General features: G+C 36.0%; 7 protein-coding genes, 1 long non-coding RNA gene and 2 other non-coding genes across 13 annotated transcripts; 6 read left to right on the top strand and 4 right to left on the bottom strand.

Moving 5' to 3' along the window:
- Positions 1-7,252: 7,252 nt before the first annotated feature.
- LOC110820885 (S-adenosyl-L-methionine-dependent methyltransferases superfamily protein) lies at positions 7,253-8,922 on the bottom strand. The gene has a single exon (XM_022050498.2). The coding sequence runs from the start codon at positions 8,816-8,818 to the stop codon at positions 7,379-7,381; it is 1,440 nt and encodes a 479-aa protein (XP_021906190.1). The 5' UTR covers positions 8,819-8,922; the 3' UTR covers positions 7,253-7,378.
- A 656-nt stretch (positions 8,923-9,578) lies between these two features.
- LOC110820886 (RING-H2 finger protein ATL67-like) lies at positions 9,579-11,051 on the bottom strand. Its single transcript, XM_022050499.2, has 2 exons — positions 10,010-11,051; positions 9,579-9,875 (listed from the first exon to the last, which is right to left on the bottom strand). The coding sequence occupies exon 1, from the start codon at positions 10,617-10,619 to the stop codon at positions 10,023-10,025; it is 597 nt and encodes a 198-aa protein (XP_021906191.1). The 5' UTR covers positions 10,620-11,051; the 3' UTR covers positions 9,579-9,875; positions 10,010-10,022.
- Positions 11,052-22,928: 11,877 nt separating this feature from the next.
- Positions 22,929-25,333, top strand: LOC110820956 (reticulon-like protein B5). Its single transcript, XM_022050603.2, has 5 exons — positions 22,929-23,258; positions 24,160-24,340; positions 24,476-24,617; positions 24,722-24,791; positions 24,881-25,333. The coding sequence occupies exons 1-5, from the start codon at positions 23,054-23,056 to the stop codon at positions 25,048-25,050; spliced, it is 768 nt and encodes a 255-aa protein (XP_021906295.1). The 5' UTR covers positions 22,929-23,053; the 3' UTR covers positions 25,051-25,333.
- Positions 25,334-26,202: 869 nt separating this feature from the next.
- LOC110820931 (reticulon-like protein B5) lies at positions 26,203-28,848 on the top strand. The gene is made up of 5 exons (XM_022050567.2): positions 26,203-26,667; positions 27,451-27,631; positions 27,774-27,915; positions 28,017-28,086; positions 28,182-28,848. The coding sequence occupies exons 1-5, from the start codon at positions 26,463-26,465 to the stop codon at positions 28,346-28,348; spliced, it is 765 nt and encodes a 254-aa protein (XP_021906259.1). The 5' UTR covers positions 26,203-26,462; the 3' UTR covers positions 28,349-28,848.
- Positions 28,849-29,715: 867 nt separating this feature from the next.
- LOC110820930 (reticulon-like protein B5) lies at positions 29,716-31,752 on the top strand. The gene is made up of 5 exons (XM_022050566.2): positions 29,716-29,988; positions 30,602-30,782; positions 30,920-31,061; positions 31,152-31,221; positions 31,308-31,752. The coding sequence occupies exons 1-5, from the start codon at positions 29,781-29,783 to the stop codon at positions 31,472-31,474; spliced, it is 768 nt and encodes a 255-aa protein (XP_021906258.2). The 5' UTR covers positions 29,716-29,780; the 3' UTR covers positions 31,475-31,752.
- A 306-nt stretch (positions 31,753-32,058) lies between these two features.
- Positions 32,059-51,878, bottom strand: GC4 (golgin Putative 4). Of its 2 annotated transcripts, XM_088219727.1 has the most exons (15): positions 51,274-51,877; positions 50,138-50,236; positions 43,503-43,631; positions 42,664-42,798; positions 40,732-40,870; positions 40,551-40,615; positions 39,683-39,850; positions 39,448-39,561; positions 39,183-39,329; positions 38,279-38,575; positions 38,107-38,172; positions 36,283-36,485; positions 33,994-34,048; positions 33,280-33,465; positions 32,059-32,486 (listed from the first exon to the last, which is right to left on the bottom strand). In XM_088219727.1, exons 1-15 carry the CDS (start codon positions 51,484-51,486, stop codon positions 32,223-32,225), a joined length of 2,280 nt encoding a protein of 759 aa, XP_088075853.1. In that variant the 5' UTR covers positions 51,487-51,877; the 3' UTR covers positions 32,059-32,222. The 2 variants fall into 2 exon arrangements, with proteins under 2 accessions (XP_088075853.1, XP_088075854.1); XM_088219728.1 differs by lacking the exon at positions 32,059-32,486 and having other exon boundaries at positions 33,359-33,498; positions 51,274-51,878.
- Positions 51,879-52,515: 637 nt separating this feature from the next.
- Positions 52,516-53,238, top strand: LOC110820970 (uncharacterized). Its single transcript, XR_002540983.2, has 2 exons — positions 52,516-52,730; positions 52,812-53,238. It is a non-coding gene; the product is annotated as an uncharacterized LOC110820970 (long non-coding RNA).
- On the top strand, positions 53,011-53,161 carry LOC148253716 (small nucleolar RNA snoR145). Its single transcript, XR_015820868.1, has one exon. It is a non-coding gene; the product is annotated as a small nucleolar RNA snoR145 (small nucleolar RNA).
- A 1,080-nt stretch (positions 53,239-54,318) lies between the features above and the next one.
- Positions 54,319-63,352, bottom strand: LOC110820961 (U11/U12 small nuclear ribonucleoprotein). 3 transcript variants are annotated; one of them, XM_022050610.2, is made up of 10 exons: positions 63,187-63,352; positions 62,809-62,942; positions 61,597-61,750; positions 61,129-61,462; positions 60,940-61,023; positions 56,621-56,686; positions 55,765-55,837; positions 55,128-55,507; positions 54,897-54,937; positions 54,319-54,587 (listed from the first exon to the last, which is right to left on the bottom strand). In XM_022050610.2, the coding sequence occupies exons 3-10, from the start codon at positions 61,746-61,748 to the stop codon at positions 54,506-54,508; spliced, it is 1,212 nt and encodes a 403-aa protein (XP_021906302.2). In that variant the 5' UTR covers positions 61,749-61,750; positions 62,809-62,942; positions 63,187-63,352; the 3' UTR covers positions 54,319-54,505. The 3 variants fall into 3 exon arrangements, with proteins under 3 accessions (XP_021906302.2, XP_021906303.2, XP_021906301.2); XM_022050611.2 differs by having other exon boundaries at positions 62,809-62,930; XM_022050609.2 differs by lacking the exon at positions 62,809-62,942.
- Positions 63,353-64,497: 1,145 nt separating this feature from the next.
- TRNAL-CAA (transfer RNA leucine (anticodon CAA)) lies at positions 64,498-64,581 on the top strand. Its single transcript has one exon. It is a non-coding gene; the product is annotated as a tRNA-Leu (tRNA).
- The last annotated feature ends 5,328 nt before the right edge of the window (positions 64,582-69,909 follow it).

Below are 69,909 nucleotides of genomic sequence, written 5' to 3'. Positions count from 1 at the left end.
TTGCATCTACAAATATAAAGTTTTCTAGTTGCATCATATAAATTGTCTTATTAATGTCACCATTGAGAAACATTGTCTAAATATCCATCTAATATAACTCAATATTAAAATATGTCACTAAAGTCATTATAGTCCTGAAAGAGTCTTTCGATAAAACTAAAAAAAAAGTCTTTTTACAATCAATATCCTCTTTCTGTGTAAAGTTCTTAACGACAAGACGGGTCTTGTACCTCTCCACATTACCTTTCAAATCCCTCTTCGTTTTAAACATCTATTTGCAACCAATGGGTTTCGTATCCTTAGACAGTGGAATAAGATCTCAAATGTTATTGTCCTTTATGGACTTTATCTATTCATTAATGGTGTCAATCCACATTTGAGAGTTAGAACTTTTCATGCCCTGATGAAAGTTGATAGGATCTTCCACCGAACCAATGTTAAAGTAAAAGTTGAGAACCAACTCAACAAAAAGATTAAGGCTAATAGATCTAACCGTTGTGATGAATACTATGATAGATCTAATGGATCAGGTGAACAACATTCTGGGCTGTTTGTTTGATTACTAGAGGAATGTGATGTAGTCCCACAATACACCATATCAGGTTCTCCTCGCATGAATGGTGTTGCTAAAAGACGAAATAAAACACTTAAGGATATGGTGAGGAGTATGATTAGTTATTCTACCTTACTTGAATCACTTTGGAGAGAATTATTAAAGACTATAATATATTTACTCAATAGAGTTCTAACTAAAGCAACTACAAAGACCCTTTATGAGCTTTGGACAGATAAGAAGTCTAGTTTGAGACATATGCATATTTAAGAATGTCCAGCTGAGACCAGGCTTTATAGGCTACAAGAAAAGAAACTAGACTCTATAACTATTAGTTACTATTTTGTTAGTTACTCTGAATGATCCAAGGGTTACAAGTTTTATGATTCCACAGCTAAGATAGGTTTTGAGACGGAAAATGCCTAATTCTTTGAGGATGTTGAGTTTGCAAGAGGAGAAAGAGTTCGAGACCTTGTCTTTGAAGAGGAATGGGTTGATATTCCTATTTCCTCATTTGTTCTTGACAATGATCAAGATCAGGTTATTATACCTAGCGTTGTACAATAAGCAAATCTAGATTAGTATAATGTCTATTTAAAAAACTATTCCTTAAGTACAAACTTCACACCCTCAAAAACTTCACACCTATAAAGAAAAATGACATTTGGAATCTTGTCCCATTGCCTAAGGATGCGAAACCTATTGGTTACAAATGGATATTTAAAATCAAGAGGGATTTGAAAGGTAATGTGGAGAGGTACAAGGCTTGTTTTGTTACTAAGGGCTTTACATATAAAGAAGACATCGATTATAAAGGTATTTTCTCTCTGGTTTCATCAAAAAACTCTTTCAAGACTATAATAATTTTAATGACACATTTTGATCCTGAGTTACATCAGATGAAGGTTAGAATAGTGTTTCTCAATTGTGACATTGATACAATTTATATGGTACAATTAAAAAATTTTTTATCTAGAGGTGTAAAGCAAATGGTTTGCAAACTAAAGAAATCCATCTATAAACTTAAGCAGGCCTCCCGTCAATGGTATCACAAATTTCATCAAGTCTTCATCTCATTTGGTTTTGAGATAAATTTAGTGGAAGATTATGTATATCACAAGTTCAGTGAGAATAAGTATATTTTTCTAGTTTTATATGTCGATGACATACTGCTTGCCAATAGTGATATAGACTTATTGCACAAAACCAAGAGATTTCTGACACAGAAATTTAAGATGAAAGATCTTAAGGACGCCTCTTTTGCATTAGGGATTCAGATACACCAAGTTCGTTCTCAGGGTATGTAACGACCCTAGAAATTTAAATGAAGATGTATGTATTAAAAATTCTAAGTGTGGAAGCGAAATAAAAATTCTGATTTACATCCCTTACACAATAACCATAAACGTATTCAACGTATAAAAGAATAAGCTAATTAAAGGAAATGAGTTACATTAGCCCAGTAAAGATATTACACTATCTCACTGCCACGTAAGTAAAGGTTGGTAGAAAACAAAAACGACCAATTGAGCATAATTTATAACAAACTCATTTATTAATAATAAAAACATTTACTGTCCACTTACTTCGGTGATATTCATGAAAATAACATATGAAAACAATAACATTATAACTATCATAAAATCATATACACTTTGTAACATAACACATGTTATACTTTTGTACTTCAATAATCAGATAACAATTCTCATCTTTTACCAGTCTACTAGTATCCATGGGGATCCATAGGGGATCCCCGCTACACGTGAACCATTAACATTAATAACCTGATTCCATGGCCGTCCCCATATCCCGTCCGGTATGGGCGCCAAAACCATAAACCTCGATACCCCGTCCAGTATGAAGGTGAAAAGGGTCATCCCCATACCCCGTCCGGTATGGGCGCCAAAACACATAAGGTCTCCATACCCCGTTCGATATGAGAGACCACGTTCCCGGCAGGGTTCCCTACGGACCCGGTCCATCCACCATCTCCCAAGATATCTAGTCAAGCTGTCCACATTATCCATTTATCAATTCACATAACCTTTTTCTATTTTCCTTGGTCTCAATTATCAAATCAAACATAAACACGTAAACCAGTAATGAACACCAAACAAACAACACAACATCGGGTTCACCATAATTCAAACCATAATAAATGAAACCATGATTTATGCATATGAAACCATAAAATAAACACATCAAGTACCACACTGTATTTAAAACTGTAAAATAGATCAAACAACAACTGACCGACAAATACACCAGATTCGGGCTCCATTAACAACCTTAAGCAATTATACACATCCATTAATTTCACGAATACCGTTTTATCATTTATTGAACTTTAATACCGTGATAGGAAATAGGGTGAGAAATCCTTACTTGTTTCGGAGTCTGAAATCGGCTTTACACTGCGCCTACGGGCAGTCCCTAGATTTCCTGAATTTTCTCCTAGGAACTGAAACACGCTTTCGGTACCTGCGCATGTCCCCAAAAAACCCCAAATCACACCCAGGGCCCTTTCGAAAAATATCAAAATTTCGGCACGGCGGCTCTGCCGTGCTCCGGCGATGGCACTGCCGCCCGCAGCGGCGATCCGCCTCGAGTTGGCCGTTTTCAACCAAATTCGACCAAACTTGTATTGGTTCCTGCGATAAAACAACCCTAGGGCCCTCGGTGGGCCAAAAAATCACAAAAAACTGAGACTTACCTGCGGTGGAGCTCTCGGGTGCGGCAGCTTCTTCGGCGCGAGTCGTGATTTGATGTTTTGCTTTGGTCAACCTGTAGAGAAAAGGACGGTGATCACAGTGGTGTAAAAATTGCATCGAACGGGAACCGGAAAGGGTCTCATCGGAGGTAAAAATCGAGGGAAACCGCGGCAGCGCCGCTGGACTTCGGCGGTATTTTTCGGCTGATTGACCGGTGATTTGGCTCTGATTTAGCCATAGGCGGATTCAGCATCAAAAAACGAGCCAAGGGAAGAAAATTTACCTCGTTTGGCAGTCGAAAAATCCTCCGATGCGGCGGCAGGTGGCGGCGGCCGGCTCCTCCAGTGATTGGTTCTTCTTCTCCGGTGAGGGTACTGGCGGCTAGGGTTTGGGGTTGGGTGTGGGTGAGGTTATTTATAACTTTTCCCTTTTAATCTCAGCCGTCCATCACGATTTAATCTGAGCCGTCCAATCGCGATTAAAATGGGAATAAATCTGGGTCGTCCACATGCGTGAGATCTGGGCTGTCCACGCGCGCCTTTGATCTGGACCGTCCATGTGCGCGGAAATGGATATGGGTCATCCGATAGTGCACACGCGGATCGCCAACGTGTCTTCATCCCGCGTGGCTTCTCGCGTCAGCGTCCTTGCCACGCGACGTGTCCTAATAGGCCGGGGCTGCTGATCGGGCTGCTGCCATGGCTATTGACGTGGCACTATTTTTCTAAATTGCGTTTTGACCTCTGGTTTTTTATTTTCTTTTCAAAAACACTCCCAAAATCTAAATTTTCACCCTTTTTTCCCAAAATCAATTTCAATTAAATCCCAAAAATAATTTTACCCTATTTTATTATTTTTATTATTTTTATTTCTATTAATTTAAATTAAATTAAATTAAATTAAATTAAAATTTTATGAATTAAATATTAAAATAGAAAAAAATTAAACAAAATTTCTAATAAATTAAAATACAAATTTTTGGGTGTTACAGGGTATGCTTGAATTATCACAAAAGAGTTATATCAAAAAAGTTCTTAAAAAGTTTGGCATGCAGGATTGTAAATAAAGTGACTCCTCTGTGTCTAAATGAGACAAGTTTACTCTAAGTCAATGTCCCAATAATGACCTAGAGACTACAAAGATACAAACGATTTTTTGTGCTTCAACTTTAGGGAGTCTTATATATGCACAGGTTTCTACGCATCAGGATACTGTGTATATTGTTAGAATGTTAGACAGATATTTTAGCAATCCACGTATGAATCATTGAAAAACAGTCAAACGTGTTATACGATATTTACAAAGAATAAAATATTATATGCTCACATACAGGAGGTTAGATTAGTTGGAGATCATTGGTTATTCTCATTCTAATTTCACCGGATGTCAAGATAGTAGAAAATCTACATCAGGCTATATCTACTTATTTGCTGAGGGAACTATCTCCTGAAAGAGTGTTAAGCAAACAGTTGTAGTATCTTCTACTATGGCAGTAGAGTTTATAGCTTGTTATGAGGTATCCAATCATAAAATATGGCTGCGAAATTTTATCGCTGAGCTGCGTATTATTGATGTCATAGAAAGATCATTAATGTTATTTTATGACAATAAGTCAGCAGTTATGTATTTCAACAACAACAGGAGTTCGACGAAGTCAAAATATATAGATATCAAGTTTCTCGTTGTTAAATAAAGAGTTAAGAGTAAGTAGATATCGATAGAACACATTAGAACAAACTCTATGATTGTGGATCCGCTCACTAAGGGATTACCACCTAAGGTCTTTCATGAGCATACTGCTCATATGAGTGTTATATCCTTATATGATATATAGGTTCAGTAGGAGTCTTGTACCATAATTGCATTTATTTTATAAGAAATGTCATAATCTTAGTAGTTTGGTTTATGGTTATATGATTTCATTTCAGTTATTATGTTTTAATTTTTTGGATTGCATATTATCTCTGAATTTTCTTCTAGGTGATCTCACTAAAGTTAAAGCAGGACCAGTTAGAAATAGGCATACTTAGATTATATAGTATGTAATTTTCATGTTGCACATCCAAGTTTGATCTATGTCGTTCAGTTATACTGATATACATGATCATTGATGGGTTTAACTAAGTTAACTGTAGTAAAGGCCGTTTTGATCCTATGTCGTTATGATCGATTGACGATATTGTTTGCTGATGCATTCAGACATAAATAACACAGTTATGAGTACTTTTATAGTCATTTAACACAGTTAAAATATCACATAAAGCCCAAGTGAGAGATTGTTAGATTTTTTGTGACGTGTAGGCTTAATGTGGATATCGATATGCGTATGAGATTATTAGTTTAATTGGCCCGTCTAAAAGTGATCAAATACAGTCAAACAGTATTGAATGTTAATGCATCAGGTTTAAGTATGAGCTTATAATGAGCATATACTATTTTTGTAATATTCTCATTTTATGATTGATGAAATGAAAATTATAAAAATTTATTGATATAAAAAATAGCTATAGTTCTCGAATAACAAGTTTATCATTTTATTTTTCTGAAATCTTATTATCATAAAAAATTAGCTTTTGATGCATTATGTTAATTTAAAAGATTCTATCACCGGATGCAAATAATTCTTCTGTTATGGATCTAGTTATACTTCCGTTTATATTTCTCATTGATTCAATACAAGATTGCTTGTTTAGATTTACAAATTTATTGATTTGAAAATTACTTTTTTTTATTATAACAAATAGGCCATATAAATATATTAATAAATGATAATACTAACTAATTTTTTATTTTTAAAATTTTGTCTAAAACTAAAAAGAAAAAAAACTTAATCTAAACAAAATTAAAGTATTACAAATTCAAGAGAAAAATAACTAGAAATAATTCTGAAGTTGTTGAAAGCTAAATAATTTTTTAAAAGTTTTGGTCCACAACTTTATTATCTCATGAGCAATAATTTTTTGTTTTATATCTCGATAAATTAATTTTTAAATTCAGGTTTTAACATTATTACGAGAATTTAAAAAATTACATAGATATCAAAAATAAAAAACAAGAAGTGCAAAGTTATGACTATTTTCATGGGTGTTTCAGGAATTTCAAAATTAATATTGTTCTAAGATAATATGTTTAGTCATTTTTTTAGAAAAGATCATATGTTTATACTTCAAAAAAAAAAAAATAACATGGATTAAAATGAAGAAGTGCTTTAAATTAACAAACTTTTAGTTAAAAGATTTTTAGGTAATTATATTTAAATTTAAAAACTATAATTATTTTCGGATGTCAGGTCGGGTCGGGTCGTTGCCTCTGAGCAGCTACTTGAGAATCGGAGGGAGGGTGAACGTATGGAACTTAACAGTGAAAATGGCTGTTGATATCTCTAGCCAGTCGATTCAAGCCAAGAGGTACCTCTAATGGCGCCCATTGTTAATGACATCTTCTAGCTCTACTACTCTTCCATATATATACAGAGTGGATATAATACATTAGTACCAGTTAATTCGTAGTAATATATATATATATATATATAGGTAGAATTAAAGGTTTTACAGGAGTGCTCATCTTCTTGCTATTCCGGGTTGGATATATGCGAAATTCATCTCATTCATGTGTTGGAAATTAATGATATACGATAGAGGTACAGTCTAATGTTTGATCGGTTTTTGCTTCGCCAAAATATGTTCATATTATTACTGTGAAGATGGGTTTGATGATGGTTGTTTTCTCTTTCTTTCTTTTTCTTCATCTGTGTAAATATGGTAGCATTGATCAGAAATGACGTCTGGTACTGGTTCTTGGTCTTGTTCGTTTTCGTCCTCAGACAGCTAGCCTTCTCTTGCAAGACAGAAGGTTCTTGTTGGGCTGTTGAGCCCCGCCCATTCATATGAATGTTACGTCTAAATTTTTATTTAAAACGATGAAATGAGTTGTGCATGAAGGCAAATTAAGTGCAAGTAATTATTGAAATTAATCCAAGAACAGCTTTTTTAATGTGATCTAGCTTTTAATTTTTATTCACTAATTAAACTCAATATTTTTCTGGGTAAAAAATTTCAATGAAGAATTACAATCTGGTAATGAAGAAACCAGACTTGTTCTTTTCTTGAGATCATCTGAAAGGTCTTGGTGGCTTCTCCAGTAGAGCAGAAAAGAAAACCTCTGTTTCATCTTTATCTCGTTTAGGAACAACCACCCATCTATGCTTCTTGTATCTCAAACTCTTAAATGCTTCCAAATAATCATCCAAATCCTCCTTTGCACAGAAAAAGCTATCGATCCACAGCAGACCTCCTGGTCTCAAAACTCTATCCCAATCATACAATACAAAGTCCAGGAGTACCAAATCAATCCAACCATCAAGAAATCTTGTGGTATGGATTATGTCCAGCGTGTTATCGAAGAATGGTAGCCGCTGATTTACTGTCAAGTAAAGGGGGATTACTCCTCGAAGCGCAATGATTTCGTTAAAGGGGGCTCCAAGATTGATAGTTGCAGATACAATTGTGACATTGAAGTCTCTCATTCTTGCTGCAAAAGTCCCAGTTCCTACACTGAAGTCTAAACCAATTCTGATCTCTCCTGGCTTCATGTCAAGAACTTCCAGGATCAAGAAATCTGCGGTTTGGTTCGTTTCCGGATCCAAATCGACTTGTTTAATCCATCTGGGGAATTCATGGTTGGTGAGATTGAAGCAATCTGCACATTTGAAGAAGCCTTTGCGGGTGATATTGCTGGCCAGGCAAGAGAAGTTCTTGCATCTGTATTGACTCCATCTTACATTTCGATCATCAGGGAGCTTCCACATCGATTCATTAATTGGGAATGGCTTGCTGTATAGCTTCGGAGCTCTGGAGAAGCATCTTCTTCTTGGTAGAGGATCACAGCCGTTTACCATTAGCATTTGAGCTAGTTTCCAATCGTCATTGCAGATTTCACCTATGTCGTAGTCCATGTACTCTTCAAGTTCTTTCTTCATGGAAAAACAGGCATGGCCAATGCTTGTGAAAGTGCCATTAGCTCCCATGAAGTTCTGTTTTCCTAATCTGTTCGGCTTGATTCTGACATATTTTCTGATTTCTTCTACCAGAAAGAAATCTGCAAGCCCACCAGGTTCCTGCTTTGGATTTACTAAAGGATGGGCAACTCTGGTGTTGGTGTTCTGATCTTGATCAATCTCTTCTTCAACCAGAGATGAATGTACTGATTCAATAAGTCCCAGAATATCTGCAAGAAAAATACTGTGCCGCAGTTTGGATGTTGAAGAAGAGGATGATGATTCAACGGGCAGATTTTTCAAATAATCCATTTCTTGATTAATTTTCTGAATAACAGTTTCCAGAATAATTCTCCCTTGGCTTCTTCCTGTTCTTATTGCTTGACCCTGGTTAATTCTTTTGCAGAAATTATCAGAGATGTTGAGAGAAGAGAGAGTGTACAACTTGGACAAGGAAGCAATTGAAATGAGAAAAACAAAGCTACCCACGACAAATGCCGGCCTCTGAAAGCATCTCCACGTGCTTAACTTCAGAAGTTCCTTGGATTTTCCCATCTTCAAACTCTTCACTTACAGGGACCACGAACTTGAAAGCTGTAAAGTGGAGAAGAAAGAAGCTAAAATCCTATACAGTGGCTTTGAAATTCTCTACGCAGAATCAAAACCCAGATAAGTTTCTGTAAAGTGTTTAAGTCAACGTAGCTTAATCCGCAAACATGGCAGAAAAATAGGAATTTTAGATCTCAATTTTTTAATATTATATTATTTTCAGCTGCATTGTTTTGTACTTTATCCAGATAATTTAATATTCCATAGTCAACCCTGGCTCTGCTTAAACTAAACTTCAAAGTTCGAACTACAGTTTCCTTCAACTGCAGTTCTTTAAAAGGTTCAGAGTCCAAGAAGTGGAGAAACTCTATGGGGTTAATTTATTTTTTTAAGAAATAAATTATTTTACATGAACCATTTAAAGTTAACCCTTTTATAAATATGAACTCATTTACAAAATCCTTGTGCCACCCAACGAATCATCGTGTTTAGGAAGCGACATGAACATAAATTGGTTTGCAAGTAAAGCTGTTGAGTAGAAAGTGATTAAAGTAGAAAGCTTACTGAAGAACCATTTTAATATTATTATGAAATCATATGTTTTGGATTTTCTCTGTTTCTGAATGATTCCCTGCTTCGCCATTTAACAACTTTCGTAAAGAATTATACAATGATAAATTGTTTATATATTTAGAGGATCAAATCCAGCAAACCATAAAGAGTTGAAATTGAATGATTCAAACTGTTAAATGAAACAAAACCAATCTAACAGTGAAAATAAGTACGTTTACATCCCAGAAGAGAGGAAAATACAAATAATTTTTAGAAAGTAATGACTGATTCAATTAGAAGTTGCAGAAGATTAGCGACAGAGATGAGAGCTATTCAAAATCTTGGTCACAATCATGAAATCAATCACAGGATTTGATTTCACCTCATAGAAATCGCCATGATATTCATTACCCAATTCTTGCACAGCCATAATAAACACCTATTTTAAGAGTCAACATGATTTTTCCTTGAACTTTCTTTCCTTCCAAACAGACCCCAGCACTGACAACACCTGATCAATTTATACCAAGAAACACCAGACCAATAAAAAATAATAACAATAACAAAATCAAACCTCCACCTCCCCCCCCCCCCCCCAGAAAAAACCCGAAAATAATGAGAAAAGAAAATTCCCAAATCACCCACCAAAACATTAAGATCACCTCCTAGACCTCCGCCGATCCGCAGCGTACTGCGATAGAGGCACGACCTCCGACAACGGCGTAGAGAGCGGCGTCGGCAGTGGCGAGTTCCGGCAAACTGGACACGACCCATTAAGCTTGAGCCACGCATCGATGCAACAGACATGAAAGTAGTGTCTGCATTCCGGCATCATTCTCAGCATCTCCATGTCTTTGTACTCGCACAGACAGATTGAACACGTCGTGTCAATTCCACCTCCACCGCCACCACCACCGCCACCAGAAGAACCTTCTTTGGAGAACTGAAACTTGGGATATGAGTTGATAACAGATTGGTCAAGGCCCACGACGACGGTGTCATCTCCGGCGGCATCGTCGTCTTCTGCAACAAAGATAATACGAGGAAGGATGATGCCGCCATCGGCTGTGGTGGAAGGATTGACGGGGGACGTGGTTGGATTAGGAGAAAGAGAACGATGGCGGGAGGCTCTACAGCAGATGTATGAAGCGAGAAGGAGAGTGGAAAGGAGGACAAGGAAGCCGAGAGCAATGGCGATGGAGTAGCCGAGACCTAAGTTGGTGAGATAGTTAGGGGGTGGAGTGGAGGAGGACATCTGTTGGGAGTGATGAAGGAATCCATTTGAGGATGGGAAGAGAGAGAGGGAGGGGATTAGGGCAGATTTTTTGGCAAGATGGTGGGTGGGTATTCCAGTGGCTGCATTTAATACTGTGTTTGGAAACAGAGAATTGCATTTATTGCTGCGTTTATGTGGATAGTTATAGTGGGCTAAATGCTTGCTTCTTATATATATAAATATGTATATGTATATGTATATAGTTGAGCATCTTTTTCATATTAGTGGGTTTTCATTTATAAGATTTAAACCCAGAAAATAATCTTCTCAAAAGAAAAAACAAAAACCATAAACAAATCTTGAATGTTCTACAATTATTGAAGAATCTGGGTTTGTGATGGTTAGGGTTTTCAGCTAGAATTAGGGTTTTATGTCTCCGGCTTGAGTTTTTTCAACGATGAGGATAAGACAGAGAGATTTTTGGACGGAAGGTTTGGTCTTCTGAGGTTTAAATTGACTATAATGCATGCATGAATTGCTTATAGAATTTTATTTTGACAAATTAATTGTTCTTGTCATTTAATGTGAAGTTGCTGTATGATGTTTATAGGTGATCTAAAATTTCTAAATAGAAGTATGAATTTAAATAAAATAAAAATTTGTAATATCATAGAATATTACATTTTCTTTCAAATAAAAAGTATAAAAAAGATATTGCATTATCTCCACACACACACACCCAAAAATTTGCAATAAAAAATTAATTAGGAAAAAAAAATATTCTAACTTCTTCTTCTTTTAATTAGTTGACATTGTATTTGATTTAAATGTTTTATATATCTATTAAGTTTTTATATAATAATTATTTAATATGTAGATATTAAATTATTTGATACATTATCAAATCAAATTAGTTGATATATATAATTTCACAATTACATATTTGTATTCTTAAATCAATAAATAATGATAAAAATATTTAATATTGTAACGATCCCGGAATGTCCAAAAAAATAAATTATAATTTAAGTGCGTAAGTGAAATAAATAGTTAAGGTTTATATTTTTTACACATAAACTTAAAATTTGAAATAGTGCTACGAGAATTAAACTTTTGAAGGAAATACAAAGAAAATAAAGAAATAAACGGAAAATAAATAAAACTAGTATTCTACTCGCAACCTTCTTGTGAACCGGGCTCTGATTCCTAGTCATCTTGATCTGAAATGGTTAAATAATGAATGAGCTACACTATCTCAGTAAAAATATCACACTCCTTACCAACATAGAAATGAAGGTTGGTAGAAAATCAAAACAACTAATGGAGTACTTAATTAAATAAATACATTTATTAATAATAAAACCATTTACCATCCACTTACGGCAGCGAGATTTATAAAAGCAACTTATAGAGACAATAACATAGCACTTATCATGATTCTATATATAATTGGTAATAGACACATATTATAAATTCATATTCAATAAATCAAACAACAACCTTTCTTTTTATCGGCCTACTGGTATCCATGGGAATTCACAGGGATGTCTCCGCTACATGTGAACCCTTTCTTTCAACATTCTCAATTAAAGGGATGTTCTCATACCTCGTCCGGTATGAGCACCAAACTATTAAATCTCAATACCCCGTCTGGTATGAGGGTGAAACGGGTCGTTCTCATACCACATCCAGTATGAGCGCCAAATTACCAAGTCTCGATATCTCGTCTGGTATGAAACAACGTTCATGATAGGGTTTCCTGTTGTACCCGATCCATCCACCATCTCCTAAGATATCCAGTAAGGCTATCGTTTCATCCATTCACTTAATCACACAATTTTTCCGTTTTTCTTTAATCTCCATTATTTAAATCAACCGTAATCATATAAACAAACAAACATGCATCAGGGAATGCAATCATATATCGGTTTTTCAATTTAACAATAGTCACGTAAGGCAGCAATAGATGCATTCAAACCATAAAATCGATAAATCAGATACTAACATGCATTTAAATTGTAAAATAAATTAACAGAAATCAGAAAGACTAATTTCCAGTTTTGGCTCTATTAGTAACCCGTAATTAATTACAGATATTTTCTAAGTTTCACGAAGTATTATATTATTTAAAATTAAACTTCAATTCTATAGTAGAGGATAGGGTGAGGGATTTTTACTCCATTTGATGCTCAAAATGCTAAATTGTTGACTGCGCCTACTGGCGATCTCCGAGTTTCCTGAATTTTTTTTCAGAATTAAAATGCGCTATAAGTACCTATAAATGTCCCAAAAAATCCAAAATAAGCCTTAGAGTCCAATTTTGGCCAATTCTGGAATTCTGACACTGCGGCTCCGCCGTGATCCAGGGACAACGTCGTCGTCGCCCGCAGCGGCGGCCCGCCTCGGATCGGCTGTTTTCAGCCGTTTTTGGCCGATTTTACATTGATCCCTATGCAAAACACGTTAAGGGGCCTCAATTGGCCGAAAAAATACAAAAAATCGAAACTCACCAACGGTAGAACTCTCTAGTGCGGCGACTCCTCAGGCTCACATTGCGGTTGGGTATTTTGCTTCGGTCAACCTGTAGAAAAAGAAACGGTGATCACAAAAGTGAAAAAATTACGTCGAATGGGAATCGGGAAGGGCCTCGTCAGAGGTGTTTTGTAAAATTCTTCACGGCGACACCGACGGGCTTTGCCCGCAGTTTTCGGCCAATCGGGCAGTCCTTTTACTCTGATTTGTTCATAGAGGTATTTAAAATTGAATTCCGAGCAAATGAGAAAACTTTTACCTTTTTTGGCAGTCGGAAGTAGCTCCGGCGCGGCAGCGGGTAGCGGCGGCTCTCCTTCCCAGTGGCTGGGTCTTCTTCTTCGACGAGGGTGGCTGGCAGGTAGGATTAGGGTTTGGTGTGAATGGAGTTATTTATATCCGTGCTTATTTAATCTGGGTTGTCCATCGCGTTTGATCTGGGCCGCCCGATCGCTATTAAATAGGGCATGAATTTTGGCCGTTCATTGCAATCTAATATGAACTGTCTGATCGCGTTTAAATCTGATTGTCCGATCGCGTTTGGGGAGGGAACGCATCCAGGTTGTCCGTGTGCGCGGGAACAGATCTGGGCCATTCAATTGCGGGCACGCGGATTGCCCCTGTGGCCTCCCACGTGGCACTGTGTCAGCGTCCGTTGCCACGCAGCGTGTCTTGGTTCGTCAGGGCTACTGACCGGGCATCCTACATGGCAAAACTTTTTTAAATTGTATTTTGACCCCCTGATTTCTGATTTTTCTTTTAAAAGTACCCCCAGAACCCAAATTTCCACCCCTTTTCCCCAAAATTATTTATAATTTCATTCTCCATCACATTTCCTTCATTTTTACACTAAATTAAAATAAAAAATAAAAAAAAAATTATATTTATAATTAATTTAATTTACAATTAAATTAATTTGGGCATTACAACTCTCTCTCTCTTAAAAAGAAATTTGGTCTCTCAAATTTATCTCTCTCACTCTCAATCAAATAGCTGGAGATATTAGGTTTTGAAATCTGATTCTAGCTCTCATGTGGCCTCTCTCGGTGTGTGATTCTGCCACATGACCTTAACGAAAGAAATTTTCCAGTTGTAAAGTAATCTATCTTTTCGGTCCACAATACTGACTGATATTTTCTTGTAGGACAGATCCTCCTGGAGTGAAGAAGCTCGTGGGTTAAGACGTGAGAGGGGTTCGGGTTGTACTTGCGTAGCATGGACACATGAAATATATTATGGACCCTGAAAAGTTCTGGAGGCAGAGCCAGTCTGTAGGCGGCGATACTAATTCTATCTAAGATCTCAAATGGTCTAATAAACTGGGGGCTTAGTTTCCCCCTCTTGTCATACCTACTGATTTCCTTGAAAAGAGTGACCTTAAGGAACACTCGATCGCTTTTCTCAAATTCCAAATCTCTCATCCGAGTGTCCGCATAACTCTTCTGTCTATTGTGACCCGTCTGAATGTTTTTCCTGATCTTAACTATTTTGGTTGTAGTCTCCTCTACAAGGTCTGAGTCGAACAGTTTTCTATCACCCACTTCTTTCCAACAGATCGGTGATCTGCACGGGCGGCCATATAATGCCTCATACAGAACTATGCAAATACTTGTTTGGTAACTGTTGTTGTAGGCGAACTCTATTAGGGGTAGATGATCATCCTAATGGCCCGCAAAGTCAAGAATAATAGCTAATAGCATATCCTCAAGTGTGCGGATCGTCCTTTCTGACTGTTCATCTGTCTGAGGATGGAATGCTGTATTAAGAGACAATTTCGTTCCTATGGCTTGCTGAAAGCTAGACCAGTATCGAGAAGTGAACATGGGGTCCTTGTCAGACACTACTGTCACTAGCATTTCATGTAATCTGACTATTTCTCGTATGTACATTCTTGCCAACTTGTTCAAGGAATCAGTAATCTTGATGGCCAAAAAGTGGGAAGACTTGGTAAGTCACTCAACAATTACCTAAATAGCATCATGTCCTGAGCGTGCCTTAGACAATCCTGTCACAAAATCCATTGTGATATGTTCTTACTTCTACTCCGGAATTGGTAATGGCTGAAGTAGCCCATCTGAGCGTTGATGTTCTGTCTTGACCTGCTGACATACCAAACACTTAGAAATAAAATCAGTTATATCTTTTTTCATCCCGTTCCACCAAAATCGGGGTCTCATACTTTGATACATCTAGTACTTTTGGGATGCATGGCAAACTTTGAGTTATGGGCATCTGTCATGATGTCCCTTTTCAACTTATTGTCACCTAGAACACACACTCTGTCTTAAAATTTGAGTAACCCATCGGCAGATACTCGAAATTCTGAGTTAACCCCTTGTTCTGCATCTTTCTTGATGGCTGCTAGGGTGGAATCGGCGGACTGAGTTTCCTTTATTCTCTGGATTAACTCCAGCTGAACAGTCAGGTGGCCCAAACATGTGACTCTCTTCAAGTCCTAAAGTTGTACCTGTTGTTGTCCCTATCTGCCTGTATTTTGAAACCATCAAATAAGCTAATATACTTGCGTTTTTTCTGCTGAGTGTGTCAACTACCACATTGCCTTTACCCGGGTGATACATGGTATCACAATCATAATTTTTGAGGAATTCTATCCACATTCTCTTACGCATGTTGAGATCTTTTTGAGTGAATATGTGTTTCAATCTCTTATGATCGGTATAGATCTGAAATGTCTCCCCATACAAATAATGGCGCCAAGCCTTTAAGGCATGAATAATTGCAGCAAGTTCTAAGTCACGGGTATGGTAGTTTTTCTCATGATTCTTCAACTGTCTGGACTCATAGGCTATGACTTTCTCATGCTGCATCAAAACACAACCCAACCCTAGGTAGGAGGCATCACTGTAAACTGTATCTCCACTCGATCTGCTCGGCAAGGCCAACATAGGTGCAGTAGTCAGCCGCTTTTTTAGTTCTAAAAAACTTCTTTCACAGTTCTCGTTCCACTCAAACTTGACATTCTTCTTTATGAGTCGAGTTAGAGGAACAGCTAGACTAGAAAACCCTTCCACAAACTTGCGGTAATACCCTACCATCCCTAGAAAGCTACGGATCTCCTTAACCGAGGTCAATTTTTCCCATCTGAGCACTGCTTCAACTTTTTTGGGGTTCACTGATACTTCATCCTTTGATATGATGTGTCCTACAAAGGTAGTCTATTCAAAGCATAACCCACACTTACTCAACTTTGCATACAGCTTTTTCTCTCTGAGAACTTGTAAAACTTGAGTTAGATGGTGAGCGTGTTCCTCTCTACTATTTGAATAGACCAAGATATCATCGATGAACACAATGACAAATTGATCTTGGAATTGGAAACTCTGTTCATCAACTCCATGAAGATGGCTGGAGCGTTGGTTAGTCCAAATGCATGACCAGGAACTCACAGTGTCCGTACCTGGTTCGAAAGGCTATTTTAAGAATATCTTCCGCTCTGATTTTTATCTGATGGTAACCTGAACACAGGTCTATCTTGGAAAAGACCTAGGCACCCTGCAACTGATCAAAGAGATCATCGATCCTGGGGAGGGAATACTTGTTCTTGATCGTGACTCTGTTTAGATCTCTGTAATCAATACATAATCTCAACATCCTATCTTCCTTTGTTGTAAATGTGACTTCGGTACCCCAAGGGGACACACTATGTCGGATGAATCCACTGTCCTATAATTTAGTGATCTGTTTTCTCAGTTCCTCCATCTCAATGTGGCTCATATAGTAAGGAGCAACCGAAATAGGCTGGGTGTCTGGCTGAAGGTCTATGGTGAATTCGACTTCTCTATCCACTCGCAGTTCAGGTAGTTCATCTGGAAACACATATGGAAAGTCTCGGACTACTGAAATCTCTTAAACACAAATTTCTTTCTTAGGTTTGCCTAATTAGAGAAAATAATTGGGCTAAAGTACTTGATAATAAGAAAATTTGCCATGAGGGAGCAAATATTAAACAATTTTATTAATTTGTAAATGACTTCTCATTAGAAGGGTTGAATATAACATTCTTGCTAAAATAATCTATAGTGGCATGATACACCGCTAGCCAGTTCATTCCTAAAATTATATCAAAGTCCCTTCTGTCAATTTCTATTAGGTCCACACTCAATTTTTTATATGCTATATTTATGACATAAGCCCTGTATACAACCTCCCCTAGTAGTGTCCTATTCCCAAGAGTAGACACAAACAATACAGAATCAAGTTTTTCAGATAATATATTTAATTTTGATGCAAAAATATGTGAAACAAATGAATGCAATGCACCAGTATCAATCAAGACATTTTGTACCACGTTCGGGTTGGCTTCTGTATCCTGCTGAATGAGATTGTAAGCCCTGTCCTGCATAAGAGGTCTGGTATAGTTCTGGTTCCTCGGGCACTCCCTTGCATATTGGACACTACCACATATGCGGCAGGTGTTGTTGAGGCAATAGTAAGGTCGGTCCCCATAATCCTTGCCACAATGCTGACAAATCTTGTTGTGTCCTGCTGCTAGAACCTGAGAGAGAGTCTGAGTCATCGGCCTAGGTCTCCTGTTCTGTTGAACAAGTGCAGTAGGTGCTGGTCTGCGGTGTGGAGCTGAGGACCTGAGGTTCCTTGCTGCTTTAGGGAAGATGCGAAGGCTCCTCTCTACTAACTGTGCTTTAGCTAGAACAGCCGAATAAGTACTGAGCTTGAGCACAAACAACTGCTGTCTGATCTCAGGATGGAGACCCCATTCGAACCTTTTAGCCTTTTTGCCTTCGTCCATCATGTTCTCAAGAGAATATTGACCCAATTTTAGGAACTTGCGAGCATATTCTGATACAGTCATGTCCCCCTGGACCAAGTATGCAAACTTCATCTCTTTCAGATGTCGGAAATGCTATGATAGGTACTCTACATGAAAAATTGTCAGGAACTGTTTCTAAGTGACTAGAAAGAGTAGGGTGGTCTACTTGAGTTACCACCAGCAGTCTGCTTCTTCCACTAGCATGTAGGTAGCAAAGATGACCTTCTATTTGGGGATCACCCCGAGGGTCTTGAAAGCCTTTTCTGTCTCAAATAACCAGAACTCGGTCTCTTCAAAGGAGGATCCCCCTGCAAAAGTATAAAGTTTTAGTCTTTTATACCTTTCTATGTAGTCTGGATCCATCATGAAAGGAGTTGGGTCTCGTGGATGAGGGACTGGGTTGGGTAGAGGATGGACTGGATGACTCTGTAATGGTACTTGATGATATGGTGGGGGTACCAGATTGTACTATGGTGGTGTCGAGTGATGTGGTGGCTGGGGCACCGGATCATACTATGGTGGTGCCGGGTGGTACTGTGGAGGAGTAGGATCATATCGGGGTGGCTCGGGATCCTCCCGTTGCAGGGGTGGCTCAACCTATGGCAGCGAGAGAGGGTCAGGTAGCTCTCTCCTTTCCTTCCAGGCCCAATGGACAGCAATGAGTCTCTCCACCATCTCAAATAACCGGTCAACACCTCTCTAAGCGAACCCTCTCGGGCTGCTCGATTTAGTAAGGGTTTTCCTCTCCTCATCTATCTGTACCTGCATTTCACAAGGAATGGTTGGGTGACAATTCATTACTTTTGGTGTTTTCTAAGGGTTTTGTGTAAGGAATGGGTCCAAAAAACGCGGCTCTGATACCAACTATAACGATCCCGGAATGTCCAAAGAAATAAATTGTAACTTAAGTACGGAAGCGAAATAAATAATTAAGATTTATATTCCTAACACATAAACTCAAAGTCCCAAATAGTTGTACGAAAATTAACATTTTGAAGGAAATACAAACAAAATAAGGAAATAAATGGAAAATAAATAAAACTGGTATTCTACTCGCAACCCTCTTGTGGATCGGGCTCTAGATCCTGATCCTCTTGATCTGAAATGGTTAAATAAGGAATGAGCTACACTATACCAGTAAGAATATGACGCTACTCACCGACACATAAATAAAGGTTGGTAGAAAATCAAGACAACTTATGAAGCACTTAATAAGTTGTCTTGATTTTCTTATTAATAATAAAACCATTTACCATCAACTTATTGCAGCAAGATTTATAAAAGCAACTAATAGAGGCAATAACATAACACTTATCATGATTCCATATACAATTGGTAACAGACACATATTATAAATCCATATTTAATAAATCAAACAACAACCTTTTCTTTTATCGGTCTACTAGTATCCATGGAGGTTCATAGGGATGTCCCCACTACGCGTGAACCCTTTAATTCAATATTCTCAATTAAAAGACCGTCCCTATACCTCGTTCGGTATGAGTGTCAAACCACTAAATCTCAATACCCCGTCCGGTATGAGGGTGAAACAGGCCATCCCCATACCCCATCCGGTATAAGTGCCAAATTACCAAGTCTCGATATCTCGTCTGGTATGAGACAATGTTCATAGTAGGGTTCCCTGTTGTACCTAGTTCATCAACTATCTTTCAGGATATCTAGTAAGGCTGCCGTTTCATCCATTCACTTAATCACACAATTTTTCCGTTTTTTTTAGTCTCCATTTTCCAAATCAACCGTAACCACGTAAATAAACAAACATATATTAGAGAATATAATCATATCTCGATTTTTTAATTTAATAGTAGTCACGTAAGGTAGTAAGACACGCATTCAAACCATAAAATCGATAAATCAGATACTACATGCATTTAAACTGTAAAATAAATCAACAGAAATCAAGAGAGAATAATTTTTAGTTCCGACTCCATTAGTAACCCATAATTAATTATAGATATTTTTTAAGTTTCACAAAATACCATATTCTTTAAAATTAAACTTCAATTCAATAGTAGAGGATAGGGTGAGAGATTCTTACTCAATTTGATACCCGAAATGCTAAACTGTTGACTGCGCCTACTGGCGGTCCCCGAGTTCCCTGAATTTTTCTTTGGAATTAAAACACGCTATAAATACCTACAAATGTCCTAAAAAATCCAAAATCAGTATCAGGATCCAATTTTGGCCAATTTCAGAATTTCGGCATGACAACTCCATTGTGTTTCGGCGACGACGCCGACGCTCGCGGTGATTGGCCAAATTTGGCTGATTTTGCATCGATTCTTGTGAGAAAACACGTTAAAGGGCCTCGGTTGGCCGAAAAAATACAAAAAACCAAAACTCACCGGCGGCGGAGCTCTCCGGTGCGGCTCTTCAGGCTCACGTTGCGATTGGATATTTTGCTCCAGTCAACCTGTAGAGAAGAAAACAGTGATCACAAAGGTGAAAAAATTATACTGAACGGGAATCAGGATGGGCCTCACCGGAGGTGTTTTGTGAAATTTGGCGATCAGAAGTAGCTCTGGCGCTACGGCGGGCGGCGGCGGCTCTCCTTCCCGGTGGTTAGGGTTAGGATTTAGTGTGAAGTGGGTTATTTATATCCGTCTCTATTTAATCTGAGTCGTCCATCGCGTTTGATCTGGATCGTCCGATCGTGATTAAATAGGGAGTGAATCTGGACCGTTCATTGCAATCTAATCTGGGCCGTTCATCGCGATCTAATCTGAATCGTCTGATCGCGTTTAAAGCTGATCGTTCGATCGCATTGGGGAGGGAATGCATCCAGGCCATCCGTGCGCGCGGGAACAGATTTGAGTCGTTCGATCGCGGGCATGCGGATCGCCTGTGTGGCCTCCTGCGTGGCACTGCGTCAGCGTCCATTGCCACACGGCGCGTCCTACTTCGTCGAGGCTGCTGACCGGGCATCCTACGTAGCAAAACTTTTTTAAATTATATTTTGACCCCTTATTTTTTATTTTTATTTTTCAAAAATACTCTTAAAACTCAAATTTACACATATTTTCTATAAAGTTATTTCCAATTTCATCATCCATCACATTTCCTTCATTTTTACACTAAATTAAAATAAAAAATTAAAAAAATTATATTTGGGCATTACAAATATGAATTATATGTGAAGTTAATTTAGAATTAAAATATTATTTTATGTAAATTTATATTATAGAATTGAAATTAAACTAGAGAATTGGTACTAATAAGAAAGATACGAATGGTGGTTTTGATTTATTCAGGAATCTCTAGCAAAACTTTATTCTTGTTTGAATTTTTCTAACAATTATATGAGTAAGAATGTAGTAATTATTTAAAAAGCATTACAGATTAAATTATAATTAAACAAGGCACGAGAGGGTAATCGTGAAATTATTGCGTAATTATCGGCATAAATTATAAATGAAGGGGTTTAAAATTTTGAAGTAAATGATTTTGATTTGAAGTTGATTTAACACTATTTCAAATTTAATTATTATATAAATATAGTAAATTTATTGAATTAAGTAATAATATGCTTATAAAATAAAAAAAAAAAATTATATTATTAATTACAAAAATTTAACTGTCACTCAATAACATAATAAGACGACCGAAAGTACTTTTCCACTTTCTCACTTAACTAGATGCACTTCGAATTTCAATTTATCTTCTTTTCTTGTTGTCCTTTTTGGACATCAACCATTTTTCCACTGCTTTAAAATTTTCCTTTCCATTCTCCCAATGTTTTATTTAATAATAAAAAAAAAAAAGCATCACTTTATTATTTTAAGTGGGAAGACATTTTATCTTCCAAAAGAAAAATAGAAATTTCATCCAGCAAAAACACAATGAATCCACATGGACTTACTTGTTTATGATATATGATATACATACATACATAAATATATATATATATATATACAAGCGCATGAATGTATGTATTATGTATTTAGATAGATTAGATTTTGGAAGATTCCCCACTAGATATTCTAAAGCCTTCATAATTATAAAATGAAGTACAGGGAGTAACCCATGATAGCAACACTGGCCAATAGAATATTAGATTAAAAAATGAAAGCTTACATTTATGTTCACCAAAGCAACTCATCATCCTCATTTCCTTCTTCTGTTCCCAGTGTCTTACGGGAAACCCTAGCTTTCTTCTTTTAACATAATCTTCTTCAATTAGTCAATTAATATTTTAGGAAATAACATTAAGAATCTCTTTAAATGTAATTCATACGATTAATGCAACATCAGTTACCCAATGGGCTGGGCAGTTCAAAACCACTAGGTCACTAGGTGGACTTGGTTAGGCCGAGTCCATAATATAGATCGTACAGGACCAAATTAAACCTGGGCCACAAAACATGTTTTGATTAACCCAAGAAATTTGTTAAAATAAAATAATAATGAAATAGTAATTAATTTAATTAAAAAAATAAATAACAGTGTGTAAACCAGCCCAACACGTTTATTCTGCCACTCGGGTGGGACATATAAAATATGTAAGTGTGAAATCTTCAAAAGAAATCACTCTTTTTTAAATAAATAAATTAGTCTATGAATAATTTAATAGAATGGAAAAAAGTAGTTATATAAAAGAAAAGCACAGATGAATAACGTGCTCTGGTTGCCGGCCCACCGGCGTTAACCTCATTCAATTTAATTAACGAAAAGCAATGGCCGTCAATTTGACAGATCATTCCATCTAAATTTGCCACGTCTCCAAAATCTACTGACTTAGGTCGGTGCCTTTCCAATCATCCACCGTTCGTTTTTGCCACCGCCTTCCTGAATCTTTTAAAAAGCATTGAGGAACGATAGGGAATCTACACGTACGGCCCCACTTCCTTGAACGATGATTTAACGCCCGTCACGTGTTTTCTCCGTTTGAAACTAAACGCCGTCATTCCCTGATTTCAAATATCTGACCGAACCACTAGGTTCCGTTTACGAAGCCTTAGCTTCGGGGCTCATAGTTGACGCCGCGCTATATATTCCAAGTCACTGGCTCGAAACGGAGGTTTCCATTTTGCTCACTCCATCGTTTTCTTAACTGAGACGCACCCAAAAATTTCCTTCTTTGCTAAGAAAAACAGATCCATTTCGGGGATATCAGGATCTTGAATCGGAGGGAACAATGGCGGAGCAGTCAGAGGATTCGGGTATAACGACCGAGACATTGATGGAGAAGATCGCCGAGAAGATTCACGGCCATGATTCGTCTTCTTCTTCTGATTCGGACTCGGACAACGAGAAATCTGCGGCTTCGTCCGTGAAAGCAAAGATTTATCGGATATTCGGCAGAGAGCGACCGGTTCACAACGTTCTCGGTGGAGGAAAACGTATGCACATTTCGGTTTCTTTGTCCTTTATCTGATTTATTTTATATGCTCCTGATCTATGGTTTCTTTTCTTTTTTTCTTTTTTTGTAATTTTTTGAAGTGATTGTTTTATTTCTTTCCTATGGCGGTTTGAAAAAGTTCTCTTTCATTGATGATATTTGCTTATAGATTGGTTATCTTCACTATTTGAGCGTTTGAAGATGAATTATCCATTTGGTGGCTTTGAAAATGCAGGAGCCGAGTGGGTTGTAGTAAATATTGTTGCTGAAACTGATGACTTCATCATTCAAGTTGGATGATGAACCTAGAAACGACTGCTTAATACTTCTTTTCCTTTTCATGTTATTTTAAAAGCAAAAAGTTTCTTGTACTTTCTTCCGGCAACCAAACAAAATATAACAATATAGGCAATCTTGGAACAAATCTCCATCTTGGGTGGATTTTCGTTTGTAAATATATATCTATTTTAACAAGCAAAATGCAATTTTTTTTTTAAGAGGATAAAAATATAGCACATATAGATTTCCACGAATAAGGAATTTTAATTTGATAGAACTTAGAATTGTTTCAGGTACACATATAATGTCATTTACTTTAATTTTTATCATTGTAGATAAGTTTTTATCATTTTTAACTGAAATAAGTTAGGATTTACAAATAAATTTTAGATAATTTTAGATTGATTCCAAACTTAGCCTTAGTGTTGGATATCTAAAATAAAAATAGTTTGGTTAAATGGGTCTAGTTTGTAACAGAATTCAGGCTTTTCTTAGTTCTTTTCAAATATTTCTCCAGAAAAATTTCGGGTAATTGCAAGAGATATTTTGCATTTTGTTTAACTGAGTGTAGGGTTTAAACATTTGGCATTTCTCTATTGACATCTTTTCACAACTTGGTGCAGCTGCCGATGTGTTCTTGTGGAGGAATAAAAAGATCTCAGCTGGTGTTCTTGGCACAGCAACTGCAGTGTGGGTTCTGTTTGAATTGGTAGAGTACCATCTCTTAACCCTTGCTTGCCACATTTTAATACTCAGCCTCGCAGTCTTGTTCCTGTGGTCCAATGTGCATACCTTTATCAACAAGTAAGCCTCTTTGTTTTTAACTGTATTATCCTATCTGGTTATTCACTTTGTAGATTGTTGTTTGGTGTATCAGAACTCCATTATGCTTTCATGGTTGATTGTCTTCCATTCTCAGCATAACAACTCTTATTGTAGGTCTCCTCCTCGAATTCCTGAATTCCATTTTCGAGAGGAGCCATTCTTGCAGGTTGCCTCTGCACTGCGGATGGAAATAAACTGGGTTTTTGCAACATTGCGGGAGATTGCTTCAGGAAGAGACTTAAAGAAGTTTCTTGTGGTTTGTTAATCTTCTATCTGTCTAGCTCTCTCTGGTGAAAGATGCAAACCTAAAATTGGAAAAGTAATTAGATTCTGATAAAACAATGGTTTCTTCAATGTCAGGTGATTGCTAGCTTGTGGGTGGTGTCAATTGTGGGTAGTTGGTGCAACTTCTTGACCCTGTTTTACATAAGTAAGGCCAATGAGAAATTTGAATCGGAAACTTTTTTTGTTCTTAAATATAGTTTCATACTAATCTTGGTCTCTTGACCTGTAAAACAGTTTTTGTAGTGTTGCACACTGTGCCCGTGCTTTATGAGAAGTACGAGGACAAGGTTGATCCGTTTGCAGAGAAGGCAATGATAGAAATCAAAAAGCAGTATGCAGTATTTGATGCAAGGGTTCTTAGCAAGATTCCAAAAGCTGCTGCTTTCAAAGCCAAGAAGGTTTAACCTGTCAGCTCCAAGTCATTGCTTCATTTTGCTCCAACAAAATTATTTTTGTGTTGGGCTTCCAAGTTTCAAGGATTCAGCGCCATCAGTTTTTATGTTTATGTATGGCTTTCAGATTGCCTTGTGTTTCTGAGATATTTTAATGTCGATTTTGTTTTAGTGGTATGTTTGTCACAACTTTTGGGACCATTACTGAAGCAGGCTCATTGCTGATTATTGTTGTTGACACTCCATTCTCATTTGTCCAACCAATTAATTACCTGTCGGTTCAGGCATTTAGTCAGATTCAACGAGCCTTATCGTGCGTTATACCAAAAGGCTATAACTTCAAGTCTCTTCAGAAAAAGTAAGCTGTCAGCAATTTGGAATTGATTCTGGATTAATTCTCCTATCAATGGAGTTATTTAAAACTAATTTTCATTATATTATGATAATTAATGTATATGTATTATTATTAATCAATAAAAATATATGAATAGGGATACACGGTAGAACCACAGAGGCGTTGATGGAGAAGATTGCCAAGATGATTCACGCCTATTTCCACCGTTTAATTTATAAAAAGTAAAAATAGATGCAGAACCTCATTATCACTTGATGGTATATTTACTGTTATGATGAAGTACAAACAGATATTTATCTGACATAAAGTTAAAAAAGTATCCAACACGAAGCTTCAACTAGTAAAACAAAGCTCAGAATAATCATAATAAATAAATATTAAATACCAAATATCAAGATTACATAATGTTAAAAGGATCTATAGAAGTATAGTTTATATAAATAATCTCAAAAAGGTCTCAAATGGGCTGGCCAATTAGCCCCTTGGGCCGAGCACATAATGTAGATCGGGCTGGACCCACTAAATATAAAAAATAAAAGATAATAATTAAAATATGTACGCACAAAATAATTAAAAATCCTAATTAAAAGAAAGGCATGAACAATAACATGGCTGGTGGAGCCCCCACTGACATTTAGCCGATCAGTTCATCTAAATCTTCCACGTGTCTCCGATCTACTCACTCAGTTGTTGACTTTTAAATCGTCCACCGTCCATTGTTGCCACCACGTTCATGCCTCCCTAAGAGCATTAAGGAAGGAATCAACACGTACGGCCTCACTTCCTTGAACGATGATTTCACGCCCGTCACATCTCTTATCTTTTCCAAACTTAACGCCGTCATTTTGTGATGTCAAATATTTCATCGGACCGCCGGCTTCCATTACCGAGCCTTAGGTTCGGGTGTGATCATCGACGCCGCGCTATATAACCCAAGTCCACTGGCTCATAACGCGAATTTTAATTCGCTGGAACGGTCACTTTTTGAACTCAGACGTACCGAAAGTTCCTTCTATACTAAGAAAAATAGATCCACTTCGCAGATATTAGGTTTTGAATCGGAGTGATAATGGCAGAGCAGTCCGAGGATTCGGGTAAAACGACCGAGACGTTAATGGAGAAGATCGCCGAGAAGATTCACGGTCATGATTCGTCTTCTTCTTCTGATTCGGAGTCGGACAACGAGAAATCTGCGGCGTCATCCGTGAAAGCGAAGATTTATCGAATATTTGGCAGAGAGCAACCGGTTCACAAGGTTCTAGGTGGAGGAAAGCGTATGGACATTTCAGTTTCCTTGTCTTTTATCTGATTTGTTTTACATGTTTCTTCTGATCTATGGTTTTTGTTTTTTTTTAAGTGATTCTTTTATTTTTTTTTCCGACGGCGATTTGATGAAGTACTCTTTCATTGCGGATGTTTGCTTATAGATCGTTTTGACTTCACTGTTTAAGTGTTTGAAGATAAATGATCAATGTGGTGGCTTAGAAAATGCCGGAAACGAGCGGGTTTCAGTTAATATTGTTGCTAAACCTGATTACTTCCTCGTTCAAGTTGGATGATGAACCTAGAAACGAGTACTTGATACTTCTTTTCTATTTTATTTTATTTGGAAAGCAAAAAATTTCCTTTAGTTTCTTTCTTCTGGCAACCAAACAAAGAATAAGGCAACCTTTGGAACAGATCTCCTACTTGGCGGATTTCAAATATGCAAATTCCTGTGAAAGATGATAAGAATTAAGATCATTTAATGTGAATATTAGAATAATAAATTTTAAAAGAGGATTTCATCATTTTCTAATTGAACTATGCCAAGATTTGCAAATGAACTCCATATAAATCTTGGATTTGTTCCAACGGTACGCGGATTGTTGGATATCTAAAACCGAAATCATTTGAGACAGTAAACCGGCTTGTCTGTGTTCTTTTCACAGACAAGCCACAAAACAACCATAAGGTTTGGGGCAATTGCAAGACGACGTTTGCTTTTGTTTAGTTGAGCTCAAAGCGTAAGCATTTTGCATTTCTCTATTTGAAATCTTTCGTACAACTTGGTGCAGCTGCTGATGTGTTATTGTGGAGGAATAAAAAGATTTCAGCTGGTGTTCTTGGCACAGCAACAGCAGTGTGGGTTCTGTTTGAATTGGTAGAGTACCATCTCCTAACCCTTGCTTGCCACATTTCAATTCTTGTGCTTGCAGTCTTCTTCCTCTGGTCCAATGCACAAACCTTCATCAACAAGTAAGCCTCTTGGTTTTTAACTGTATTGCACTGTGCATTAATCAAGTTATTCAGTTTTTAGGTTGTCGTTTGGGGTATCAAACCTTCATCTGCTTGCATGGTTGGTTGTCTTCCACTCTCAGGATAACAACTCTTATTGTAGGTCTCCTCCTCGAATTCCTGAATTCCATCTTCCAGAGGAGCCATTCTTGCAGGTTGCTTCTGCACTGCGGATGGAAATAAACTGGGTTTTCTCAACTCTACGGGAGATTGCTTCAGGAAGAGACTTGAAGAAGTTTCTTGTGGTTTGTTAATCATCTATCTGTCTAGTTCTCTGGGGAAAGATGCCACCTAAAATTGGGAAATTGATTAAATCCTGATAATATAATGGTTTCTTGAATATCAGGTGATCGGTAGCTTGTGGGTGGTGTCAATTGTGGGTAGTTGGTGCAACTTCTTGACCTTGTTTTACATAAGTAAGGCCGATGAGAAATTTGAACTGTAGGTTTTTTTTCTTCATAACTCTAAATATAATCTCATCCTGGTCTTGGTTTCTTGACCTGGAACACAGTTTTTGTTCTGTTGCACACTGTGCCTGTGCTCTATGAGAAGTATGAGGACAAGGTTGATCCGTTTGCAGAGAAGGCAATGATAGAAATCAGAAAGCAGTATGCAGTATTTGATGCAAAGGTTCTGAGCAAGATTCCTAAAGGTGCTCTCAAATCCAAGAGGGTTTAACCTGTTAGCTTCCAAGTCATTTGCTTCAATTTGCCCCAACAAAATCGTTTGTGTTAGGCTTACAAGTTATAACATCTCAGCATTTGAAGAATTCAACGCCAAATTTTTTGGTTGCTTTTTATGTTTATCTGTGGCTTTCAAACTGGGCTTTACTTCTATTTGTGACATATTTGAATGTCAATTTTTTTTTTGTGGTATGGTGATCACAACTTTTGGAACAATTATAGAGGCAGCAGGATCATTGTTGATTATTGTTGTTGATACACGATTTTGATAAGAACCAGCTATGATGGCTGTTAGCAACAGTTCGGGCAGACTGTCTTAGGAGCTGAGCCGATTGCCTCTTCATTGCTGCCCGATGAGGATTACTGTTCATTTGCTATCTCGTATCTGTGGCTGAGAGTGAGAGAGGATAAAAATATTGTGTCAATTGTGTATTTGGTTCACTTCAAAACGTTTCTCCCCAGCTACCAGTAAAATATGAAACGGCTTTTCTATCATTTTGCATGCTTAAACTAATATTCTTCCTCTGGCATCTGTTACTTGCAGATGTTAAAATATTAACTTGTTTTATTTTTTCAGTGAAAGCTCAAAATTTCTTGTTTTCTTAAAACAGAGACATTAATCCAGGATAACAGAAGTCCATAAACATTGCCAATTATAAACTTGCGAGCATACTTCAGTGATATGAGACATCATGGATGAGATGGGGGACTCTCACGAATCATATTATGGCTGACAAGGAATTAGGTTTCGGATGGGTGCTGTAAAACTCAAATCCATCTAGCAAATTTACTGTGAGATTTGAATCAACTTGAACTCTCGAAGGGTTTCATTTGCAATTATTTAGAACTACTCACATGTTTTTGGAGAAATCTGAATAGTTTATACTCCATCACTGCTACTCACATGTATCATAGGACTTGGTCAAATTTCAAAAACAAAAACCCTAATTAGTAACAACAGAAATTAAGGAGTTATAATTGTTCTATAAAGAGATACTTAAAAACAATGAGCACACAAAGTGATTTGGGCCTGGCTCGTTTGACCGGACAGGCCGAACCAACCTGTTCACATCAGTCACTGGACCAGCTCGGCAAATGGGCATCCGATACGCGTCGAGCAAATTTAACACGTAACATCTCTAGAAAATTAAGACACTGTTTTTTTTAATTAGATAATAAATTAATTATCAATAAAATAAAAGAATAGGACACCTGGGCAGGTGGAGGCCCATAGACATTAACCGTATTCAATTCAACTAGCAAAAAGCAATGGCCATTTATTTGACCGATCAGTCCATCTACATCTGCCACGTGTCCTAACTCGATGCACTTAATCGCTGACTTCGCAAACATAAATTTTCGACTGCTGGGGCCTGGGAGAAATAGATACATTTGGGAGGTATTAGGGTTTCGAAACAGAGCGAACAATGGCGGAGCAATCGGAGGATTCCGGTAGAACGACGGAGACGTTGATGGAGAAGATCTCGGAGAAGATTCACGCTCATGATTCCTCGTCTTCTTCATCTGATTCGGACTCGGACAACGAGAAATCTGCGGCGGCGTCCGTGAAAGCAAAGATTTATCGAATATTCGGCAGAGAGCGACCCGTTCACACTGTTTTCGGTGGAGGAAAGCGTATGGACCTTTCGGTTTCTTTGTCCTTATCTGATTTATTTTATAGCTTCCTTGTCATCTATGGTTTCTGTTTTTCTTTATCTTGTTTTTTCGAAGTATCGTTGCGGATGTTTGCTTAGATCAGTTAGCTTCACTGTTTAAGTGTTTGAAGATTCATTTGGTGGCTTAGAAACAGAGCGTGTGTTAGTCAAAATTGTTGCTAAAACCGATGACTCCGTGATTCAAGTAGGATGATGAACCTTGAACGACTGCTGATACTTCCTTTTATTTTCCCTTATTTGGAAGCAAAAAGTTCCTGTAGTTTCTTCTCACTCAACCAAACAAAGCATAACAAAATAGGCTATCTTTGGAACAAATTGAGGATTCTATGTAATTCATTTAGAAATTTGTACGTATTTAATTAGGGGAAATACAAATTTGATAGAGTTTTTGAAATTCATTGTTTGGCATTCTAAATGAGCCCAATTTTGACTTTTAGGGAGACTTTCATCCTGTTTTAGCTGAAATAAGTATTTGTTGAAAAATGAGTTCTATGCTAATTTTGAATTTATTCCAAACATAGCCATAACTTGATAATTTCATTCTTTGATAATTTCATTATCGCTTGGTGCAGCTGCTGATGTGTTTTTGTGGAGAAATAAAAAGATCTCAGCTGGTGTTCTCGGCACAGCAACTGCAGTGTGGGTCCTGTTTGAATTGCTCGAGTACCATCTGTTAACCCTTGCTTGCCATATTTTAATTCTCTCGCTTGCAGTCTTGTTCTTGTGGTCCAATGTGCACACCTTCATCAACAAGTAAGTCTATTGGTTTTTAACTGTATTACCTTATCCATTTATCAAATTATTCAGTTCTCAGTTTGGTGTCTTAAACCTCCGTACTGTTTTCATAGTTTGATCATCCTCTGTCCCCAGAATAACAACTCTCGTTGTAGGTCTCGTCCTCGAATTCCTGAAGTCCATATTCCGGAGGAGCCATTCCTGCAGGTTGCTTCTGCACTTCGGATGGAAATAAACTGGGTTTTCAAAATATTGCGGGACATTGCTTCAGGAAGAGACTTGAAGAAGTTTCTTGTGGTTTGTTCATCTATCTGTCTGGTGAAAGATGCAACATAAAATTTGAAAATTAATCAACTTCTGATAATTTGATCATGTCTTGAATGTCAGGTGATTTCAAGCTTGTGGGTCATGTCAATTGTGGGGAGTTGGTGCAATTTCTTGACCTTGTTTTATATAAGTAAGGAAATTTGTTTTGGAAACACTATTTTTCCAGTTATAAGTAAACTGTAATACTGAATCTTGGTATCTTGATCTGGATAACAGTTGTTGTTTGGCTGCACACTGTGCCCGTGCTCTACGAGAAGTATGAGGACAAGGTTGACTCATGTGCTGAGAAGGTAATGAAAGAAATCAAAAAGCAGTATGCCTTGTTCGATGCCAAGGTTTTGAGTAAGATTCCTAAAGCTGCTTTCAAAGCTAAAAGGGTGTAGGGCGTGTTTGACTTGTTTTTGTTATTGACTGGTCCTGGTAAAAATGCTGTGGGAATTGTTGTTGTTTTTTATTCAAGTAAAATGCTTTTGAGACAGAAGCAGGAGGATCAAGAATGTTGCTAAAATTATTGTAGGAAGTGTTGTATAAAAAGTTTTTGCTTGTATGTTTGGTAATCGTAATGAGAAAGTACATATTGTATGTTTGGGGATCGTAATGTAGAAGTACATCTTGTTAAGTAAGGTTATTTGATATAATAAACATTGATTAAATTTGTTAATTTGTAATCTGAATATATAAATAGTCTAAATAATAAATAGTAAATTGAAAATGCAACTCACAAGTATTTAAATAATTGCTGTCGTTTGTAATATCAATTACTAATGTATTTATCAAAATTACCTCGCTGCTGACAATTGGACCATCGGCAAACTATAACCACAGAAACGTATAGAAAAAAGCACAATCTAAGAGCGCGAGGACTTTTGAACTATCAAAGAAATAGTATTGTGTTCGTCAAAGTTTGCCAACAGAAGTTTATTCACATTCAATTTCTATTTCTCAATTTATTTTTGGAAGTTAAAAATATTGAAAGCGACGCCCCATCAAAGGCTTTTCTCATTCAGGTATAAAAGAATCAATTAAACAATGACCATGGCTACAACATTAACAAAGAATCTATACCTTTGCCAAGTAATTACACAGTTCAGGAGTTCAATATTTTTGGAGTAATCTTGAAGAAATCCTCTCTTATGATGAGAGTGGTACTGTTGAGAACTCGGAATCAGAATGTTCAAATGGCCGTAACTGCCCTCGAGAGGGTAAGTCACTAAAGTTTGGGCTTGGAGACATACCCGGCCTTGATAACCTATGATTGGATGAGCTAGTTCTATTGTCCGACACTGATAGACTGCTGGTATTTGTGCTTCTACTCTGACCATCTTCCCCAGACTTTCGCTTCTCTCTTTCTTCTGTTTCCTTGAGCAGAAAATCAACCCATAAATCTGAAAAGGACTGGGAAAATGTATTTTGAGTTAAGAAATAGCACTTAGTAAGTCTCAACTCTTGACTTGAAAATAACCAAAGATTCAAACATTCAACTTTCTTTAGAGATACTCTACTCTACTATTTAGTTTGAGCTCATGATCTTGCTGAGATACAAGTATGCGTTAATGTAGAATTGATAAACACACAAGTATAGCATTTTCTTCTTCTTTTTATTTTCTTTAACCTTTACTAAAGGATCACCAAGACTTAATACAGGTTACCGCAGAACTTGTTGGACCATATTGTCAATGCTGTCTTTCACAGGAAGCAGAAAATGTACCAAAAATTACCACATGATATCAAGATGTAAAGGAGTGATTTAGTTCTGCCAATTCCAACCCCTCAGGAAAAAAGAGCATGGAAAAACAATTGATGGTTTTGAGCATATTAGCTGGGTAGAAACCCATGTGCATTTGGAGCACTGTAAGGCACCGAATCAAAAACTTCTAAATATTTGCAATGTGATAACTTCAATATAGAACCTTTCAGGTGAGAATCCAATAAAACCAATTGCTACACCATACATACTTTGGTAGTATCATAAATTAATCAAGCCAATAATAGAGATTTGACTCAAAAGAATTAAGATGCCACTTGGTTCCAAAGAGGAATAAATCACTTGCCTGACTTACAAACTTAATGCTATCAAAAGTATAAACCGAGCTGACATATATTACTGGATCAGATAAAACCACCCGCAATAACAGAATATCCAAGCATTGAAATCAAAGCAAAATCCAGATAAGCATAAGAAATTCACCTGATTTTCTGATGACATATTTGCATGTGCATCTGTAGAATTTCCACCCAATATGCCACCAACCAAGCGGCCAGGCAGACCTAAAACACCCCGGACAACTCCTTTGCCTGCACCTTGCTGTGCAATTCCTATCCTCTGTTTGTCTTCATCAGAGAATCCCAGCATGCGAACCATAAGATCAAGAACCTATACACACCATAAGTAGTATCAGCCAAGTTCCTGAGATAAGCCAAATGAAATTAGTGGCAGGTCATGCTAGTTTTGGCAAAGGGAAAAAAAGCACTCAGATCAGAACCTATGGTCATCCAAATCAGACCTGTAAATTAAGAACCTTCTAGGGACTTCTATGTTATACTCTTTTGACACAAAAATGCAACAATTTCTATCGGTAATATTTGTGGATTATTTGTGTTCCCTCCATCATACCTTTTGGTCTATCATTTCCTTCTTTTCTTTTGTCTGAGGAGGGAGGGGGGAGGGGGGGTTTGTTGGTCTTGATAGTTCAAAGAACAAAATTAATGTCTCGTTGATTCATAGTTCATAGATGGTTTATCGACAGGCAGCCGCAAATTAATCCTGAACAGCAACATGCTAGCCAATGCAAAATGAGATAATTCTTTCTGCCAATGGTATTGCAAAATGAGATAACTCGTCCTGACAATGGTATTGCTTCTTCCTATCTAAAATAATTTCCACTTGTCTAAGGGAGCATACCTCTTTGCTGTGGTTTCTCTGGAAATAGGTCACCAGTAATTTGATCACTATTCGCCTGCCAAGAACGACACATTATCACAATTTAGTAATTTTATTATCACAAAAAAAAACCATGATATCCAATAATCCAGCAATAACAATGTAATATGCATATCCACTGGATTTGCAGTACTACATTAAAGCACCACCAAAGTTTAAATTATAGATTTTGGTGGTTCCCGGGAGGGAGAGGGGGAGGGAAAAGAAACCACCACTGATGGAACACAAAAGACTAAATAGCAGATGTCAAAGAGGTGCTACTGGGGTCTGTTTTTTATTACATTATAGTTCCATTAGATGCAAGCTTAAGATGTTGATAGCTTCCAGAGGAAAACTTGGAACTATTTTTTTGACTGATGCAATGCCTGAGAGTGTTTAACTTGGCGAAAATAAAGGAGTCTGTAACCTAAAAATATGAGCAGTTAAACTGCCTTGAGTAAAATATATTTGTGTAATCACTTAATATACTTACAGATATAAAAATATAAGGGCTAATTATTATCATCTCAGTCCTATAACTGTGGCCATGTTACAAATTAATTCCAATTCTTTTTTTGTCAGGTATATAGGTAATTATTTGGAATTTTTTATAGTTCAATGAGATCTGATTATAACGAAAAAAAGATGTAAGACCGGACTTGTAACAATGGATATAACTAAAAGACTATGGAGGTCAGCAGGGCTGGGTCTGAGATCATTGGTGGAAATTAATAGGGCTCTCCAGAGCAAATGGCTTTGAAGATTCATGAATGCAAAAAACAGTTTTTGGTGGAAGGTATTTGAGGCAAATTTTGGTATTGTGGAACAGAGGGTGATTCATAAGGAAAGGTCTAAACCCTGTGGTACTGGGTTGTGGAAGAAAATAAGCACGGGTAAAAGGAAGTTCCATGACTGTATCAAATGGAGGATTGGCACTGTTGACAGGGTAAGTCTATGGCATGACATGTGGCTTGAAGGTGGTACTTTTAGAAACCAGTTTCGTCATACTTATGATTTTGCTAGGTCAAAGGATGCATTGATCAAGGATTCCTACATTGACATTATGAAGAATAGAGTGTTTTGTGGACGATCTAAATGATTAGGAGGTTAAGTATAAAGCCTTACTACTTGTCCTTCCCAAGGCTAGGCCTGATAGGACAAAATACCAAACTCTTTAGAGCCTCAATACTAGTGGATTTTTCTTTGTTAGATCTTTCTACAACCACCTAACAAAAAGGGAGGCCACAGTTAGAGATTTTCTACCCAAGCAAACTTGGAAGGTTCATGCATCACCCAAAATTGCCTTTTTTGCATGGGAGACAGTTAGAGGGTGCATTCTAACTCTGAACAAGCTAATTAGGAGGGGAAGGATTCAGGTTAATCGTTGTTACTAGTGCAAAAGAGATGTAGAGTTATTCAACCATATCCTGTTGTGGTGTGCATTTGCTTACATACTTTAGATGCTTACTAATGGCATATTGGACACTAATTGGGTGATGGCAGCATTCAATGAGGGAGGAAATTTGGGCATGGAAAAGAAACAATGGCATGAAGAAACACATTAGCCCTATCCCCCTTGCTACCTTTTGAGTGGTACGAAAGGAAAAAAAATATGAGAGTTTTTTGCGGCAAGGAAGTGGATTTTAATAGGGTTAAAGATAGATCTTTTTACTTTTTTGAAGATTTTGGGAATCTTATTGGCATTTCAATTGATATGTAATATTTCCATAAGGGTTTGTACCTCTTTGGTGCCTGTGAAGGAATCTTTACTCTACTTTTTATTTCAGAAAGAATATGCAACTACAAGACTAAATGATAATTGGCCTAAAAACAAATAAAAATACATCAAAATTACCCACTAGCATTTAAAACACCTAGGAAAAATTTATAACCTGCTTAGACTTATATAAGTCCTTTATCAATTATCAAACATTTAGGAATATTTTAAGATATTTTAAAGCTAATAATTCGTTTTACAAAATGCATAAGCCAAACAACCTCTGGTCTCTGAACTCAACCGTCAGGCAACACCACACTCTGGCTTGATGTGATTAGTGCTAAACATTTCTTGCGTGTCAAGCCCTCCAGAAAGGGAGGAGCTTCTGTTTTCATGCACGCATTCATAGTACTACATCATACATAACGTCTATTTTCAAACTGGGGTAGATGGTTATGCTAGCAACAAGCTATATCAAGAGTAAAAAGAAACTCCACCTAATATGAATTATACAACCAGGACCTAAGAACTATATCAACTTTAAACAAGCTAACCTGTCAACAAGATAATCTGAATCCAGTGACATTCTATTAAGCCTGGTCATGCTCTGGTCAAGAGCACGGCGTAATTTCCCATTGTCTTCCTCGAGCTTGTTTACTCTACCTTTCCCTTCAGCTAGCATCCTTTCAGTTTGTGATAACTTGGCCAAAATTTCTTCCTGTTCTCTTTTTGATGACTCTGCACGTTCATCAGCATCCTGGTAGAAAGATGGACATCCATGAAAAGGGAGAAAATGTGGGTTGCTAAATGCCAAAACACCAATAAATATCCAGCTATGAAATAATCTTGAACCATCATAAATCGAAGGAGTGAGTGAAATATGGATACAGATGTCAAATGCATGGACTTTTGAACATCAAAAGATTATCTTTCTAAATTTCTCAAAAAGCTTTAAAAAGCTATGAACTTGACTTGAGAAATTCATTTGGAAAAAACAGATTTAATCTAAAAGGGAAACTGGAAATCTTATCCAAAAATATAAGAATGACCTCCTACCAAATTTCAAGCTGAATTAAAAGAATCATTGGAACTTTGATTGAATTTAGAATTGCATTGTTTTAATTCTTCTAAGAATTTGCTAGTTCTTTTTTTTTTTTGCCATTCCCTAGTAGAATTGATACTCATTCCTAACTGAATCAAGTTTGAATTATTAAATAAATTCCATAAAGGTAGTTCATTTGTTCCAAATGTGGAAGAGAAAGCAAAAATTCACAACTCGAAAGCATTGTAGATCAAAAGATAAATTAAAAAGTATAAAAGCATTATTCATCAGAGCACAAAAACATGCAGGAAAATGAAACAAAATGAAGGCTAAAAAAGTAGGAAAATAACGCATAATGTTTCCTTATCCTTATATTTCTCATTCTCCCTTGTGGTTCTCCACAATGTTCCAAAACAAAGATGCTTACCAAGTTTGGATGATTCTACACAATCAGTACTAGAACTAGAAATTTCTAACATCCTAGAATACTTCAATACTTTCTGTATCCCCAGGAAAAGTATTCAGACATTCAACAAGCACTAATATATTTCTTTCTTGTAATTTCCTCAAATACCTGAACTATATATGCGTCATCTGTTCACAAGACAATATATTAAATCTCCCTTATGTACAGCTTGGAAATTCGAATTTTATGAACATTCATGATGGTAGCTGTCCAAATCAATTCATGTGTGCAAATAGTGCAATTACCAAGCAGAGCACCATATGCAAATTTTAATAGAACTTGGCCCCTCGTAATGCAGCCAAAATGAAGAAACTGAAGAAAGGAAGAAAAGTTTTTAAAAAAGATCACACTGTAAAGGAAACTTTAACATATTCTGATGGGTAATCAGTTTCGAATTGTGATATTTGCCACTTCATGGAAAAAAATGAGGTTATAACTTTCTGGCTCATCTATATCACCATTTAGCAGAATTCTTTCTGGCTGGTGTTGCATGCACAATCCTGTTGCCCTGTTTGTTAGTGTCAGGAAAGTATTTGCCAAGCCACAGTTTGAGCAGTATCCAAGAGTCACATTCTACAGGAAATGACTCCCAATTCCTCTCTGAACAATTTCTAATCCAATAAAGCCAGGTTAGATGTCCTAAACTAGATGTGAATTGCTCGGTATATTATTAATTAAAGCAAAATAACTTCCTATATCCCAATGATAAATAGGAACAATCCCAAGTACAACTAGGAAGATATGAAATTCTAACACTTTATATTACCAAAAATAATATATAAATATATTATTTGCAAAAAAGTGGAGACAGAAGGGGAGAGAGAAGCATAACCATAGACCATATTTGACAATTGAAGAGGAATGTCATACTTTCAAAAGATCAGAAAGTTTTGCCGATTCTTCTCTTGCCAAAGCCAAATCTCGTTCAAGATGTTCCTATCCAACAAAAAAACTATTAAGTATAAAAACCACAGCCTTACAACACAAACCATTTGCTTTCAGAATAACCTGGTATAGAGGTAAGTGGCCAAGAATTCTTTACCTTGGCTTCAATTTCAGCATAATACTGACCAAGGGCTGTCTGGAGATTTTGAAGTTCAACATTTCTAGCATCAATTGTTCTCATACAATTTGTCAATCTTCTATTCAGATCATCAATCATTTCCTTCGACTTTTGAATCTCGGCATTGTTGATTATCTTAACTTCTTCCTGACTCGCAATTGCTTGATTTAGAGCTTTCTCCAATTGTAATATTTGGGCCCTTTGATATTCATTATTACGGCGAAGTCCTTCAATGATTTTGCTGTCCTCATCCATTTTCTCTGACTCCTCAGATTCCTAGACAAAATTACAGCAAGATAATCATCAGCAATCTTGCCAAAAGAATCCTGTTGAAGAAAGTTGTGACATTCCGTTAACTTGCATAGTAAACAATTCCAGATCCAACAAGAATATATCTGTAGCATAAGGACTTGTGACACAGAGAAACTAAAAGGTTGGCTTCCAGACCATATGGCCGTCCATATACCTGAACAGATGTATGTGAAATAAAAGCATATCCAAAGTATATATAACTTCATTATTTTTCACATACAAATTTGTTGTTTACAGATCAAATGTCAGAAACTAGAGGTACCATCTGCTCAGAATATATCATTTTTTTATAACAAAAATAGAGTTGCATGCTAGGAATATCATTACTTCTTACAATGCTTTTGACTGGTAAAAAATTTCATATGGTAGCAGCAGAATTGCACCACAAATAACCAGTTTTACAATGAAACTGAAGTTGCACAAAATAGAGATAGGACCATATTTTTAGCAATGCCTACTTATCAATTGGTAATCAAATCATATCATTAATAATAAATGAAGAAAAATCCAAATTTATGAGTCAGACAAAATTATGAGAGAAACATTATTAGAAACTCCAGGGATATGCCACCTTTTCTAACAAATGTTGTTTAAGACGATTCAACTGTTGCAGTGCTTTATCCCTCTCACGTTGTGTTTCCTTTAAATCTTTCTCCAACCTCTGCAAAGATAGATCCATCTCTTCTTTCCCAGGGAAACTTCCTGGCAGATCTATCTCCTGGGAGGAAAAAAAAAAATACAGTAAGGAAAGAACAGTAAATACAGCAATTACTACTCCAAGGGAAACAATCAGAATAGAGACAGACTGGCATAAGACATGACTATTCAGAAATTACCCCATTCTGACTACTTGAATGCTTTGTTAGCATCTCTGGCGCTTCTGGATAGACTTTTCCTGTTGAGGAGTTCCTGCTCAACTCCAACGCAGCCTCAAGCTCATCCTTCTTTAACTACACAGCAGATGCAAGCAGATTCAAGCAGCCACATCACAAAAGCATTATATACTTTGCAAAACAAGACTGATGGGGTTATTCCATTATAAGAAACTCTGTAACTAATGAATAAATCAACCTTAATATTATAGTTTTCCTTCTCTAAGGTTGCAATTACACCCTTCATATTTTCCACGATATCAGTTGCATGTTCATCATCCCGCCTACTCAATTCCATCTGCAAACGTCTTATTTCTGATGTTTTCTCATTCAATTCATCATGTATTTTGCTCACGTCTCTTGAATACTGCCAAAAGATGAGAGAAATAAAGAATATGACAAGCATATAATAAGGTATGTATGAGGTCAGTATGACCAAAATCCTTTAAGTGCAATGGAGTGAAACAGAACTGTTCAAAAAAGGAAAGAAAGAAGTGGAATGAAATTTGTAGGCTCAAGTTCTAGAGGCTTATGAAACTTGAAAAGACAGATACATAAGCATGTAAAAGTGTTACAGACACAAATCATCCATTCAGGCTTGAAAATAAGAAGGTTTTGAGGAACTGCCCACATTCCTTATACTCCAAAATGGGAGAAACAAAGGGCAGCAAAACCTGAGAATACATGATAAGCTTGTGGATAAATTATGAAAAAAAGGCACTCCAACTGTGCCTTACTTAAGACGAAAGGAATTACACTTCTCTCACTAAAGAGTTTGGCTCCTCTACTGGTCTACCATAATCCTCCCATGGGAACTTTCCCAGTTATTTTCCACAACATGGAAAAGCCAAAAAAATAATGTGTGGTGCCACAACTAACCTTATGGACATTGTGAATTCTGTATAACAATGTTTCCACAGAGGATAGGTGCTAGACTAAACACAAACACTAACAGAATGTGGATAAGGATAAGAATATAACTAAACAATGATTATAGAAAATGTAAATCAACAGTGAGGTAAAAATTCGAAAAATTAATTAACTTCCAAGCCAACTCTGGAACTCACTTTGTCCTTAAATACTCTCAGTGAGTGGAGCTCCTCCTGTAAGGATGTATTCAACTTGTGTTCCTCTGAAGATTAAAAGGCAAAGAAAGGAAGCTTTTCAGAGATATAACAAGATTGTTAGAGATGCTAGTACCAAAATAGGATAAAATCACAAACTAATAGTTTAGGCACCAAAAAATACCTTGTAATTTCAGCTGAACATTTGCCAATTTTTCTCGTTCTTTCTCAAGTTCCATTTTAAACTCTTTTACTTGTGATTCAAATGTAGCTTGAGCTGCTGCCAGAGATCTATTTTTCTCTTCTAGCAAATCTGCAAGCTCCTAGAAGGCATTCGTATGTCTGTCGTCAAATTCAGTCATCATTTTTTTTCAAATAAAAAACATGGTGTGATTCAACATAGGCACCAAAAGGGTGCCAACTCATGTACAAAAATACTTACATGTCAATCAAAATATCAACAAGGTTCCCAAAATCCTCAATTGAATAAAGAGGTTGACCCATAAACAGAAAACTCAGAGTTTGAAACCATTTATCTCTAACCCTATCAAAATTATTTTCCACCCCTTCAAAGCTCTCATACTTCTCTTGTTCCGCACCACCCAAGAAATTGCAAGGGCAACGAGATTAAGATGTTCATCCGACCACTGATATCATTCCACACCCAAATCTCTTCTCTCTCCGAACCAGCCATCACCCAATTGATGCCAAGTAACCCATAAATCAAGGTCCGAAATTCATACCCAAATGTACACCATTGGAGGATGTGATCACATGAATCCGTCTACTTTTTACATTAAAAAACATCCATTCACGGGTATTTTCCCTCTCTTAATTAGCTTGTCAAGAGTAAGAATACACCCTCAATCTGCTTCTCACGCAAAGAAAGCAACTTTGGATGGACCATTAACCTTCCAAATTTGTTGAAAAGGAAAACCGATGTCCGTGACATCATTTTTAATCAGATAATTGTAGGAAGACTTGATAGATAGATAAGGACCCTCTAGCATTAACATTAAGTCTCCAAATTGGTTGTCGTTATTCCCATTGGTTGTAGCAATAGAAAGGGTTTGGAGGATATCTCATAGTCATTTACTTCCCAATCATTGAGGTTTCTCAGAACTTCTACATGCCACTCCCCTTCCCCCCTGATACCCCTATACAACTCGTGGATTGAGATAAGTTCAATCATCATTGAAACGTTTTTGTTTCTCTTGTGCTCATTAATTATTTATTTTTTCCTTTTTAAAACTCGTGGTTGCTTTCTATTTTCAATTTCATGGTTTAGTTAGGCTATGTTTGCAGCAATAGAATTTTATTTGTGGAATTGGAATTCTATACTTATTTTCTTAAATGATTGTTTTAATTCCAAAAAGGAAGTTTATTTGTTCCAAACGTAACCTTAATTTTGTGCATAATTTGTTGAATTGCAGTGACAAATAGGTATTAGTGATCTTGTTTTTTGGTTTGAGTTCTTTTTAATTTTATCCTGTTTGTTCTTTATTTTCTCGGGAGTAAAAAACCAGTAATATGCTGAGAGGCATTGGCCCAGGTACAAAGAATGGAAGTTAGTTTTCTTTGATATATGCTTCTGCGGCTTTGTTTTCTTTAAAACAAGAAAGCTAGAATCTATTTTTCTTTTAAGTGGTTGGATTCAGGAGATTAAACACTGGATTTCTTGTGTTGTAACGGTATGTTTTGAAGAGGTGGAGGGGATGGAATTGAATGAAACATGAAAGATGCAATTGTATCTGGAGCCTATGTATATTGATGGAATGAAATAGAAGAGCTAGTATATTTGCTTTTTGATCAAAAAAGAAATATTTTATCCACATTTGAAGAGAATGTATGTGAAGAGAAGGTTGAAAAATTAAATTTGTTATGAAAACTAAAATCATCTCTATCTTTTAATAAATAAATTAGATCTTATCTCTTTTTTTTCGAAATAAAAAGTGTATAATTGTATTACTAGCATTCAAAGTATCAACAGTATCCAAGAAAATATCTCAGACAAGAAATTGTTAATTTATTACCAACAGAAACAAATATTAGTTGTCACAAAGTCCACCATAAAGCAGTGTTTTAAATACTTGAACAGAGAGTCGGGTGCTGTTACCTTTTCCTTCCCCCACAAATCCAAATCATTGCCTATTCCATCCTGTTTACAGACAATGCCATTGGACACCTGGTTTCGGTTTGTTACTTGACCTGTAGGTTTCTGCTGTCGATTCGATGACTGATCACCCCTCCCCTAGACAAATTCAAATACTAACTCAGCCAATACCAAGCATGCATGCAGGCACTATTTTTGCACATAGGCAGCCATAAAAGAAATAGCATGATGTTTCTACTCAATGACAACAGAATAATATTCCAAAAAGCACATGATAAAAATAAGGCCAAAACAAAAGGCTTTAAGCAGAAGTAGATTAATAATCATAACATGCTCAAAGCTCACCATTCAATTAACTTGACAATCTTATCTAAAAAATATGAAGTCAATTATTTCTTAAAATGGTGAATAATAATATCATGCCAGCATTATTTCAAAAAAATAATAAGAATAATATCATGCCAGCATGGTTTTGTAGTGAATAATAGTAAGTTCATTTGCCATATAAGAGGTGTTTGGCTTTGTTTTTTTTTTTTTGGGTCAGCATGATTTTACAAGCTCTCTAATAGTGTTTTAAATTTTCTTAACTATTCAAGACCAGAAGACCCTGTGTCCAGATGCACTCCAGATGTGCAGCTATTTTGAACTCTGATTAATTGTGCAAAGATTTCTTTGGATCATGATTTTGTACAAGAAATAAAACATCAACAGATAATACCACAGATTTTATCAAGAATTTTTCAATAGAAGTACACCCAAAACTATTACACAGCAAGATTGATCTTTGCCCGTAGAAATTAAAACATAAATGCAACAACAGCAAGTTCTTGGACAACATCTACCTTTGCAACATGGATGCTATTACTTGATAATTTGGAATTTTCAGTTCTAGCTGCACTCAGAGCCACATTTGTTGCATCTAAGTTTTGTTTCAACGTGCCATTCTCTTGGTTCAATCTGCAAATCTGATCCTGTCAGATAGGGTTCGGGAAGGAAAGGAGAGAGAAGACATTTAAATTGTTAGAGGGCCTGAAAAACAAAGCATATTGACGGTAAGGAGAAGTATAAGAAATTATATGGGAAAGCTCTCTAGAAAAGTTATGTAATACAAAAAGTTTACTTATTAGAACATTAACAGAGAAACAATGAACTACACAACTTTAAAAAGAACAGCCTTCTGAAAAAAAAAAACACATCTTATGATATCTAAAATAATTTGATAATGAAAGAAAAGTGAAACTTTTGTCAATTAACTAACTCTGGGTTGAAAAGTTCGTACCTTGTAATGAATAATTTGGCCATAAGGTAAATAACGAGAAGGGACAGAATGAATAAAAAATAAGAAACAGAAACGAGAACTATTTGGTGAAGTTTGTTACTACCCATGCGTATGTGCATGTATACGAACAGAATATAAAAGAGAAATGAAAGGAAAAACAGAAAAACAAATACCAATCAACATTGAAATTCAGCATCATTCGGATTGAAACACAACCATAGTCCCAGAACTGGCAGATGCTCAATCATGAGAAATTATGTCTCCAATTTATTCATAAGCAGATTCCATTTTAATAAGGTATAAAGCATCTATTTGTATGGTTCCCCGATATCCTATTATGAGTATAACAAATGTAACAGGAAACAAATAACCAACTAGGAATGCCAGCAAAACAAAAGTAACAAACATATAATAAGCTTGTACTAGCAGTAAGACTGGAAATCATTTATAGGCTACCAGAGTGCACTATCCCAAATTTGCAAGATGGTTTCCCCTCAGTATGTCACATTAATATGTAAGCCAAAGAAGGTATCATCTGTAAAATTGATATGGAGAAAACTTATGATCATGTTTGTTGGGATTTTATTATTTATATGCTTAAGAGGATGGGTTTCGGTTGTAAATGGAGGAAACGGATAAAGAATTGATCTCTATGACCTCTTTTGCTGTGATGGTGAACGGTGGTCCTTCGCCAAGAGGACCCACTGTCACCTTTTCTTTTTCTTACTGTTATGGAAGCTTTTAGTAAGCTGATGGAGAGGGATGGAGAGCTTGATCTGGTGAGAGGCATATCGGTGGGGGATGGCGATTCCAGGGTGAAGTTCTCACATTTATTTTTTGCCGACAATGCACTCATCTTTTGTGAAACGGACTTATCCTCTTTGCTTCATTTGAGATGTATTTTAATTTGTTTTCAAATGGCGTCCGGGTTGAGAATCAATATGAGAAAGATGGAAGTGGTTAGGATGGGGGATAGGAGGGATGAGTTGCAGATGGCTAGGGTGTTAGGCTGTAAAATCACTTCGCTACCCATCAAATATCTTGGGATTCCTCTTGGGGTGAAATTTAAAGATGTTAGAACTTGGGACTCGATTGTGGAGTTGATTGAAAGGAGGCTTGCGGGATGGAAGAAGAGTTTTTTGTCTAAAGGGAGGAGGGCTTACCTTAATCAAGAGTACATTAGCTGACCTCCCAATCTACTATCTTTCTATATTAACTATTCCGGTTAGCATTGCTTCAAAGCTTGAAAGGATCCAATGTAGATTTCTTTCAGGTGATGACGATGGTTGTAAAAAATATCATTTGGTAAGGTGGGAGGAGGTGAAGAAACCTATGGATAGGGGCAGGCTTGGACTTAAATCCATTGTGGATTTGAATGTTGCACTTCATGGGAAATGGCTATGGAGGTATTGTAATGAGGATAACAAACTTTGGAGGAAGGTGGTGTAGGCAGGATGAGGGAATTGGGAGCGGGATGGTGGGAGAAGAGGGAAATACAAACCGCATGGGATGAGTTTATGGAAGAGAATCAGTGGGGAAGGCAGTAGATTTCGGGAATGTATGGGATGAAAGGTGGGGAATGGAGAAAAGGTGAGTTTCTGGCAGGATGAATGGGTGGGGGCTTTTAAAATGAAAAACAGATTCCCTAATATCTACAATATTGCTTGTGAGAGGGACATTACAGTGGATAAAGTGTATGGGAATGTTGGTGGGGGAAGGGGTGGAGAATGTACAGGTTGAAGGAACTTGTAGGACTGGGAAATTGATGAATATTGTAATTTACTCCATGTGCTGGCAAAAATTAACATGGATAGTTGGAATGATAGGAGGATATGGAAGTTGGATAAAAAGAATAGGTTTTCGGTGAAGTCCTATTACAATTTTATATCCAAAGGGAACAATGGGAATGATATGACAGCTCCATTTAGACAAATCTGAAAAATTGCAGCTCCCCTTAGGATGACTTTCTTTGCTCGGGAAGGCTCAAGAGGAAGTATTTTAACTATTGATATGTTAAAGAGGTAGGACAACATTCTTATTAATCGATGTTACTTATGCAAAGCTGATGGGGAGACATGTGACCACATTTTATTATTTTGCCCGATTACTCACAGCTTATGGATGTCGGTGTTCGGATTGTTGGGGATGAGATGGGTTATAACAGGTAATGTAAGTAAAGAATTGTGGGCTTCGGCAGGTATTTGTAAAAAGAAAGAACATTCATTTTTTATTCCACTTACCATTTTTTAGATTGTGTGGAAGGAAAGAAATGCTAAACCTTTTGAGAGAATTGAATCGAACTTTATAAACATAAGAATAGATGGTTTCATACTTTTATTTCTATTTTGCTAAGTCATGACATATTAGATTGGAAAAACTTAGGGTGCGTCATTGATCACCTAATTGATATGTAACTATTATGTAATTGCGTGGTACTCTTTTAGTACCTTTGTGAATAATAACACTTTCATCTTTTATTTAAAAAAAAATTAATATGTAAGCCAAAGAGTTCATTCAAGTGTAATGTCGTTGTATTACAGTGATAATAGTTCCCAGAAGGAATCTGGCTTGTCAAAACTAAATTCCCAAATTAGTGGGCCTTATACGTCAAGTAGATTATTTGACTAAAACTTGCATAGATATGTATCAATGGCATAAAACTTCATCCCAAATGACCGCTCAAGCAACATTTACAGTTCGTTCTTTACATAAATATGACAACAAACTTTATGAGTTGCCATGTGCCAACAAATACTAAGAGAAAAACAAAATAGATAGAACTGCTGATCCTAACAAACAAAATCTAAAATAGAAAGTTCTGGAAACCAGTCTGAAATAAATCCAGCTAACACTTCTCATACCAATGCCCTCACGTATGTCTTTTTCTCTCTGAAAAAAAAAAAAAAAGCCAATGCCCTCGTGTATGGCCTTCTCTCTCTAAAAACAAAAGCCAATTCCTCTTTTTCCTACCATACATCCCTTCCTGTCCAATACAGTAATGGGTTATATCAAGGTCCCTAATCTGGGATATAAAGGACTGTTTACAATAAGATCTAGCAAATATTTGCAGTGTGTTTGAGAGACTTTGTTCTTTTATTACCCATTTCGAATTGCGAAGCAAACTAATAAATATTGTACTGTTTAGCACTTCAGTTTTCTTTGATGAGGGGTCCATACTAGTATTTATAAGTTTGGAATGCAGTTTCCAATTTATCATTATTTTATAATTTACAAATATGCTAAATAAGTCAAACTTAAATTCAAAGTTCAGAATAAGAATTCATCCTAAAAATAAATACTCATTCATATATGTATATATATATATCTATGTATGTATATTAAAATTGAACAATTTTATCAAGTTGTTGTGTATAAATGTTAACTTTAACTTTTATAAACTTATAAAGTAAAAATTAAAAAATTCTCAAAAATTATTTTATTCGGCATCAATTAATACAGGTACTTCAGCTGGAAGCTGATGTAAAATTTTTTGATGTGACGTAAAAAAATTTCTATATACCAGGTAGTATGGATTAGTAAGGTGCAATATTTAATATAATTATGCCAACTGTGAGGGCTCGCTAGAGAAAACCTCATGGCCTCTTAGATTTTTTTGGGTCTAATTTGGGAGAGAATAAAAGAAAATGGAATAATTTGTTCCTTGCACCAAACTATTAGTTTTTCAAAATTGAGAAATTTCTATTTAATATATTCTAGTTCTGTTAGTGTATTACTGCGAGGTCCAAATAACTCTGTATTCCTCCTTCCACTCTCCGTCATTTTCACTTTCCAAGTGGATTCTTAGGGTCAATTTGGAAGAAGAAAATGAAGGTGAGTGGAGAAGAGGGAACTAGGAATAGGGAACAGGGATAATTGGATTACCTTTCTCACGCTTCTGAAAAAATAGGCCATTGATCCATAAAGGAGGATGGCCCTTATAGGAAGATCTCTAAAAATGGAAAGTTTTAAGTTAGCTTATTCTAGAACCACCATCAATAGAATCAAATTTTAGATTGTTTTCCTCAGTAACAAGCTTGGAAAAGCAAAGCCTCGCCTTGCATTGTGTTTTTGCTTGGGAGGCAGCACAAGGTGGAATTCTTACTACGGGTAATCTGTTAAGAAGAGGGAAGACCTTGGCTAAGGATGATTCCTATGCTTGAACAATGAGGTCCTATAATCATCCTCTTCTTTGGTGTTGTGAGACTAGAAGATTATGGGATTCTGCACTATCTTTTCTCAACCTCAATTTGGTGGCAAGTGCTTCTATCAAGTATGATAATGGACATAGAGTGGAATTGCTCCCCACAAATCTAAGACAAAGATTATCTGTATCATTCTTCTTTCTATTTTTTGCAGTATTTAGAAGGAGCAAAACATAACAACTCCTCTTACCCTTTTCAAGCGATTAAAGATCACAGGTTTGCAATTCTCTGTATTTTTCTTAAGGGCACCCCATTTTTACCCCAACTCTGATACTGTTAATATTTAGGATCTCTTTAATCTTCCCTACTTTAGGACTTGAGTTTCTGTATATCTTTTGTACTGATTTGAAACCCCTTGGAGCTCTTAGTAGAATCTTTTTTCTCCAAAAAAAGATTACAATTTTTTAATTAGTTATCTTCCCAAAAAAATTTATTAAGTTATTTCTATTCAATATACTCTATCCTAATTAATATTTTATTGTGAGGACCAAATAACCTCATTCTCTCCTATCCGCTTCCCTTCATTTCTCCTCTCCCAGATGAACCCCTAAAAAACATTGTTGCTTTTTTTATTCCATCAAAGAGTATTTTTCGGCTCTTGGATGCAAGAAACAATTGGAAACCAATTACTTTAGCAGAAGAAAATATCATGCATATGGAAGGTAAATAAAGGAAAATTTGAGTGCGTAACCCAAACAAACACGAGAAAAATGGGACATAGCAGAATAAATAAATAAATCAAATCTGGTCCCAACAGATCCTTGCTTCCTTTTGAAGCCCATGAGTAAAATACCTGTAAACTTTCGTAAAAGATGAATTCACTTTGATAAAATCCACCTCCTCATTGCCATACTAATTAGGCTTTAGATATGAGCTCATAACAACTACAAAAAGGAACAGGAACTTTTCACAATACAACTAGTTTGACCATGGCTTCTCTAAATTCAAAAATGCTCTCGTGGGAGATGTTGTCACTCCGGACAGCCTTAACACATGGAACATCACTGTAATGAGAAACCTTTTTTTTGAAAGAAACTGTGAGGATTGGGAAATTCAAGAATATGAAGTCTTACTTCTTTGTTTGTCGCACATTCAGATTAAAAATCATGAAAACAAGTTGCGCTGGAAACACAAAAACAGTGGCAAATTCACTGTCAGCTCGTCTATGACTTCCTGGATGGCCGGATCAACAGTAATCAATTGAAATTTCCAGCTAAAATCATTTGGAAATCTGGAACCCCACCCAGAATCTCTTTTTTCGCATGGGAAGCTGCTAAAGAAAAAATTCTTACCTTGAATAATCTTATGAGAAGAGGAATTCCAATCGCAAACAGGTGCTACCTCTATAAAATGGGACCGGAATCGTCTAATCATCTTCTACTTTGGTGCCCTTTATCTCACAAACTTTGGGTGATGATTCTTGGCCTGTTGGGGCTTTCTTGGGTCATGGCAAACACAGTCTTTGGGGAACTTCTTGCTTGGGAAAGTCTTAGCAAAAGAAACAAGCTCTTTAAACTCAGCCCCCTCACTGTATTTTGGGTCATTTGGAAGGAAATAAACAAACGTGCTTTTGACGGAAAAGAACTAGACTTCAACACTTTAAAAGACAATTGATTTCACTATTTTGTCTCTACTATACTAGAGCATGATATTGATAGTAATGTCGATTTTGCTTCTGTTGTAGATACACTTATCGATATGTAAATTTTGTATATGTATCATCAATACGTTTCTATACTTTTCTTTTTTTAAAAAAATAACTAGTTTGACCATGGCTTGAAAGCGAAAATTAACTATTTATGCGTGTTTGTGTGACGGCTATTTAATTGTATAGCGGATGGCGAAAATGAATGCTTCACTCTGCAAACTGTGGAACAATTTAGGAATCTAACATGTGAATTTCTTTTTTCAGGATGATTTAGACCATTTATATTTTAATACATAAAAAGAATACATATATTACAGGAATATGTCAACCAAAGAGACATTGGATTACCTCTTTCTCTTTTAACAAAGCTGCATAATTCATTGATAATGCTTTAATTTCTGCCTCAGATTCCTGAAGCCTCTTAATCTCAGCCTTGTATTGTTCAATCTACAACAGACAAAAAAGAAAGGAACAAACCATATCAAAGACCCATGTACTTAACCGTATAAAGTAAGATTTCATATATGTATGACTATAAGCATGAAAAAGGATTATAGTATACTCAATAATCCACATATTTCAAAAAATTATGACAAATCATGTAAAAAAGATACATACAAACGGAGAAGCTGGGTGACAAGGATACTCAAGAATATGTCTAGGGGAAATAGTAAAGAAATTATCCAGGTTCTGACACATGGCAGAGATGCCCATCCAACTACAAATGATAAATTAGTCAAAGGGAGCCGTAATTTATTTTCGATGCCATCAAGGCTGTTACTGCTGTTCTAGCAACAACAGTACAAGTTTGTTTTACCACTTTCGCCTGAGACTGTCCTATAAACAGCTAGACTACCGGGCTAAGCCGTGAAAATGTAGTCATTTAAGACTATAAAAAATGCAAAGCTCTATGATCCAATTGAAACCCCAAGGAGGAGAATTTTCCCAGATATTGAACTACATAGGGTTCCCAGCTCAGTATCTCAGCTGTCCCATCCATTCATGGAACTACAATATCAAGGCCCCAAACCCTAGATACAGATTGCGAAACTAGGTTCCCAGCTCAGTATCTCAGCTGTCCCATCCATTCATGGAACTACAATATCAAGGCCCCAAACTCTAGATACAGATTGCGAAATTATCTCATAGTACTGAAATGTTAAAATAAAGGATTATTTAGAAACTCGGCCAAATGGCGAAGTTCAATACTGGAAAACCACCAAGCACAGAGGGATATTAAACTCACCGAAACATGTCTTTACCAAGGTCATGGTCCAGGAATAAGCCAATTATAATTCCAGGGGTTCTTTCAGAAGCATAATTCAAGGACATCAACCGATATTCGAGATCATAGCAATCAAACTACAAGCCACCTCAATTTATTCATAATCCACGGTATTTGAGACCCAATGGAAACCCAATACCAAAGCAACCAAGCACGACTAGAGTTCCTACAGCTTAAAGGATAATAACCAGACACTAACCTCGTAATTAATTGACAAATCGATCCCATTAGCGACCGGGGACCGCGAGACGGGCTTGGATTGCGCGAAATTATGAGACCGTCTACGATCAGAGGCCGGCACATCGCCTGTGTTGCTCGAACCGTAAATCTCAAGCTCCTCGTCATCGTCCTCGTGCACGTCAAGCGCGATCTTGTTCAAGTTCTCCTTCAAATTCGCTATCGAACTCCACATCTTCCAAAAGCCACCGCCAACCAAATCCCTCAGATCAACAAGTAAGGTTGTGTCTGTAGGTTCTTCGACCGAGGAATATTTGAAGAGTTTTCCTCAGATAAGATACAGTTGATTAAATGTATCCGCCGGCATGCCTAACAGAGGAAGGAATTGAAGATTTTTCGCACGAGTAGATCTGATGTGCTCTTCTGTAATAATAGCGGGGAAAAGGAAATTTTTCGGTTGGAAAACAGGTTGCGCAATTGCAGAAGACGAAGACGAAGATTCTTACAGTTTAGTCCGTTACTTTTCCGGGATCAAAAATTAAATTAGCCGGAATTTTATGCTAGTGATTGATCCACCTACAAAACAAATAGTGTAACCAGGCGGAACTGAGGCGACAAGATTTTAATCGTTCAAAAATCTTATAATTATCTTTTTTTATAGTTAAAAAAAAAATTAATTATATTATATATAATTTTAAAAAATGTGGATTTCGTTTTAAAAAAGAATAAGCTTGTTGATTATGTTATTTCGTTAAAATAACAGTAAAAGTTAAATTTAATATAAAAATAGGTGGGAGAAAAATAATTTGATATGAACTGGGAAATAATAGAGTTAATTAATACTTTTAATTTAAAAATAAATTAAAATTGCTTATTGATAAAGTAAAAATAATAAATAGATAAAGATTACAAATAATAATAATAAAAGAAGAAGTTGATATTATGAACTTTCCGAAGGAAAAAAGAAAATCGAACAAAAATATGAACAGCACAAGAACCTAAAAAAATTACAAGAAAATAGCTGACTTCCGTACGAAGAAAGTAGTCAAATGGCTTGGTGATTAGTTGACTTTTTTCAGGGCGTATTAGAAATTTTATCGATAATAAATTAACAATTTTATTAATTGGGCTCGTACAGGCATAACAATGGGCCTCGTGATCCAAAGAAGAAATGGACAGAAATCTAAAAGCCGATCCAACGGATCCCCATCCAACTATATATACGAATCCATACACATGGATGTACAGACAAGAAATATAGGGTTAGGTCTGTGGGCAGCCGCTTCTACTTTCTATTTGTTTTTGCATTTCAAATTTCTTTCTCCCTCGTAGGAAATTGTGATCTGTATCCATTTGTGTTTTTCTCCATCGATGACCGAAGAATATGTTGAATCGATGCGATGATGAGGATGATAGAGGAAATCATCGATTGCGTGATAGTTTCATTTCCATCTCGCAAGATGAATTCATCTGTTTTTGGTTCGTATTCACTGAGCATCATCATTTTCTAATCTCCATTCACTGTTTTGTTTCTCTTGATTAATCGGATGTATTTTGAAGTGGTGTACAACTTGTGAACGAAGGACCTATGGATGGAGCGCTGTAATAGGTGCGGTCACATCCAAGTTTGCCTTCGGAAAGCGATGTCGAAATCGGATAATCCGGATCCGATTTGTTTCGGAGTCGGTTTAAATTTACAGATCTGGTTTTCGAACACTTCCTTTTTTGTTTTAAATGAGAAATGGATATCGTTCTGTGAGAGCGAAGTTCCCAGCAGAGGGGTGAAAATGCTCTGGAATTGAGGCCCCTCTAACAATAATCCAAAACTACTTCGCAGAGTATTCTGCCGAATCGTAGGATGCCCATTACTATCTATTTTTGGAGCATCTGGAACCCTCGGCTAAATTTATTTTGATTAGAAAATAAATTGTGTTGAAATTTTATGAAATTTTTGGGGAAATTCAAATAATATATTAGTCTTTGAAAAGTTTAAACATCCTATAATATCTTTTTGCAAGAAAGTCGATAATATTTTTTTCATAAATTTCGAATAAGTTCTCAGAAAAGATTGTCTTAAAAATTTACTTGCGGATCTCCTTTAACAAACAAATCAATATGACCCATTGAAGTTGCTATATCTAGACCATATGAATAGGCCACTTCCAACCGTGGAGAGGCATCCATAATCTTTGCCAAAATCAATAGAACCTGTTATTTGTATCAGCTTTCCGTCATAATAGATATATATATATATATATATATTAAGCATAGATCATATATGTTAAATTTAAAAATTCTTAAACTACCCAGTATCAAATTATAACTTGCCATAAAATTTATAAATTTTTAAGATTTTTTACGTTTTAAACTGAATCAAATACTCTCCAAATACTCTCAAAAAAATATTTATACACACCAAAAAAGCTTGAGCATCTTGGTAATTTCCTTGGAGTTATAATGCTTAACTTTTTGTTTGGATCATGATAAATGATAGAATTTTAATGTATGGTATTTTATGAGTGTGAGAAAATCGTATTTGTTTCAACTTCAAATAGTAAGAAATAATATTTGACTGATAAATTTTAGGATGAATTTTTAAATCACTAAATTAGTAGTATTTGGTGGGCATTCTATTTATTTTTCATTATATTCCCATCTAATTTAATTAATTTCATGTATGTTGTGACAATTAAAATTTTATTAAATTAATATAATAATATAAATAAATATTATTTATTTTATTAAATATAAAATTTTAATTTAATTATGTATAATAATTATTTATTTAAATATAAATATAATTATATTAATAAATAATTTTTCTTCTTTACATATTTTTTTTATATCATTTACTATTACATATAATATGTAAGGATAAATTAATAATTTAATTAAAAATACATTCATACCATTCTATTATTTAAATAAAAATACGTTATTAACATACATTAATATACCATCATTCAAACGTAAAAAAATTTTACTATTATAATCCTGTATTTTTATCATTCAATTATTGATATTACTGTACATTAATTAATTATCACTGAAATTTATCCAGTTAAACTTTGCTCAAAAGTATGTAAATACATTCAGAAAGGTAGTGTATAGATGTTTGGATCCTGCATTCTTGCAATGTCAGATACAAAACAAGCATCCTAATCAAACTAAAACATTGGACACAAAAAATCACTCCATATTGAAAGCAAAACATACAGCACCACTGTCTTTTACAGTCAAAACTGCCACCAAGGTTATTCTTTAGGTCTCACTAGGTAGGATGCCCATATCTCATCCGCTGGAGGTGGTGGCTGAACCCAGTGCCCTGGTATGCGGCTGCAGCCAAATTCAACATAATCAATACATTTTTGCAGCAATATCCAAACTGATTATTATATTATCCTGATGTTGGGGATTGAGGAGGAAGGGATGTACTCTTTGGGAAGTCATGAAGAAGATATGAGCTAATCTTGAAAAGAAAAACACAAAAATAAAGCCCCGCCTAGTCACTGTCCAGAGGCAAGCTAAAATAGAGCTTTACATTATTGAATTGATGAGCTTTCCTTCTCAAAATCGAAATTGGACATTGGTAGTTTGTCAAAATGAATGAGCAGTACACAAGAAAAGGAGGGATTTTAACATTACCTTCCTCCTGGTCTGATATACGCATCCCATGTTCTCCTAACCTGCATGAGGGATAGAAAGACTCGAGTAAATGAGTATCTAGAAATCGAAGATTGAATGGGACCATGATAACATATGCATCAACTATTACATAAAAACTATTCAGTCTTTTGCTGCCAGTTAGCAGAGGACAAAGGAAAATACACATAACAGGAAAGTGAATAGAATTTGAGAAAAATAAGCTGAAATCACCTCTATAAGTGTGCCCATGTCATGATTGCTGCCATGATAATAGTGATAAAACTCAATTGGTAAGTTTGCTACAGAATCATATGCTCTGGTAAAACTCTGTCCTTCGAATCCTTTTTTTTCAGATTCCTTAACAGTGATTGCATCAGTCTCCTCAGTTTTAGCTATTTTATCTTCTGGTTCCTTGACTCCATCATTTTCAATCGTCAGATCTCTTGAGACAACTCCTTGATTCTGGATGGTTTTCCTAGATTCCTCAGCTGTTGCAATGGCATCCTTTGCAGCATCTGTGTCCGCTGCTGCCAGAGCTTGGCGCTCCTCTTCCTCAACTGCAACTCGAACTCTCTCAAGAAACTTGTCATCTTCCTCCGGGAGAAAATGACCTGTATTATAATTTCTAGACTACCATTAGTTTCTGTTGAGCTTGTCTAACATTACACATCAGACATCAGAAATGCATCCATGCACTTGTATGAAAATTCCATTTATATGATCTCATTGCTAGAAACAAAGCCTCAGAAGTTAGATAGTTCCATTTTCCTGAAAGGAAACACAGGAGAAAGTAAAACCAAAAACCAATAGGAAATAGTAACAAAAACAAGCAAGAACAGTAAACGAAGTACAAAAAATACTAATGTACCTTGCTTCTTCAATTTTTGGATTCTTAGGGACCGCAACTCATGCAACTTTTCCACAATTAAAACGAGCTCAAGCTGAAATAACATACATTGTGTATAAAAAGGTCAAGAGACTATAGGGGGCAAAAGCAAAATAAACAAAGTGTATCAGGTCTTGTTTAATTGTAGAAAACTATTTGGAGCATTTATTTTCTGAACTCTTACATGTTTATACAAAGATGTGTATCATTGTTGAAAACAAAAAAAAAAAGAGTTAAGAAAATGACAGGGTAAACATGGCATGATTTGGACACAAGCTTTTCTGTTCTTTTTCAAACAAAGGCCATGACATTTCAGGGAGTGTTTGAATCTGATATAGCATTGCATTCTATGGCTTACTTAATTGTATTCTTCAGTGAAGTCAGCTGGATAACCACCACCAGCATCAGAGTTATTAGGCTAACCAGATGTTCTTATACTTGAGATGGCACATGTTCCAGTTAATAGCAATCACAGGAATAACAAACATCAGCACTTTCCATTTGGTGACATTGGATCAAAATTATGGACATGAGGCAAAGTATACCCAATGGGGAGAAATAGAATATGTCCTCAAGTTCCCACATTGGACTTTACAAGCAAAATGAAATTTAGTGACTTCTAAATTTAATTTAAATGAATACATAGAAAAAATGTTAACCATGGCATCAATGCTTGAAGAAGTCCAAGAAAAGGGTAAAATATAGGCCGACTCTTTAACATTGTCTTGTGCAAATAAACCTTGGTGTTTATGCATAAAATAAATGAGAGAATTTCAAATCGAATTAGTACTTCCAACTCATTAAGAATTTAAGGCGTGAAAATAAAGTTATTAGTAACCTCAGATTCCAGCCTCTTTCTCTCTTCTTTTGCTTTGATCTTTGCAATTTCCTTCATCTTTTCGACCTGCAAATAACAAACCTCACTTATAAAATGAAACATGGCAAGAACAGCAACTCATCCCAACTGCATGCAGAACTGTTTCAATAACCATGATGAACAATTATACAAGCTATCTGATGAGACAATTAGATAAGTTGATAGAGAATGCAGGACAGTGTTAGACATTATTCAGATTTCAGAAGCAATCTCCTCCACTAGTTGTCTCCAAATAAGACATGCCTTGCGCCAAGTCTTATGCAACTTTTATTGTTTACATGTAGCATGATTTACGGCTGAGTTTGTAAGAAATGTAGTGTAGAAAGTTTAAAAAAGTAAAATTACCCATAAGGGTAAAAGAATAAATATGAAGTTTGTTTTTTTTCTGCTCGAAAAATAAATGTGTTAGGGGCAAAATAATTCCTTACCCTAAGGTTTATCAAAGTAGGAATAAAAATGAATAATCTTGTGTAATTGTTTATCTATGAGCATTAGTGATGTGAGCATGGATGGCTTGGACTATTCAAGCAACCAACCAAGTTAAGAAAGGAAACAACCCCTAAAGAAGTTAAAAGCCCATGGGAAATCTCTCCTCAGCCATGGGGAAAAAGAGAGATTTTTCTCTCTAGAAGGAAAATTTCCTTTTTTACTTCGTATATTTCTCAAGTGGCAAAAAAGAAATCATGATCAAGGAATTTTAGAAATCCATCAAGGGATAATCAAGATCATATTTTTCGAAGTTTCCAAGTCAATATCATATTTTCCTAAAAGAGTATATTCACATATGGAAAAAATCAAAGAAGATCATAGATGGATTTTAAACATTTATTACAAGATCATGGATAGATTTACTTTCTTAGCAATGAGGAAATAAGTCATGGCTGTTAGGTTAAATATTATTATGTAATTTTTATGAAAGTGTGCTTAATTAAGTGGTAAGTATGTATTAGGGTGGGAAATAAATCTATCGTAAGACATGGATAGTTTAAGTAATTCTGGAAATTACAGAATTACCTATCTTCTTTGTATATAGTCTCTACTGGGGGGAGAAAAACAGCAGGATGTCTGAATTTATTCTTGAATGAAGAGTACTTTGCTACTATAGAGATTGAAGGATTCTCTCTACCCAATAAGCCCTAATTATTTCTTTAACTTTTGGAGATATGTAAAGGCAGAAAATCAAAGAAAAATGTTATCCTACCCACTGAATTCATTATGGATCATCTCATAATGCAATCCATGAGTAAGGGCCACAACCAAATGTTGTTAAGGAAATGAAGAGAGAAAATACAATGCCAGAGGATAAGATATTCTCCTATAGTCTGATTTGTGAAGGCCAAAACTTTAAAACATCAAAATGAAAAAATTAATGCAATATAGCTCCCTAATTTCTGGGTAAATGGCCATGAGCCTTAGCCCATAGGAAGGCCAAACATGTTAATGTCCCCCATATGAGCTGAAAAGGAAGAAAACAGTCTTCAAAAATTGTGACTTCAGTCTAGCCACAATGCAATATAAATAACAACAAAGATATGATTTGTTAATATAACAACAAAGATATGATTCAGTCATCATATTCTTTTTAAACGCATCAATCATGAATATAATAATATAATTTTAAAACATGAATAAGAATAATCTATAAGAAATAAACTAGGTCAGGTCAACCAATGCCTGGTAGCACAATTGGTTCCTATCAGACAATTAACTTGTGGTAAGTGCTACCAGTGCCTTCACAGGGATGGTATCTGTCATGATGCAGGCAGCAGACTGGTGCCTATGTAACAACCCAAAAGAATCGGACGGTCAAGATTTGATGTTGAGATCCAATGGTCCAAAATCACCAAAAAACTCCATATGTAATCTCTCTTTTCAGCCACCTCAAAAGGAAAACCTAGCCTCCATTGGATCAGAAAAGAAGAGAGAGAGAGACAGAGAGAGAGAGAGGCCTACAGCATATCTGCCTGGAGAAGAGAAAGAGACGGCGGAGCAAGGCTGCCATGCCGACGAATAAAAAAATCGACTCCGTTGAGAAATGTAGAACCAAGGAGTGTAAAGCTAAGCCGTGTTTAATGACAGTAAAAAAGCGACAGTTTTGGCTTATATTTTGAACTAAGGATATCTTAACCCTCTCCGTAATTGTTTAATCAAAGTTTGGTCTTTAGATCACCTAGGAACGATTGAAATTTTGAATTTAACTTTGTGTAAGATGCCGATAGTGATGATTTAATTGATTTTGTGCAGTGTTGGTATATAATTGATTATGCATATTTGTTTTAGTTGTTTGGGGTTTTGCATGCCGTGGTGGGTTGATATACCTAATGGGTCGATCCACAGGAAAGACCGTTTATAGTTGCTTGTGCGAGTGGGGTGTGTGTGTATGTGTATGTAGCGAACCCTATTGTGGATACGTAATCAGTCGGACATGCCTGAGAAGTCCCATACTGGATGGGGTTAAAAAATAGTTTGGTGGCACCCATACTGAAAAGAGTATTGGAGATGGTCATTGGTTCAATATTGTTCATATCGGACGAGCTATGGAGACGATCTATATTTGCGACGCTCATACCGGACGGAGTATTAAAGACGGTTGATGGTTTAATGACGCTTATACCAGACAGGGTATGAAGACGGTCTATCATTGTGACACTCATTACCAAATAGGGTATGAGGATAATCAATTATTGTTATAGAAATGTTAAGTATCCATAGATAGAGGGGATCCTTATGGGTCCTAATGGTACCGGTCAAAACGGCATCGGCCGATGAAATGTAAAAGTGAATAGAGTTTCAACTTTTAAGTGAAAATGAAAAGTGGTTGATTTGAAGTGTGTGCTATACTTGGATACAAATCTAGTGTGAACTGATGGTATTGTTTTTGGAAATAGAAACTATCTAAATACGTATCTGATATGGTTAACGGTATTTATGAATGTAAATGAAGTGTTGAATATAAATTTAATTTAATGTGATGGTAATTATAAAAGAGAATGAAATTGCGATGAAAAGCAATAATAAAAACTCTACATCAGAGGAATAAGGACATGAAGTGAAGAAAATTAAGCATGTTTCTAAGTTTAAAGCTGGTTTTATTAAAATAAATATTCAATCGACTGTTTTATTATTTTCTATAACACTTCGACAAGTCATTACGTTATTTAGTTTTCATATCCTTATTAAGATGGTGTAACTCACCCAATTCATTATTCTTTCTATATCAAAACATTCAGGACCCTGCTCCTAAATAATGAGATATTGCTAGGAGATCGTTTCACTTCATCTCACTTCAATTCAGACAGTAATTAAAATTATTTATTTTTTATAGTAAGTATTTATTTTAGGGTTTAGATAAGTGTAAGGAATTTTGGATATTTTAAAACTAAGTTATGTAAGAGATGTACTTTTAAATCCTTAAATATTTGTTGCACAAGATATTTTCATAAATTATTTGTCATTACATAGTGGGATGTGATCTAAACTCTGAATGGGGGTTCGGGTTGTTACAACCTATCTCACAAACCAATGCCTATCGAACGACCCACACCATGCTAGAGCCCATCCTTATACTGGGGCTTAGCACTGCTGACCAATGCCCATCATGCAACCCAGAAGACCAGTGCTTGCTGAGTTTCTGCACCAATTCTTGTGTTTGATTGTGTCACTGTTGTTGAAGACAGTGATGGTTAAATGAGCATCTGGAGGTCAGGTGACCAGCACTGGCCATGCCATCTGTGTGAGTGGTGTCTGTGACTTCTGTTGTCTGAGAGTTAGATGACTCTAGGAGTCATTTCAGCCAGAGAGTTGCAGAGCTGACCATCCGATTTGGCCAATTCCACGATATTGCATGGCCAGATCTTGCTGGCTAGGCTGCCAACAAATCTGGATAACTAGATCATAGGGACTGAGCTGCAGTTCAAGCCACTCTTGTTGGTTTGTGTCACTGGCCAGTTGTATGGGAAGTGATATGGAATGTAATTTTCCAAATTCTCAAGATATTTTGCCCAGAATTTAATTTATAGCTTAATTTTAAGTTTTATAAGAAAACTAGGAGACATTTTTTGAGCTAATGCTAATTTTAGGCACAAATTCACTAATTAAGCCAAAAAAATAGCACCCTTAACATAAAGGGTTTTCTATCAGCTTCCAGCCAAAATCAGTTTATACTATTGCATTATATAGGAGAACTGAGGAATAAAAAATTCACTTGTTTCTAGAGCCAAGGACAGCCAACAAGAAACAGCAATATTTAAAACACTGCAACTCATAATGTAACACAACACCTTGCGATTTGCTATATCCTTGGCAATCTCCCTAGCCCTCCACTCATCAGCTTCTTGATCAGCTTGGTTGAAACGTTCATGCTCCTAAAGTCAAAATAAAGGCAGGCCAACAAAACAAGCAACTTTCAAACATATGCTGAGAGTGAGATGGCTCAAGTATATTTGCCTGAAAAAACATAAAAAAACCACCTTTGCAAGCATTTCTGCAATGCGTTTCCGCTTTCTTTTCCTCCAAAGTTTATTCCGCTTGGACTTTTGCATTTTATTCCCAAGCTTAACCACTGCTGATTTCTCCTCCCATGGGCTCCTTTCATCAACAATATATCTAAAGGACTCCAGCTGAGCCCTAAGTTTACACAACAAAGAGTTTGCTGCTTCCAGTGAAAATGAGTCTTGGGACTCCAAACTCATATTCCTATTTTCCAAATATTTTAGAACCCCTGAAACAGAAGGACCATTTTCTATATCCTCCAGAGACCCTTTGGCATCTTTAATTATCATCAGTGCCTCCAACTCTTTCTGCCTGTTGAGGATAAGACAATATTACTACAACGTTTAACAAACAAAAACCATAAACAGCCCAAACAAGCCATAGCTGATCTCAAATGGTATATACTTCAATAAATATTCTTCTGAATAGTAACAAAAACAACTTACATTGCTTTTGCAAGACTAAGAGTATCTTGTAATTGCACTAGCTGATGTCGCGTGTTTGTGGTGTCCCAAAAGGCTCTTGATCTTGGTGGGTCCGGAGGTAACATTGGAAACCATGGAGGAGGAGTGGTAGATTGAGAACGAACAGGATTCATCACTGCAAGAGATTATTTAAAAAATAAAAAATATAATAAAAAAAAATAGAGACTGATCAGAAAATAATTGGAGAGTTGAGAAAATTCAATGATTCTCCAGATTCTAAGGTTTCTTTATTCACTCATTAGAACCAAAACCCACTGTTTGGCAGCTACCAATACCAAAAATGACATTCTAGTTCCATAACAGAACTTCAAATAATACAAAAACATGTTTCTCAAAACAAGATTTTGGTTCTATTCTCAAAAAAAGAAAAAAGAGAGAACTTTGTTTCTTTCCAAACCCTAAGAAAGCAAAATGGTGGTGCAGGCTTAGTGACCATTGAGGATTATTAACTGGCACAATGTCAGCAATAATTACCCTGTGGCGGTCACAGCTGCGATGTCAAGATGCTCTGAAGTTTAAAGATATTTAGGAGTTGCTACTGATGCATTGAAGACTAAAACAAACACCAAAATTAGCAATCAATGTTAAAGAAATGGGTCCAAACAATTTAGACAAGCCTGTCATGTGATATAGATTAATTAATTAGAGTTGTATTGATAACCAGACACTAAGGACTCAAAAAGAAACTTAAACTCACTGAAAGATGTTTATATTTTTTAGTATTCGCTAAATTCTCCCCAGTAAGATTTTGATCTTTAAATATTAAGCCCTAAGATAATGCCTAAAATTCAAAGCATTGAACCAACTAAACTTTGATGAATACCTTCAGAATGCACATGTCTCTTAATAAATAAATAAATAAAAGAGAAATTACCTTTGAACTATGAACTAAGATCACTAAAACTTCCATTACCACAAATATTTTTAACCAAACTGGATTATCATTTTTACCATCTCAATTAAGCAATTTCAACATTTTTCCAATTTCAGAGCCTATTGTTAGAGAAAAAATCATTTTGCGCATTTTAATGAACTTTAAAATTTCTTTCATATTTTTTATCAATGAATTCACTACTAATATCATATGAGTAAATAGCATTTCTTAAGATCGTTACTTAAATCAACCCAATTAACTCCCTGTAGATATATTCGTGTCATTCTCAGAATACCCACCATAGCTGAATACGAACAAGATTGGTAAAGGAAGATATAGCACACTAAGAGCTCCATGTTTACAGAGATCATGGAAGAGCAGCGAGGCTCAACAAAAGATGATGGGACATTTCAGCAAACACCTGGTATTCAGTCTGTCAATCAAACAATTTTTCAATTCGTAAACCATCACCTACATGGCTTATTTCACTCACAAAAAACATCTTCATCAATTTATACTACTCAAGCTGTTTAGTCAGCAATATCGCCGAACATCTCATTAACATACAACTTCTACCGGCAAAAGAGCCGGGAATGATGAAAGAAGAAAACATTAAAGAATCATCGAATCAAGAAAATCAACAGCTCATTTCACGAATCAAAGGATTTGAAATTTACCGCAGCAACGACGAACACAGATTCTGATCACAGCTACAGGTCTATAGTCATAGAGAGCTGAAGAACTCACCCCGAACCCACTCCTTTTTCTTTCCACTCACCATCCTCTCTGTTATTCTTCCCTGTTTTGCCTCCCCTCCCACATACCCGAAGCGAATTTAAGTATAAACTGGATATCTGATAATTAATTTATTCGGTCATAGCTGGTAATTCTTTTTTATCTTTCAGCTGATTTAGCTGTACCCTTCCTTTTTTTCACTGGTAAAACCAAAGTGTCTTTAGGTAAAAAAATATAAGATAAAATCAAATAAATATTTTATAGTATATTATTAATTTTGATGTTCATTAATTTATTATATAATATTTTTTTAAAAAATAAAGAGATAATATTAACTTGTTACTAATAATTTTATATTTATTATAAATTACTTAAATAATTTTCATTTTAAAGTTGAACAATAATATTTATAACTAATATATTGGATAAAATAATTTTTTAAAAATAATTTAAATTATTTTAGTGTTATCTAATTTTATTATTTTAATATTTATCATTAACATCATGACATATTTAATTAAATATAATACAAACTCTATATAAAAGTACTATTTATAATAAGATTACTAAATACTATATTATTTTTATGTTAAAAGTAATTTTACTAAAAATATAACAATATAAAAATATAGAACAACTTTTTCCTCTCTTCTAATAGGGGAAATTTGTTCTCATAATTGTCACAAGATAAAAAAATATATATTTGAATTTAATACAAAATAATTATAAATATTACACAGAAAATATTAATAGTTATATTCCTAAACAAAAAATTATATGCAAAAATTTAATGAACTGGAGTATAAGATGTATGTTTTTGGTTGTAAAAATTAAAAATATATGAAAATGCATCAAATTGTACTCAATCAATTAACACAAAATAATATGAATTTTATTTTAATCTATAAATAATGTGACATAAAAATATATGTAGAGAGACGGATATTATATGTATATGTATATGTATATGTATATGATATAGCATAATAAACGTAGTATTAGCAAAAACACACACAATAAAACCAACAAGATTACAAATCGTAAATCCAAGCTTGAAGGAGATTCTAAAAATTATAATTTATGGTTCCATACAGATCTTGAGCATTAAAGTTTTCGTTATTTATTATTTTTAATATTTTTTTTATTGTTAATTATAAATTCTTGAATTTTGTAATACATTCAAATAATGAACTTGAAACAAATATTAAATGCGTGCGAATATATATTAATTATTTAATAACCTCAAGCATCAAGTCAGGATGGCCGAGTGGTCTAAGGCGCCAGACTCAAGTTCTGGTCCTCGTGAGAGGGCGTGGGTTCAAATCCCACTTCTGACATTTTATCAGTTTAATTTTCCTCTTATTTCAATGGACCGAGCTAAGACCCATTTATTGATTTCTGCTTTTTTATGAAATAAAAAAGAAAACTATATTTTGATTTTCTCAAACACTTGATTACATCTTTTAGTTAAATTAAATATTTATTTCTATATAATAGGAATACAAATTTATTCATTCTAATTATAACTTATTGTTCGGGATAAATCGTACATGAATAATATTTTTCATACGTAGATTTTTTATTCAAGCTAAATTCAAACCGAATTCAAATATATTAAATAAAATTTTAGACCTAAAATCTAAGTTATTTTCGAGTTTGAAGGATGAATTGTGTGTTAATAGTTATTAGAATTTTGTACTTCCATGACATGTTATAAATCATTAAACTAGCCACATCAACATAAATTTTTCATATTAAAGAACAATATTAATGAACATTGCATAAAGTTAGTTCTTTCAATTGATGAAAGGAGCTTCAAGGAGAAAGATAATAAGCTATCATTTTACGTGAGTTGGTTATGTCTTTCTATTTTTCTAAGATAAATGAGGTTTTGATCTTATTAGTCATGCGGGTCACCAAAAAGATAACAAAGTTAGTGTAAAAAATTAAAATTTTCAACATCAAATGAGATTTTCCTACTAATATTTTTTCGAAAATCATGTCAAACAATATAGTTATTGATGGAAAACGATTAGTAAAAAATAAATTATTTTATAGACAGTTAAAAAAGAACAAAAAAATAAGAGAACATAGAAATTAAGGTAGAAATATATAACCATAATTGTAACATCCAAATTTAATTTTAAAGTAATTTAAAATTAATTTATAAATATAATTTTTTATTTTAATTTAAAAATGAAGGAAATTTAATAGATGATGAAATTGAAAACAATTTTAAGAAAAGGTGGTAAACATTTAGGTTTTGAATGTATTTTTGAAAAAAAAAATCAGAAACTAGAGGTTAAAATGCAATTTAGAGAATTTGTGCCACGTGGGATGCCCAGTCAGCAGTCATAACAAACCAGAATGCACCGTGTGGCAACAGACGCTGATACGATGCCACGCGGGCGATTCGCATACCCGTGCACCGATGGCCCAGATCTGTTCTCTATTTAAACGCGATCGGACGGTTTAAATTGGATCGCGATGAACTACCCAGATTCACTATCTATTTAATCGCATCGGACGGTTCAGATCAAACGCGATGGACGGTCCAGATTAAAAGAGGACGAGTATAAATAATCTCATTCACACCAAACTCTAACCCTAGCCGCCAGACCCCTCTCGCCGGAGAAGAAGATCCAGTCGCCGGGAAGAAGGCCACCGCCACCCGCCGTTGCGCCGGAGCCCTTTCCGATCGCCAAAAGAGGTAAAAAAAATTTTATTTACTCGAATTTAATTTTAAACACCCCTATGGCCAAATCAGAGCAAAAGGACTGACCAATTGGCTAAATACTGCAAACAAGGTCCGACAGCACCGCCGCGGAAAATTTCATAAAATGCCTTCGATGAGGCCTTTCCCGATTACAGTTCCGCATAATTTTTCCACCATTATGATCACTGTTTTCTTCTCTACAGGTTGACCAGAGCAGAACACCCAACTGCAACATGAGCCGGAGGAGCCGCCGCATCGATTTTTTGTGTTTTTTGGGCCAAGTGAGATCCCTTAACGTGTTTTCTTGCAGAGATTGATGTAAAATCGGTCGAAAACAGCCGACTCGAGGTGGACCGCCGCTGCGGGTGGCCGTACCATCGCTGGAGCATGACGGAGCTGCCGTGCTAGAATTCTGGAATTGGCCAAAAATGGGCCCCGAGACTACTTTGGATTTTTTGAGATATTTGTAAGTACTTAAAGCGCGTTTTAATTCTCAAAAAAAAAAATCAGAGAACCCGGGGACTGTCAATAGGCACAGCCAACAGTTTAGTTTTTCGTCAAATTGAGTAAGAATCTCTCACCCTATTCTTTGTTATGGAATTGAAGTCAAATTAACAATAATACAATATTTTGTACCTTTTAAAAAATATCTATAATTAATTACGGGTTACTAATGGAGTAAGAATTGAAAATTATTCTCTATTGATTTCTGTCGATTTATTTTACAGTTTGAATGCCTAATAATATCTGATTTATCGATTTTATGATTTTGAATGCATGTATTGCTGCCTTACGTGACTATTGTTAGATTAGAAAATTGAGATATGATTGCATTCCCTAATGCATGTTTGTTTGTTTATATGATTACAGTTGAATTAGAAGATGAAGACTAAAGAAAAACAGAAAATTGTGTGATTAATTGAATGGATGAAATGCTAGCCTTACTGGATATTCTGGGAGATGGTGGACAGATCGGCTACAATAGGGAACCCTACCGTGAATGTTGTCTCATACCGAACGGGGTATCAAGACTTGATAATTTAGCACTCATACCGGACGAGGTATGGAAATGGTCCGTTAATTAATAATGTTAAATGAAAGGGTTCATGCGTAGCAAGGACATCCTTATGAATCCCCATGGATACCAGCAGACTGATGGAAATGGACAGTTGTTGTTTGATTTATTGAATATGGATTTATAATGTGTGCATGTTATCGATTGCATATGAAATCATGATAAGTGTTATGTTATTGTCTTTATAGGTTGTTTTATAAATCTTACTGCGGTAAGTGGACGATAAATAGTTTTATTATTAATAAATGCATTTGTTTAATTAAGTGCTCCATTAGTTGTTTTAATTTTCTACCAACTTTTATTTATGTATCGGTGAGTAATGTGATATTCTTACTGGATTAGTGTAGCTCATTTCTTATTTAACAATTTCAGATCAAAAGGATCAGGATCCAGAGCTCAATTTACAAGAGGGTTGCGAGTAGGATACCAGTTTTATTTATTTTCTGTTTATTTCCTTAATTTTTTTGTATTTCCTTCAAAAAGGTAATTCTCATAGCACTATTTGGGACTTTAAATTTATATGTAAGGAATGCAAACTTTGAACTATTTATTTTACTTACTAAATTCATAATTTATTTTCTTTAGACATTTCGGGGTCGTTATAGTTAGTATCAGAGTCGTGTTTCCTGGACCCATTCCTTACATAAAACTCTTAGAAAACACCAAAAATAATGAATTATCACTCAATCGTTCCTTGTGAAATGTAGGTATAGATAGATGAGGAGAGGAAGAATTCCACTAAACCGAGCAGCCCGGGAGGGTTCACTTAGAGAGGATGTTGATCGATTATTTGAGATGATGGAGAGACTCATTGCTGCCCAGCAGGCCTGGGAGGAAAGGAGGGAGCTACCTAACCCTCCTATGCTGCCACAAGTTGAGCTACTCCTGCAGCGAAAGAATCCCAATCCACCCCGATATGACCCTGCTCCTCCACAGTATCACCCAGCACCACCATAGTATGATCCGGTGCTCCAGCCACTGCATCACCCGACACCACTATAGTATGATCCGGTGCCTCCGCTGTATCATCAAGTACCACTACAGGGTCATCCAGTCCATCCTCAGCATAGTTCAGTCCCTCATCCACGGGACCCAGCTTCTCTCATGATGGACCCAAGTTACATAAAAATGTATAAAAGACTAAATCCATCTATTTTTGGAGAGGGATCATCCTTTCAAGAGACCGAATTATGGTAAGCTGAGACAGAGAATGCCTTCAAGACCCTCAGGGTGATTTCCGAAGAGAAGGTCATCCTTGCTACCTACATGCTAGTGGGAGAAGTAGACCGCTGGTGGCAACTCAAACAGACCACCCTGCCATTTCTAGTCACTTGGGAACAGTTCCTAACAACCTAGCATGTATAGTACCTCGCAGAGCATCTCCAACATCTGAAGGAGATGGAGTTTGCACACTTGGTCCAGGCAGACATAACTGTATCAGAATATGCTCGCAAGTTCCTAGAGTTGGGTCGATATTCTCCTGAGAGCATGATGGATGAAGGCTAGAAGGTTTAAGCGGGGTCTCCGTCCTGATATCAAACCACAGTTGCTTATGTTTGAGCTCAGTACTTATTCGGTTGTTCTGGTCAATGTACAGTTAATGGAGAGGAGCCTTCGCACATTCCCTCAAGCAGCAAGGAACCTCAGGTTCTCAGCCCCACACTGCAAACCAGCACCTACTGCACCTGTTCAATATAACAAGAGACCTAGGTTGATGACTCAGGCTCCCCCTCAGGTTCCAGCAGTAGGACGTGGCAAAATCTGTCAACATTTTGGCAAGGATCATAAGGACCGACTCTGCTATCGCCTCAACAACACATGCCGCATATGTGGTAGCGCCCAACATTATGCAAGGGAGTACTTGAGGAACCAGAACCAGACCATACCTCCTATCCAAGACAGGGCTTACAATCTCACTCAGCAGGATGCAGAAGCCAATCCGGACATGGTACAGGGTATGTACACTATCTGTAACTATCTTACTCATGTCTTGATTGATACTGGTGCATCGCATTCATTTGTTTCACATGTTTTTGTATTAAAATTAGATGTATTACCTAAAAAACTTGATTTTGTGTTGTTTGTGTCTACTCCTTAAGTAGGACACTACTGAGAGAGGTTGTATACAGGGCTTATATCATAGATATAGCAGATATGAAGTTGAGTGTGGATCTAATAAAAATTGATACGAGGGACTTTGATGTAATTTTAGGAATGAACTAACTAGCAGCGTATCACGCGATTATAGATTGTTTTAGCAAGAAGATTGTATTCAACCCCTCTAATGAGGAGTCATTTAAAAATTAATAAAATCATTTAACATTTGTTCCCTCATGACAAATTTTCTTATTATCAAGTACTTTAACCCCGCTGTTTTCTCTAACTAGACAAACCTAAGAAAGAAATTTGTATTCAAGAGATTCTGATAGTCCGAAACTTTTTAGATGTGTTTTTGGATGAACTACTTGGATTGCTAGTAGACAGAGAAGTTAAATTTACCATAGACCTTCAGCCAGACACCCAGCCTATTTCGATTGTTCCTTACCGCATGACCCGCATTGAGATAGAGTAACTAAAGAAACAAATCATTGAATTGCAGGACAGTGGATTCATCCGACATAGTGTGTGCCCTTGGGGTGCCAGAGTCACATTTGTAAGAAAGGGAGATGAGATGTTGAGGTTATGTATTGATTACAGAGGTCTGAACAGGGTCATGATCAAGAACAAGTATCCCCTCCCCAAGATCGATGACCTATTTGATCAGTTGCAGGGTGCCCAAGTATTCTCCAAGATAGATCTGCGTTCAGATTATTATCAGGTAAAAATCAGGGCAGAAGATATTATCAAAACGGCCTTTCGAACCAGTTACGGACA

The sequence above is a fragment of the Carica papaya genome, chromosome 5 (genome assembly GCF_054855325.1).
Source record: "Carica papaya isolate Zhongbai chromosome 5, ASM5485532v1, whole genome shotgun sequence".
In the NCBI taxonomy this organism is placed as follows: domain Eukaryota; kingdom Viridiplantae; phylum Streptophyta; class Magnoliopsida; order Brassicales; family Caricaceae; genus Carica; species Carica papaya.
Note: the sequence above shows the minus strand (reverse complement) of the source record. Positions and strands in the feature narration are given on the sequence as shown.

What these genes read in the sequence shown, in the direction of transcription:
- LOC110820885 (XM_022050498.2), bottom strand. Translation starts at nt 8,818, where the DNA reads ATGGGAAAATCCAAGGAACTTCTGAAGTTAAGCACGTGGAGATGCTTT.
- LOC110820886 (XM_022050499.2), bottom strand. Translation starts at nt 10,619, where the DNA reads ATGTCCTCCTCCACTCCACCCCCTAACTATCTCACCAACTTAGGTCTC.
- LOC110820956 (XM_022050603.2), top strand. Translation starts at nt 23,054, where the DNA reads ATGGCGGAGCAGTCAGAGGATTCGGGTATAACGACCGAGACATTGATG. An exon ending in GTGCATACCTTTATCAACAA is followed by an intron (nt 24,341 to 24,475) that starts GTAAGCCTCTTT and finishes CTCTTATTGTAG; the next exon opens with GTCTCCTCCTCGAATTCCTG. An exon ending in CTTGACCCTGTTTTACATAA is followed by an intron (nt 24,792 to 24,880) that starts GTAAGGCCAATG and finishes CCTGTAAAACAG; the next exon opens with TTTTTGTAGTGTTGCACACT.
- LOC110820931 (XM_022050567.2), top strand. Translation starts at nt 26,463, where the DNA reads ATGGCAGAGCAGTCCGAGGATTCGGGTAAAACGACCGAGACGTTAATG. An exon ending in GGTTCTAGGTGGAGGAAAGC is followed by an intron (nt 26,668 to 27,450) that starts GTATGGACATTT and finishes AACTTGGTGCAG; the next exon opens with CTGCTGATGTGTTATTGTGG. An exon ending in GCACAAACCTTCATCAACAA is followed by an intron (nt 27,632 to 27,773) that starts GTAAGCCTCTTG and finishes CTCTTATTGTAG; the next exon opens with GTCTCCTCCTCGAATTCCTG.
- LOC110820930 (XM_022050566.2), top strand. Translation starts at nt 29,781, where the DNA reads ATGGCGGAGCAATCGGAGGATTCCGGTAGAACGACGGAGACGTTGATG. An exon ending in GTGCACACCTTCATCAACAA is followed by an intron (nt 30,783 to 30,919) that starts GTAAGTCTATTG and finishes CTCTCGTTGTAG; the next exon opens with GTCTCGTCCTCGAATTCCTG. An exon ending in CTTGACCTTGTTTTATATAA is followed by an intron (nt 31,222 to 31,307) that starts GTAAGGAAATTT and finishes TCTGGATAACAG; the next exon opens with TTGTTGTTTGGCTGCACACT.
- GC4 (XM_088219727.1), bottom strand. Translation starts at nt 51,486, where the DNA reads ATGTGGAGTTCGATAGCGAATTTGAAGGAGAACTTGAACAAGATCGCG. An exon ending in ATTCAAGTAGTCAGAATGGG is followed by an intron (nt 39,330 to 39,447) that starts GTAATTTCTGAA and finishes TTTTCCTCCCAG; the next exon opens with GAGATAGATCTGCCAGGAAG. An exon ending in AACAACATTTGTTAGAAAAG is followed by an intron (nt 38,576 to 39,182) that starts GTGGCATATCCC and finishes AATTTTGTCTAG; the next exon opens with GAATCTGAGGAGTCAGAGAA.
- LOC110820961 (XM_022050610.2), bottom strand. Translation starts at nt 61,748, where the DNA reads ATGAATCCTGTTCGTTCTCAATCTACCACTCCTCCTCCATGGTTTCCA. An exon ending in TTGCAGAAATGCTTGCAAAG is followed by an intron (nt 61,024 to 61,128) that starts GTGGTTTTTTTA and finishes TTTTGACTTTAG; the next exon opens with GAGCATGAACGTTTCAACCA. An exon ending in CCAAAAATTGAAGAAGCAAG is followed by an intron (nt 55,508 to 55,764) that starts GTACATTAGTAT and finishes ATTATAATACAG; the next exon opens with GTCATTTTCTCCCGGAGGAA.